The sequence below is a fragment of the Pelmatolapia mariae genome, linkage group LG13 (assembly GCF_036321145.2).
Source record: "Pelmatolapia mariae isolate MD_Pm_ZW linkage group LG13, Pm_UMD_F_2, whole genome shotgun sequence".
NCBI classification, from domain to species: Eukaryota; Metazoa; Chordata; class Actinopteri; order Cichliformes; family Cichlidae; genus Pelmatolapia; species Pelmatolapia mariae.
The window spans coordinates 25,334,426-25,406,514 of NC_086238.1; the positions used below are offsets into that span (position 1 = coordinate 25,334,426).

At 41.9% G+C, this 72,089-nt stretch overlaps 1 protein-coding gene and 1 pseudogene across 4 annotated transcripts; one reads left to right on the plus strand and one right to left on the minus strand.

The window, feature by feature from the left end:
- The first annotated feature begins 1,734 nt into the window (after window positions 1-1,734).
- Window positions 1,735-43,742, plus strand: LOC134639735 (peroxisomal membrane protein PEX13-like). Of its 4 annotated transcripts, XR_010095384.1 has the most exons (7): window positions 1,735-1,831; window positions 2,461-3,843; window positions 10,319-10,495; window positions 10,574-10,708; window positions 41,895-42,163; window positions 42,553-42,675; window positions 42,844-43,742. XR_010095384.1 is itself a non-coding variant. In XM_065471860.1 (6 exons), the coding sequence occupies exons 4-6, from the start codon at window positions 42,040-42,042 to the stop codon at window positions 42,963-42,965; spliced, it is 369 nt and encodes a 122-aa protein (XP_065327932.1). In that variant the 5' UTR covers window positions 1,800-1,831; window positions 10,319-10,495; window positions 10,574-10,708; window positions 41,895-42,039; the 3' UTR covers window positions 42,966-43,742. The 4 variants fall into 4 exon arrangements, 3 of the variants coding, with proteins under 3 accessions (XP_063347180.1, XP_063347181.1, XP_065327932.1); XM_065471860.1 differs by lacking the exon at window positions 2,461-3,843 and having other exon boundaries at window positions 1,800-1,831; XM_063491110.1 differs by lacking the exons at window positions 10,319-10,495; window positions 10,574-10,708; window positions 41,895-42,163; window positions 42,553-42,675; window positions 42,844-43,742 and adding an exon at window positions 9,407-9,549.
- On the minus strand, window positions 10,704-16,482 carry LOC134639734 (uncharacterized; annotated as a pseudogene).
- Window positions 43,743-72,089: the final 28,347 nt, after the last annotated feature.

The following is a 72,089-nucleotide window of genomic DNA, read 5'->3' on the forward strand; positions in this document are numbered from 1 at the left end:
TCCACGTGAAAGACCAATACAAAGTGGTGTACACTTGAGAAGTGGAACGAAATTCATACATGATACCAAACATTTTTTACAAATAAATAACTGCAAAGTGGGGACACCTGGCTGGAGATGCTCACTCAAGGACAACACCATACCATCCAAATGGCAACCCATTTCCAGCTGAGCCATTTAATTGGATATTTCTTCAAATGCTAAGGACACTGGAGGAGAAGGCAAAGAGCAGCTGGAAAGAGCATCTGCCTCAGATAGTACATGCATACAACTGCACCAGGCATGAGGCAACAGGCTTTTCACCCCACTACCTCTTGTATGGTCGACACCCCCGTCTCCTAGTAGACTTAATTTTTGGCCTGTTAGCCAGAGATGGGACTGAAAGACCTCAGAGCTATGCCAGATTTGCGTCTCTACTGTGATGTCAAATATCAATACCAGAATGTGTGTCGATGTATGTGCATTCATTTGTGCATGCGTGGAGATCTGAGGTTGGCTGGTAGGGTGGACCTCTGTGCATAATCACAAGTGTGTGCAAACATTTCCATGATTGGATTTCTTGGAATTTGGTTTCTCTGGGGGATTTTTTCAAGTTTTTGTAATGTGACAGGTTAAAGAATTAACATTCAGCTTACCCTCTGAAATGTCAGTGTGCATCTCAGATGTGTTGTTGTCATCAGGGATGATGTGACGTACCAGCCAATCCATCACCGCACCCAACTGCAAAACTGTGACGCAATCTGCTGTGGTGGCATTAAAGTCCTGCCAGTTTACAGCGGCTGATTTGGTCCCTAAAATCCAGAGAGTAATTATTCATGGTAAGGAATTCATGTGGACACTAAGCGTGTGGGCAGGCAAGGACATTTAAACAGTGAGGCTGACGACCTACCATTTCTTCGTGTGACTGCTTCTGCTCTAAAAGGGACTCCAATGCCAAAATCGATGAATTTGACACATAGAAATGCTGGATGATCAGGCGATGTGTCAAACACAATATTGTCTGGCTTAATGTCTCGATGGAAGACACCCTTGGATTGCATTTCAGCGGCTGCATGTACCAGCTGTCTCATTATGACCTGACAGACAAATGAAAAATACGTTCAAATAATCAGATTTACATTATCCATTAATGTAAATCTCTATATGACATTTACAGTACAGTACTCACACATGACATAGGAGGGAAGAAATATGAACTTTTTGACATAAATTTGATCATATGAAATTGGATTTTTTTTAAAAATATGAAATAATGTAACTTTTTCCTTCCGTCATACTTCAGAAATGTAATATCTTAAGTTTTGAACATTTTTAAACATTTAAGTTTGCTCCTACATGGACGTGCTCCACAATCATTGGTCAGTCATGTTAAAATCCATTATCAGTGGAAAACAAACCTGATCCTCTACTAGAGGCGATTGTGCAATACCTTTTAGACATAACACTCAGCAAACAGTTGTTATCAGTTAAAGGTAGTGAGATTTGGAGTGATACATGACACATGACGGAATAAGACACGCAGACTTAACATGACGAAGCGACGAGGAACACGCACACTGTAAATACATACAGAGGGAAAAGGGGACTGGAGATGAGACATGGTGTATAAAAGGCCCCAAAGTTCATAGAATAGTTTACTAGTTTAGTTTATATTTAGTTTATAAGTTTATATAAGTTCATTTAATATTCAGTCTTCTGTCAGTTTGGGCCAGCCCACCTTCTAGTGACATCATCCGGTTAGTAAGGTGGGCAGTTTAATGGCGGAGGAGCAGTGTTGGTCTGGAGGGGTTGCACTGATTCCTGGGGAATGTTATGTGTGCGTAAATGACAAGTGAGTATTGACCTGTGTTGTATCTTGCCTTTGTTTGTGTCAGTACTGTAGTATGTTTACCATTTAGGAGCTAATGTAGTCCGTAGTCGGAGCGGTAGACCACGCACGCAACGCGTGAGTTCACCCTCATTTCATATGCTAACCTATGTCGTTAGCTTATCCTGGTTTAGCTTTGTTGACGCATGTACGGCCGCTCGTATGTCCATAACGTCATTCCTGTGTTATCAAACCTTCTCTATATGTTGTATGTGATGCTTGTGATTGTTTACTTTAAAGTAGCAGCGTTTGTAGCAACAATTGGGTACGAGGATTAGTAAAATAGCGATCGTAGTTTGACCGGAAGTATGGTGTTCCCGCTTGCCCTTCACAATAAGAGCATTACGGCTGGTTATAATGGAGAAGCTTTTATTTTGTACAACTACCGGAAGTAGTTCCTGTGTACTGACGGTAACTTAACCTCGCACTAATGCGGTTTAGTGGTATAGTGTGAGTAGTTTGAAGTGTATTGTATTGTCTTATTTCTATATATGTGATTATGTCAACTATGTTGGATCATGTTTATATTTGAGTGTTTTACTTGTCTATTCTCTTTATTTATCTTGTATTTCCATTGTTTATTTCTTTTGTAGGAAACCACACACCCACACACATACACACCTATGTACACCTGCTGTGTTTACAGCCCCAGAAATTGAGTGTTAACAATAAAGTGCCTCAAACGGACCCACAAGCTCCCTTCTTCTTTCCTACTCTGGGACAACTTGGCCTTAAGTGGTGTTCTGGCCGACACACCGGGGTGACCGTAGTGCTTAAAGTCTGAATCAGTGCCACAGCCGTGCCCATCTTTGATATCTCCACTACATTTAATGGTCCTTCGAGCCGGATTGCACTAGGCTTGCCTCAGAGATGGAATCAGTCCCAGAGTATGAGGCTCGCGGCGCACGCCCCAAACGACATGCTCGCCCTCCTGGGCGCTACGCAGATTATGAGGTGGAGTACCCAGGCTACATTAGCCAGGCACATAGAGAGGATGTAGAGCTCACACACCAAGAGGACAAGGCCAGGATGACCTCCCTCGCTTCCCCCTTTAGCTACAACCTAGCCAGCCCTCAGTGGAGGCGGGATGCTATTCTCCAGGAGACGGCCTCGCGCTATGGAGCTCAGAGCCAACAGCACATCCAGGAGAATCAGCTAGCCCCCCAGCTGTATCCAGAGAGAAGTCGTGGGGAACAAGCCTACGATCACTCTACTCCTCTACCCTTTGTGCTCCCCTATACACATCCAAATAAGGAAATAGGTGCAGAGTTAGAGGACATCCGTCAGGAGCGCCACCTCAACCAGCAGACCCAGCAGCGTATGTCATCAGATCTGGTCGAACTCAAGGCACTGCGAGCAGAAATGAGACAGTTAGTGGAAGCTGTCCAGAGCATGCAGGGCCCATCTTCTGTCCGAACCAGTAAATTAATGCAGTCACCGCTACCGGGTGATGCAGCAGAGATTGAGGAGGATGATGACTGGCCTGCTCCACCACCGTGGCCAGATCCAGTTGAGGAAGCACCACTGCCTAGTGACCCACCAGCGTTGAACCCCCATCACATAAATGCATGTGTTTTTCCAGCCATTAAGACAGAGGCAATGGCAATCCCACCTGCTAATAAGTTTGTGGACCACCCAGGACAGAGTCTGTCACCAGATCCTCCCCCTGCTCCCAGGTTTCCAGATAAAGCCTCCCATAATCCACCTCCTTGGTTTAAGCCGGTTTATCTTCCACCTCGCTCAGGCAATTTCCCACTGGGAGGGTCCAAGCATCCGCGCGCCACCTATGGGGACGGTAAGACTGAGCATGACTGTAATCCAGCCTCCACTGAGCAGCAGTTCAATCTGTCCTCTACACAGCCACTGCCGGACAGACCGAATCTGGGCAGGGCTTCTATCGCCTCAGAGACAGTTTACCGTGGTCCCCGCCCAACAATTCCCAACTTCTCAAGTCTCCGCGCGTGGGACTAATAAAGGTTATCTTATCTTATCTTATGTAATTTGACATATTTTGTTGTTTTGTGTGTATGTTTGTCTGTGTGAAGCTTTGATGTGTATCTGAAAAACACAATTTTGAAAACACTGGAAAAAGACCTCAAGACATTTTTTCCTTTACTTTCTATGCAAACAAAAATTCCCACCAAGGCTTTTTAGTGTGAAATTTAGTGCGTATAGAAAATACCTGTGGCAGGTTGTCACCACTATAGTGGTGAACATGGCCTTACCACTACATCAGGTGAGTTTTTCACTGTGCACAGTAACACAAAACTCATTTAACAACACAAACTATTTTTAAAAAATGCATTTTAAAATGATGTAGGCAGATCAAGGCAATGTTATAGATTCAGTAAGAACTGAAGTTTATCGTAATCCTTCAAATATGCAGGGCGTCACACTAACACAGTTGCTTATGTCCAGCATAGCTCTGTTATTATCAATTGGATTCAAAGCGCGACCAGTTTAATGTCTTAAACTAAACTGGCATTGAAGTTTCAGTGAACTAAAGTGGTCAATAAAGAGATGCTGAAGAGCATGTTCATGCAAACATCGTCGGGTCTGCCGTGGTAAGTTTAATATGGGACTTCTGCTCCTGAACCTCTGCGCACAGCGTCTGCAAATCAGGGCGTCATGAAGTCACTTTCATCTACGCAGGACTGTAAGCTGTCGTCTGTGAGGCGTGAGTTGTGTTTGTTTGTAACACAGTTCATGGTGGAGAATAGCTGCTCACATACGTATGTGGATCTGAAGATCGACAGGACTCCAAATGCATATTTCTTCATGTTTATGTGTCGGGGATGGCATTCAATGTTTCAAACAAGGTTCTCAGTATCACTCCATTTGTGATTCTGAACAAGAGTGGCCTTCTGATGGGCAACATCTTCAAGATACTCTGTCAAGCATTTGAATTTGGACACCCTCATATCTTTGTCAGCTATGTCAGCCAGCTCCAGCTCCAGATCAGGTTGACTTATACCTGAAAATCCAGTCACATTTAACAGGGATGGATCGATGGTCAGGGCAGTGACGGGGAAGGATAATGTGGGTTTTTCCTCTCTGAACTCGTGGAATTATTTCCCAAATAATTATGGTGTTTGCAGACTGCAAATGCTCTGAATTTATCACCTTGTGAGCTTGTTTGAACTCCCTTAAAGAGGGGAAGTGAAACAGTGTGCCTCTCTGTGAATCTCTGGCTAAAACTGTCAGTTTGCACTCAAACGCTAACACCTCCTCCAGCATGTGTAACGCTGTGCCTCCTCTCCCCTGCAGAGTTGTATTCAGCTTCTTCAGGTTCGCTGTAATGTCCACGAAGTGCAGCTTTTTCAGCCACTCTGGCTGTTCCAGCTCAGAAAAGGTGAGCCCTTTGCTGCTCATGAAAGTTTTCACCTCTCCCAGACATGCAGCAAAGCGTTTCAGCACCTCTCCTCTGGACACTCTGTTATACAGCAGGAGATCAGGGTAAATGCTCTCCACCTCATCCAGTATTGAACAGAACTGACTGGGATTTAAACCTTTTGCCATTATTTTATTGATGATCTGAATGACAACATTTATGACCTCTGTGCATTCTGGAGGAAAGGTTTGCGCACACAATGCCTCTTGGTGCAGGATGCAGTGAAACGTCAGCAGCTTTCTATCCAGTGACTTCTGCAGCCAGGCCACAAAGCCCCTGTGCCCTCCAGTCATACTTGGTGCCCCATCAGTAGCTACTGACACTAGGTGGCTTGTTTTTATTTCTTTGACTCTTAAACAATCATCACAGCCTCACAGATGTCCTCCCCCGTGTCTGGCATTTTAGTGCTATCAGCTCAATCATTTCTTGCTGTGGTCAGCAGAGTTCACATATTGCTATAACAGCGCTATTTGTTCACTGTCACTTTTGTCTTTGGACTCATCACAGGCAATTGAGTACGCTGCAGCTGAACTGACGTCTTTAATTTGCTGTCTTGTGATATTTTCTGCCATTTTGATGGTTCTGTCTTTGATAGTCTTCGCAGAGAGAGGCATCGCTCTGATTTTCTGCACGGAGATTGTGCACTCTGGTTTTTAAAGTCAGCGAATAGGTGTTCTGAAATCTTAATGAATGATTCCTTCATATATTCTCTGTCCGTCAACGGCTTCCCACGCCTGACTATTTCCTGAGCGGCCACAAAACTTGCATATGCAGACTTCATCCACTTCTTGAATTGATGTTTCCACAGATCAGCCTTCCAAATCACTTCCAAAAAGGCTTTTTTCCTCTCTTCTCCCTCTGGATATTTTTCAGCAAAGGCTGTGTTTTTATTTCGACATTTGACCTTTTATTGTTAGCCAGTATCTCTCCACAAATTAGGCATACTGGTAGGCCACTCTCGTCAGAAGTAAATGCAAATGAATCTGCCCAGGCATCATTAAATGTTCTATTTTCTTCTGATATTTTTCTTTTCTTACATTTCTCCATACTTGGCCTACCCGAGGTTGAAAGTCTCGATAAATGCATGGTGTTTTGGCGGGTACACCGGCTTCCACGTTATGCGATGCTTATTTTGAGCAACAAAAATAATAAAATATAATTTTATTATATTTATTATATAACTTAATACTTATCATTAAATACTTATCAATTTAATGATAAGTATTAAATGGAAGTGTATTGTCCCAAGCCACGCGGAGCCGCAGTATAAGGATGAAAGAGCCACATGCGACCCCTGGTCTATACAGACAATAATCCCCTCACATTGCTCTCTTTGGCTCTCAGCGAAGGCGGTCGCACTTTTCTCCTCTCCTCTCCCTTATCTTCCCTGCTTAGCTTCTTATGTCCTTGTCTCGTCTCATGTGTTTCTTTTCACTTCCCTGGAACAATCTCTCACAGTCTGTGTCTAAAACCAAAAGAGAAGTATGGATTTGATCAACTGGTCTCTGAATGCTATTGACACCCTTTTCTCAACGAGAAGTCTGGGCTCGGGAGAGCCTGAGTGCCCTGGAGGGACTTTCCCTGCTGGATACACGATGGATGGGTGGCAGAAGTGGAGGATCGTGTGCCTGGCGGGACTGTCGATCGAGGACGCTGAAGATATCTACCTATTCGGAACCATGATAACAGGGTTCTTGCTGATCGGAGCTGGCTTGGCCCTGGCTTATCGGAGAATTAAGAAAGCGGAACCGGCTGTTCAAACCCCCACAAGGCTGCCCGCTGGGATTGAATCGATGGGACAAGGTGCGGTTTCTCAGAAAGGGCTCACGGATGGCAGCATGGTAAAGAGCTTGGAAGCACTTGCGGATGCAGTGAATACTCAGAATAAGATCTCTGAGCGGATGATGGGACACATCAGGGAAGAATCCGCTCTGTTCAACACCTATGGGCGGAAGCTGGAAAACATCACGGATCAGTTGGCTGCGGTCGTGAGGTCTCAGAATCTGCTCTGTGAGCAAAAGACTGACAAGACCACGGAGTTAAAGGTAAACAACATCATGGAGAGACTGGCAGCTATCCAAAGGGAGATCGAGAGACCAGTGTCGGAGTGTTAAAACAGCTCGAAATTCTCATGAGTTGTTGTAAAAGAAAATCACAAAGAAAATCACCACCATAATACGGCTACCTCTCCGCCGCCAGCTGTGGGCTCAAGGCTGGAGCTGAACAAAAACTCCCTGATAACGACTGTGTTGAGTCTGTTCCTTCCCATTCCATGCAAGGCCACCTGGGTTGGCTGGAAGACTGTTTACTTAGCCTGGCAGGGCGAAGGACACTGTCTCAGCTGAACTATGGACACGCATACACATACACTTACACTGATAAGCAAACACTGATCCCCCTCCCTTTCCAAACACCTTCGATGCTTGTTTCCTGCGGGGGTAGACGGCGGGTCTGTGTGCCGCGCTGGAATGGTAGCGCTGTGCAGGATGACTGTTGTGTTTCCTCCTCATTACTCCTCACCCCTTACCCAACCCTGTGGCTTGTCACGTGCTCAAATGTTGTACTGTGGACATTTATGTGCTTTCTGTGCAGAGGAGTTTTTTTGTTTCCTGTTCTCATGCTGTCCTCCCACAGGTGCCCAGCATGAGTAGAGGTCTCTTTTTTTCCTCTTGTACTTTCCCATTGTTGTGTACTTTTCTGTGTTTTTCTGTAACGCTGCCGATCTCTGACCTGTATTCCCATGTGATGTCTATGTTGTGTGTGTAGGTCGGGGGGGGTTCTATTCCTCTGCGGGGCAACCTGCATATGGCCAATAAAGCATTCATTCATTCATTCATTCATTCATTCATTCATATGTGATGAGTACTGCAAAGCTGAATGCAGTAGGCCACTGCTGGGTAGGTGAGCTGGCAGATTTCAGGTTTGATGTCAAATACAGGCCGGGGAAGGTGAACATTGATGCAGACTCATTCTCTCGGAATCGTGCACTGCTGGCACGGTCTCTGCGCACAAAAAGAAAATCTAACCTGAATTGAAATTAAAATCAAAACTTTAACAATTCTGTTTTGCAGTGTTAGTCAGTAAGTGACTGGCTGCTCCCGTATGGGATTAGAACGATGCCGCCTTATCCCATAGTCCAGCCAATAATGCGATTCACATTCGTATATACGCTGCTAATCAACGTCGTCGACAGGCTATGACAGCGTCCTTATGTGCACCGGTGTTTTAGCTAGCAAAGTGGCGTGGCTGATGTGAAGTGAAGCCACGTTAATGACAACGTGTACAACCACTGGAGATGTGAGCAGGACAGACGGAACAATTGATGGAAAAAGTGTGGACTTTATACCAGTTTTTAAATTGTGTTGATAGGCCACGAAAACCAGAGTTATGATAAAAATATCTGCAATGTTTGGTTTTCTTCCTGAATACTAGCGTTGTTTATATTTACTGCGGGAAGAAACAGTAGAAACGGCGTTTTATAAGGAAACCACTCGAAAGCACTCTCCGCCTGTGAGCAAAACCAAAACCAAAAAAACCCTTTCCTATTGGTCGAAAAATGTACCATGTCGACCAATCAAATAATGATATGGCGGCATTTAGTTGTTTAGGAAGGGGGAAGTTTTAGGAGTGACGGCGACGTTTAGTGCAAATCTTGTGTAGTTAGTGTGTAGTGTAGTCAATAGTTTTGTTGTGTGTGTCAGAACAATGAGGCGACTACTGAGTGTTACCATGGTCACCACCCATCTTGAGGAGTTTGCCCCCTCACACATACTAATGTGCCACAAACAGGACTTTAATATCACCAACCATTCCCATTTTATTACGGTGTATCCATATAAATGGCACACCCTGTAGTTAAATTTTCTTTGTACATTTCATTTATCCACCATCATACATTAAGCCAAGAAGAGGTCATTATACTAACAAGACAAATCAACGCTGGGCCAAAGTTCAGCACGTGGTTAAAGATTGTAATCCAGCCAGGGTGTAAATATCACTCAGCAGCCAGTCGTAGAGCTGAAGCAGGCAGTATCAACACATAAGTCTACTCTACCCGGCTTAAATCACAAGACCACCTCTGACCGAAAAGCTGTAGATTTTTCTTGTTTGCAAAAATCAATTCAGATTCACATTAATTCTGTTCACAGCTCCAACAACATGAGGAAGACGAGAGGGAGAAAAACAATTAGATTGAATTACAATTGGATGGAAGTCGAGGACAAGGAGAAGGAAGCTTAGGATGAGGAGGAAGAAAAGCAGCAGGAGCATCTTTAGGGATCTCTATGATGTCATTGAGGTTTGTTTCATTAATATTGTCCTCTCACAAAGAAAGATGACTTGTTTTAGTTCACCTACTTCCTGTATTAAATAGTGATGTGCAAAACGTTGTGGAAAACCACGGAGCAGGCACGTATAGTGCATCTGCAGGTAAATGAACATCAAATCTCTCAGACTAAAATCTGTATTATACTTTTAGTCTTAAAAACATATGTTGTATATTTATCACCCTTATGATAAAACCCATGTCAGCCATTGGTTTATGGACTCTGTATTTTGAAGCCTCAACATTTGCTTTATTGCTATTGCTATGTGGGTATTTGTTAGCCTTTTGGGACCATATTAGGTGGAGGGATCAGAATCTGGAGTTGTGCAAACTTCTGTTTCATTTAGCGTGTATCCATAAGATTTGTACAGCAGATCCAAGTTGTGCCTTGAAAACAGGAGCGTTGTCTGCATAGAGGAGAACTTTAATAGCAGGCTTGTACAAAGTGAGGCTTTGTGCTCACATTTGCTGCAAACACTCATTTTAATTCTGTTACCCTGTTTTGATGCAGAATTCACGTGAAATCAGGCAAGAACTGGACTTGTTTTTTATAATGTGTTCTTGTGAATTGATTGTGTATCGCATACATTTGATTTGACTTTCTGCGAGGCAACAGTTGTCCGCTGGCCAAAAAGGTTTTCCAAATACCTTCACGTTATCAAGCCTGGATTTAGAAAAGAATAGCAAAAAAATCTGCACCTCCTGCTTCACATGCAATTTGTGTTCGTGTGTTCAGAGGCGGCGGTGAGAGGGGAAACCTCGGCTCACCCAGCTGGAGAGACTGACCAGGAAGAGTCGAACATTAACTCTGCTCTTCCAGGGCACCCTGCAGACTCGGCTGCTGGCATTGGTGAGGGAGTGCGGCCGCCGCTGTGATGACGCCAAACTGGAGTCCATCATAGGTCGACTGCAGGTATGCGAGTCAGACCTTCTGAGGATGGTTTCACTTTTCTCTCTTCTTTATAATTGACCCTTGTTTTCTCTCTCTCAGCTCCTTGTCTAAGAGTGGGAGGGATTTGAAGCACAAAGGGAGGAGCTTGTCGTTTGGTTGGCTGATATGGATGTCCACCTGAGTGCGGTTGACCAGCTGACAGGAAACACATGTGAAAAACTGAAACAACTGCAGGTGTGGGCTTGTTTTGATATGACATATATTTGATATGATACATACGTCAGAGACATTGTCCTAAACTGGACTAACAAAGAACCATGAGTCCAACATGAAACTTACCTTACATAACGTATTCTGCCCTCGCACTTAACTAGGCAGACAGACAACCATCATCCCATGTAGAAAAACCACACGGTTGTTCCTTTCTGGCGGATTTATTTGATTGGACGCATAGCATGGCTTTGTTGAAATACATGAACGGATGAATGGTAAAACTGTAAACAAACACAAAATATCACGTGTGAGCTGACATAAGCAAACACTCTTACAATTGGAAGATGCTAAGATCTGTTACTATGCAAAGCAAAGCAGAACGAAACAAGCTAACAAGCTAACGTTAGCGGTTAGCTAGCGCTAATTAGCGTCTAGGCTAATGACTAATAAATAACATCATTGAGTGAACTTACTCTGTCAAAATATCACAAACAACTCACGGCAGTTAGTGCTAAACATTCACTCGTAAAACACAACATTACTGCCAACTTACAGACTGTGCTGGCTTAAGAGGCAGCATAGGCAGGCACAGGAGTAGCAAACCGTCCTTCTCCCGTTAGACAGGAAGTAATGAGAAGTAGCACTTCCGGGAGGATGTCAAAATAAAATGAACAGTGTGCCAGAAACAAATAAACACTGCGTGAACTTATATAAGATTACATAACATGAGGGGCGACTCATAAGGAGCCAGAACACTCCCCGCCTGACATCAGTAAGATGTCACACTTGGACCCAAACTAAACTTGTTGCACAGCATCTGATACAAGAAGAACAACGTCCATGACTGGCCTAAAATAAACTTTTGCTTTACCATCTTTCACCACCTTGACTTCTACCTTCATTTAAAAAACCATTCAACTGCTGGGTTCGCGAGAGGCCGAACAGGAAGCTGGTGGCGTTCTCCATGCTCCCGCTCCGGTGCAAGTGGTGGGAGCAGTTGGTTGGAGCAGCGGGTGGCTTAGCGAAGCCGCTGGAGGCAGATGACACTGCTGGCTGCGGGCTGCCTGTCTCCTCCTTATCAGGGCTCTGCTCAGGTGAAACCTCCTTCACCGGAGAGAACTGGCAGGGTTTACCTGTTGCCTTTTGAAGGATGGCGGCTTGTAGAAGTCATTGCTGTCCCCCGACCCACTGTGAGGCACGAAAACTCGATGGGTGGCGCCCCCACCAGGCTCACCATATGACTTGATGTCCAAAGAGAAGGAGCGTTTCAACCGCATGCTGCCTTCTGAGCCGTCGGCGAGCTGCAGGCCACTCAGAGCCTGAGCCAGCAGGCACTCCTCGGGGGCATTGGCTAAAACGCACGGCAGGGTCAAAGGTTCCAGCAGTGTCATGCCAGGCGTTGGGACCGCATCTTCCGGCTGAGCACAGGCCTCGCTGCTGGGCTCCGGAGGATGGGGACACTTGGGTTTGGCGTCCGTACCAGGAGGACTTTTTATCTTCTTCTCAAAATCCAGCAGCTGACCCAGGAAGTTAAAGTTGGGCGAGATGGTCGGCCGCTTTTTCTTCACAAACCTGTACACCTCGTCCAGTGATATGTCCATCCTCTTCATGATGTAGGCGATGGCGATGGTGGCTGAGCGGGAGATTCCTGCCGGGCGGTGGACAAGGACTCGGGCGTTGGAGGCTTTGACCTTCTCTATGAACTCCACCAAGCGATCCAGCCACGGCAGGATCTTCTCACAGAACGAATTGTTGACGGGGACTCGGAGGAAGTGGGAGTCTGGGATCAAGTCCGGTTTGGGGCAGGTGTTGCTGGCGTTCAGGACGTAAGCAATGTTGTTCTGCTGCATCAGGTCCTTGTTGAGGACGTCCCTCTGGCAGCCCAGGTACAGGTGAGGCAGAATGCGCGTCGGCCCAATGTTGGTGACGGGCAGGCAGGGTTGAGAGATGCAGGAAGGAACCAGGGTGGACTTCCCCTCACAGGGACCAGGAAAAAGGTGAGAGAACTCGGAGAACCCACCTGAGAGCAGGTGTACAGAGGGGAAGCTCCTCTCCATCTCAGGGCGTTTATTTAATGTGCGGCGCAATGACTCTAAGCGGCTGAGTGCTTGGTTTCTGTTGTTTGGGAGGCGGGTTCTCGGTGTACGGAAAGGAAGTGGAGCTGTCCAGCTATTTGCATCGTCTTGGTAAAAGTCTCTTTCCATAATTTCCAGAAAGGCTTGGTCCTCATAGGAAGGGGCCAGCTCATCATCCTTTTCACTTTGCTGGAATATGTGTTTCCCTACTTGACATGAACTGTGAGTGTCCCAGGGTTTGTTGTGTGACTGTGGCTGCTCTTTGACATGAAAACTGTTCTGACAGGGTGTTAGGAGACTTGGACGCCCGTTCTCTAGAACACTCGTTCTGTATGTGCCTATGATGGCTGGCTTATGGGCTCCTCCTAGGCATACATCCCCTACAATAACCCACCCAAGTGCAAGTCTCTGGGCAAATGGAGCATTGACTGGTCCGTTTACTCGTTCATACACTTTGTGCACTTGTATTATGTCTCGGCCTAACAGCAACATAATCTCGGCCTCAGGGTCTAGGGGCTGCATATGACCTGCTAGGTGTTTGAGGTGCGGATGGGCTAGAGCAATCTCTTGCGTTGGGATTTCATTTTTATTGTCTGGGAGTGAGTCACACTCGAGCAAAGAAGGCAGAGGAGAGCTGAACTGGCCATCAACGGACTGTATAAAGAGGTTCTCAGCTAAGCAGCCATTTGTGGTGGAAACCCCTGTACATGTCTTAAGTGTATATGGCGCTAGGTTGCTCATTGGGATGCCAAAGGTGTCGAAAAGATTTGACTTCGCTAATGACCGATTGCTCTGGTCATCTATGATAGCGTAAACCTTGACTTTTTTGTCTGGATGCCTCTTTGGATAAATGTAGGCTTGACATATTTTTGAGCAGGAACGCCCCCCACCTAAGTCCCCACAAACTTGAGTGCATGCTGAGCTAGTCTCCAAGTCTAGGCTACTCTCCCCGCCATGCTCCTCCCTGTCCTGGTCTGGGGCAATGTTTTGAGCCTTTGTGTTTTGTGTCCATGGAGCAGGACCTGCATGCAGCGCTGCAACGTGTTTGTTGCTGATGCACTCTAGGCAAGTAATCTCTTCCTTACAGTCTTTAGCCTGGTGAGCTGAGGAATCGCAGCACCTAAAACAGATGTTGTGTTCTCTGAGGTATGCCTTACGCTCATCTAGTGTCTTTTCCCTGAAACCTCTACACTTCTTTAACGGGTGTGGTTTCTTGTGGATGGGACACAGTTTGTTTGTGAACTCACTCGTGCTTCCTAAGCTTGGTTTGTGAGTTTTGTTTACCTCTGTTTTGTGGACGGCAACAGGCGGTCTTGACTTGACAAATCTTGTATAGTGGTTGTCGTGAGTTGTTGGATAGGACGTGGGACCTGATACAATAGACTTAAAACTGGGGTCATTTCTCATTTTCGCTTCATCTTGTATGAAGCGACAGAAGAATGAGAATGGAGGAAAATATACATCATGTCTCTGCTTGTATTTAGTCCCCTCTGACATCCACCTGTCTTGAAGATTTGTTGGCAACTTATCAACTATCGGGGCAATGCCACGTGATGTGTCCAAATACACTAGCCCAGGTAAAGAGCCGTCTGATTTGGCCGCATCAATTTCAGAAAGTAGGTCGCCAAGTTCTCTGAGATTCTGGGGGTCTTTGTTTGACACTCTAGGAAAGCGTTCAAGTCTGTCAAGGAGCGACTTCTCAATAGCCTCAGAAGTGCCATAACATTCTTCTAGCCGTATCCAAACTCGACGTAGGCCCTCTGCTGGATTGTTGAGATGGACAGAGCGTATACGTTTGGCATGCTTAGACGACTCTTCTCCAAGCCACCGGGAGAGCAAATCTAACTGTTCACTAGGCTTTAAGCTTAACCCTTCAATAGCGTTACAGAAAGAAGCTCTCCATGCCCAGTAGTCCTCTGCTCTGTCTGTAAACTTTGTCAGACCATCTGCCACCAATTCTCTTTTTGCCAGAAACTTAGCGAGATTAGCAAAGTCACTGTTCCCGTTGTTGAATTGCGTTGGCTGGAAAGGTGGAGTGTAAGGGGAAAAGCTCGTAGGTTGAGCTGTAGTACTTACATACCTTTGGCCACATTTTCCTTGGGTATCAGCAGCTGTTGTCAGATGGCTGCCAATCTCATCTTTGATGTCCTGTTGATTTACCTGCGGGATGTATTGAGGTGAAGTGGCTGGATCAGGAATTGGACTGATGTCACATTGTTTTATGGGCGTAAAGTGTTTAGGGTCCGGCAAGTTTTCTCTGCGATGCTCTGGTGAAGAATATCCAAGATAACTCTGCAGTCTGTATGACTGGGTTGAAGCTGGAAGCTGGCGTAGAGCGTGAGAGTTCAGCGCTGGTTGTGAGTTCTCTTGACTTTGTCGTGATTCCCCATATTGTTTTTCTGACACACGAGATGACCACTTTTCCCCGCTTACCTCCTCTGCTATTGCTGCTTCAAATACATTGGCTTCAGCAAGCGCAGCTTCTGCTTCCTTTTCTTCTTTTAGTGCTTCTAATGTAGCACTTAACTCTGCTTGCCTCATTTTCACTTCAATCTCCCGTCGTGTAAACTCTGCTCTGGCGCGTGCTGCTTCGGCCTTTGCCCGTGCTTCGACTGCTGCTTTGGCGAGTGAGCTGCGGGATCTGGATGTTGATCCAGAGCAGGTGGACCGGACCTCGAGCTGCTCCTCCTCTGCTGACAGCATAGTCACGTCTGGGTCAGATGTCTGGTAGACTGTGCCTCCTGAAGTAGCCGTTTCGCTAGTCTTTTTACTATTCTGCCCTCGCACTTAACTAGGCAGACAGACAACCATCATCCCATGTAGAAAAACCACACGGTTGTTCCTTTCTGGCGGATTTATTTGATTGGACGCATAGCATGGCTTTGTTGAAATACATGAACGGATGAATGGTAAAACTGTAAACAAACACAAAATATCACGTGTGAGCTGACATAAGCAAACACTCTTACAATTGGAAGATGCTAAGATCTGTTACTATGCAAAGCAAAGCAGAACGAAACAAGCTAACAAGCTAACGTTAGCGGTTAGCTAGCGCTAATTAGCGTCTAGGCTAATGACTAATAAATAACATCATTGAGTGAACTTACTCTGTCAAAATATCACAAACAACTCACGGCAGTTAGTGCTAAACATTCACTCGTAAAACACAACATTACTGCCAACTTACAGACTGTGCTGGCTTAAGAGGCAGCATAGGCAGGCACAGGAGTAGCAAACCGTCCTTCTCCCGTTAGACAGGAAGTAATGAGAAGTAGCACTTCCGGGAGGATGTCAAAATAAAATGAACAGTGTGCCAGAAACAAATAAACACTGCGTGAACTTATATAAGATTACATAACATGAGGGGCGACTCATAAGGAGCCAGAACATAACGTAAGGCTGAAGTTCATTGATAATTTTAATCAAAAACTTGTTGAAATATTTTTACAGATTATGCAAACATCTGCTGATGAAAATGTGTTGATTTATTCGTCTGTTATGAAGCAATTGCTATTTTTAATGTGTCTTTATCACTTTCTGATGTTTTATTAATTAAATAATACATGTATTAATTGTTGTGTTATCTATAGATATAGTATTCATATATATATTTATTTAAAGTATAGTAAAAATGTTTAATTATTACTGCTTAAATGACTAATATGTAACATGTATTAGTAGTGATGTGGTGCTGAGGGTTAAAATGCCTTTTTGTCTTTTGGTATATTATGAAATGACAATAAACCATTAATATATGTCTATGCTGTGCTCGTATTTATTTTATCCTACCTAAATTCAATTTATGATACATTTTATTTTGAAAGATTTAAAATGGTTCTTTAAAATGTTTTTTTTAAAGAACCATTTGAAGAAGCTTTTAAAAATGCTTCTCTAAAGAACCATTTTAAAAAGGTTCTTTGAAAAACCATTAAAGGTTCTTCAATGAACGACTGAAAGAAATGGTTCTTCAAAGAACCATTGTTTGAAAGGTTCTTTGTGGCACCAAAAAAGGTTCTTCTATGGCATCAGTCTAAAGAACCACTTTTGGTTTCAGTTGGCACCTTTATTTTTCTGAGTGTACATATATATATATGTATATATATATATATATATATATATATATATATATATATACATAAATAATTCCCCACTCGCCCCTGTGGGCGGTTAATCCTTCAAGCTCGGGTCCTCTACCAGAGGCCTGGGAGCTTGAGGGTCCTGCGCAGTATCTTCGCTGTTCCTAGGACTGCGATCTTCTGGACAGAGATCTCCGATGTTGTTCCCGGGATCTGCTGGAGCCACTCGCCTAGCTTGGGAGTCACCGCACCTAGTGCTCCGATTACCACGGGGACCACCGTTACCTTCACCCTCCACATCCTCTCGAGCTCTTCTCTGAGCCCTTGGTATTTCTCCAGCTTCTCGTGTTCCTTCTTCCTGATATTGCTGTCATTCGGAACCGCTACATCAATCACTACAGCCGTCTTCTTCTGTTTGTCTACCACCACTATGTCCGGTTGGTTAGCCACCACCATTTTGTCCGTCTGTATCTGGAAGTCCCACAGGATCTTAGCTCGGTCATTCTCCATCACCCTTGGGGGCATCTCCCATTTTGAAATCGGGACTTCCAGGTTATACTCGGCACAGATGTTCCTGTACACTATGCCGGCCACTTGGTTATGGCGTTCCATGTATGCCTTGCCTGCTAGCATCTTGCACCCTGCTGTTATGTGCTGGATTGTCTCAGGGGCATCTTTACACAGCCTGGGGTCTTGCCTGGTGTGATAGACCCCAGCCTCTATGGATCTTGTGCTCAGTGCTTGTTCCTGTGCTGCCATGATTAGTGCCTCCGTGCTGTCTTTCAGACCAGCTTTGTCCAGCCACTGGTAGGATTTCTGGATATCAGCCACCTCCGCTATCTGCCGGTGGTACATACCGTGCAGGGGCCTGTCCTTCCATGATGGTTCCTCGCCTTCCTCCTCTTTCTTGGGTTTCTGCTGCCTGAGGTATTCATATTATTATTGTGCAATCTACTGTACAATATAAAGCGCCTTGACGCGACTTTTGTTGTGATTTGGCGCTATATAAATAAAATTGAATTGAATTGAATTGAATTGAACTGAGCACGCTGTCAGTTGGGGCCATCTTCGTGATGTATTTGTGGATGTTCCTTGTCTCATCCTGGACTGTGGTGCTGACACTCACCAGTCCCCGGCCTCCTTCCTTCCACTTAGCGTACAGCCTCAGGATGCTGGACTTGGGGTGAAACCCTCCATGCATGGTAAGGGGCTTTCTTGTCTTTATGTCAGTGGCTTCTATCTCCTCCTTTGGCCAGCCTATTACCCCAGCAGGGTACCTGATCACGGGCAGGGCGTATGTATATATGTATATGTGTGTATATAAAAAACACCCAGCACGCCCCTGCGGGCGGTTTATCCTTCAAGCTCGGGTCCTCTACCAGAGGCCTGGGAGCTTGAGGGTCCTGCGCAGTATCTTCGCTGTTCCTAGGACTGCGATCTTCTGGACAGAGATCTCCGATGTTGTTCCCGGGATCTGCTGGAGCCACTCGCCTAGCTTGGGAGTCACCGCACCTAGTGCTCCGATTACCACGGGGACCACCGTTACCTTCACCCTCCACATCCTCTCGAGCTCTTCTCTGAGCCCTTGGTATTTCTCCAGCTTCTCGTGTTCCTTCTTCCTGATATTGCTGTCATTCGGAACCGCTACATCGATCACTACAGCCGTCTTCTTCTGTTTGTCTACCACCACTATGTCCGGTTGGTTAGCCACCACCATTTTGTCCGTCTGTATCTGGAAGTCCCACAGGATCTTAGCTCGGTCATTCTCCATCACCCTTGGGGGCATCTCCCATTTTGACCTCGGGACTTCCAGGTTATACTCGGCACAGATGTTCCTGTACACTATGCCGGCCACTTGGTTATGGCGTTCCATGTATGCCTTGCCTGCTAGCATCTTGCACCCTGCTGTTATGTGCTGGATTGTCTCTGGGGCATCTTTACACACCCTGCACCTGGGGTCTTGCCTGGTGTGATAGACCCCAGCCTCTATGGATCTTGTACTCAGAGCTTGTTCTTGTGCTGCCATGATTAGTGCCTCTGTGCTGTCTTTCAGTCCAGCTTTGTCCAGCCACTGGTAGGATTTCTGGATATCAGCCACCTCCTCTATCTGCCGGTGGTACATACCGTGCAGGGGCCTGTCCTTCCATGATGGTTCCTCGTCTCCCTCCTCTTTCTTGGGTTTCTGCTGCCTGAGGTATTCACTGAGCACTCGGTCAGTTGGGTCCAGCAGCCTATCACTGGAGGGAAAACAGGTTAGTGTTGTCAGGGTGGCCTGTATGGGGTGGGAGCTGTTATCTGACAGAGATAACTACCTCCACTGGGTCAAGAGGGCATCCAAGAACAGAGCTAGTTTTCTTGATCAACCTGTTCAGTTTCTTCCTATTCCCAGCAGACCACACCATAAAACATGGACAATACCACCACAGAGTCCTAGAAGGTCTTCAGGAGCTCTCCCTGCTCCCTTCCAAAAGACTTCTCTGTTGCAAATACAACCGTCTCTATCCTTTTGTGTAGATGGACTCTCTGTTGTTACTCCAGATCAGTTTATTGGTTAGATCACTTATATGAGTCAGCTATCTTAATGCCCATTCTCTGGATGTTCACTGGTGTAGGTGGAGTCCACTACCTGCTCGCTGGTTTTCGGAGTGTTGATCTGGAAGTGGTTCTGCTGGCACCAGTTGACAAAGTCCTCAGTCAGTTCTCTGTATTCCCTGTTGTCCTGTTGTCAGTAAAGTACACCGTGAGGAGATGCTCTCATTGCCCAGTCATTATTTTAAAATAGAGATAGCCTACATAGCTCATACATATGCGAGACTATTATGAGCCAATTAGGAGAAAGCGTTAAATGAGCTGTGGGCCACTGCTGGCACTGTCATCACATTGGAGGGTCACTTTAGTGTTTAAGTAGTATAAAAACAAACGAGAAAAACCCACAAATATTTCAGAAAATGTACGGTTTTGTTTGTTTGCCACTGAATAGTGTTGGAATAAAGTGTGAAAATTATGAAGGATTAAAATATTCCAAGAGCTCAAATTACTTCACCAAAACATGTTTCAATCATATTTTATCAACACAAATTGCACAGGTTTATTGAATATGAATAACTTGTGTTAATTCAACTCAGTTGTTTAAGCTCCTGCCAAAGTAAAACATCTGTGTGCATTTAGTGTAATAAACTATTAAACCAGAATTACATATTAGGATTTAGCCAAGTGTTAGGATGTAATACAGAGTAGTATTTCTAGTAGGCTTGTTTTGATATGCCTGTTTTCATTTTATTTTCTAAATTTTAAAGAAGGCTTTAGAAAGGTCAAAATAAATCTTCTGTGAGGGCGTATCAGCTATTCTAACAGAATTCATTTTACCAATGCAAGGGTGCATTAGTACCTTGTAATACAACATATCTATTTCATAAAGGGCGAACACAAATTTCCAAAGAGACTTCCTGACAGCTGCCATTTTAAGTATAACCTCTGGTACGGGCACATTCAGTTTGCAGCAGCGGTGGCACCAAGATGGCAGCTTGAACGGTGGTGTTTTTTCAGGAGCTCCGAAAGACCGCAAAATTTGCTAAGGAACTTTATTCTCTTTCCACTCGAATTACAACTATGGATGCCCAAAAGGTTATTAAGAATGCAAAGCTGCAATTTGTGCCGTCAAACCCCAATGTTAAGACGTCTTCGCATGCTAAAGTCAGTGACCATGGCTATGCTAGCACTGAAGCTGCCAACGTGAGCCTAAACAAGCGAGAACGGGGAGCAGACTCTGCGCCGCCAACTCCATCAAAACAACCGCCGGAGGAGAAAAGAACAAAATCTTCAGAGAAGGAAGATGATATCTCCAATAAAACTATTTTTGAAGCCATTCTGGGACTTGAGAAGAAATTTGAAGTACAACTGGAAGATATCAAGGAACAAAACAGACAAAGTGCAGCTATGGTTGCCAGCTTGGCTAAGGCTGTGGAGTTTAATGCTGCAGAGATAGTTGATTGCAAACTGAAAGTTGTTAAACTGGCAAATGCGAATGAACAGCTGCTTAAAGAAAACGAAGACTTGAAAAGAAGAGTGAGAGAACAAGAGCGCTACCGAATGAGGTGGTGCTTAAAGCTGAAAGGGGTGAAGGAAGACAAAGACGAAAACATTAGAGTGAAGGTTTTGCAAACGCTTCAGAAGATTGCCCCTGACTTGAACTTAGAAGAGGCCGTTGATATTGTTCATCGCTTAGGGAAACGAGTTGATGGCAGAAACAGAAACATCATTATTTTATTCACACAAAGGCGAATCAAAGAAGAATTGTGGAGGCGCACCAAAGATTCTTCAATCTGCAAACAAGAAGGCATCAGCTTTGCAGAGATGTTGCCGCAGGAGGACATACAAGATCGACAGCGCCTATGGCCTCTGGTGGAGGAGGCAAGACGTGCGGGTAAACGAGCCTACTTTCGTGGTCCACATGCCTTCATTGATGGACGCAAAGTTGAAGAAACACAGGAGAACTAAAAATGACAAAAACTGAAATAGTGGAAACTTGTTCGCGGTCTGAGGAGCTCAGCATGTAGTACTTTTTTTTCTTTTTTCTTTTTTTCACGTGGTGAGTGATATTCTGTCTATAGTTCATGTTGAATGTTAACATTTGTTTTGGTTCTTTAAATGTTAGGGGTTTAAGAGAATCTGTTAAAAGAAAAGCCTTATTTTTGTACTGCAAAGGTAAAAAAATCAAACTGTATTTTTCTACAAGAGACTCATTCATCTGATAGTGAAGTATCTTTTTGGTCAAACCAATGGGGTAGCAAAATCCTGTTTAGCCATGGCTCAACGAGGTCGGGGGGTGTAGCAATTTTATTCAATAACTTTCCTGGGGATCTTGTAATACAACGGACTGACTTGAATGGTCATTGGTTGATTGCTGTAATGAGAGTTGAAAGTTTGTTTTTCATTTTAGTCAACGTTTATGGATATAATAATGAAAGTCAGAATAAAAATATGTTAGAAGATATAACTTTAAATATTTTTGAACTTAAAGATCGATACCCTACGGAATATATTTTAATGGGTGGTGATTGGAATATGACTCCTGATGAATGGACTGATAGATGGCCCTCAAGGACAGGTAGACCACAAAAAAATAACCTAATTATAGATTTTTTGATAAACAACAATTTGACAGATATTTGGAGAGTAAGAAATCCAGGAATTAAAAGCTTTTCCTGGTTTAAACCAAATGGAGCTTGTAAATCTAGAATAGACTATTGGCTAGGAAGTGACAACATTCTTAACCACACTGTAAAAGTTGTGATGTCAAATGCACCTCTTTCTGATCATTGCTTTATTGAACTATGCTTTGAATCGGAAATTAGACAATCAAATAAAAGAACTTATTGGAAGTTCAATGCCAAACTTTTACAAAATGAAGATTACTGCAACATAGTCAAAAAAATTATAAAAGATATTATGGCTGACCATTTAATTGTAGGATATATCAGTAAATGGGAATTCATTAATTTCAAAATTAGAGAATTTAGTATTCAATTCAGTAAAAACATAAGTCGAAAGCAAAGAGAATATGAATGTAAATTATTCCAAGAAATTACTTATTGCTGTAGTAAAGATGATCTAAATAGTCAAGAAAGGAGTAAACTTATGGAGTTGCAAACTAAATTAGATCAGCTCTACCTAAATAAAGCAGAAGGAGCTTTTGTGCGTTCACGCGCCAAGTGGATTGAGGAGGGGGAAAGAAATTCCTCATATTTTTTTAATTTAGAAAAGAGCAGACAGAAAAGAAATTTTATATCTTCCCTGTTAATTGATGGCATTGAATGTGACGACCCTAAAATTTTGGAGAATGAAACTTATACATTCTATTCCAATTTATACTCCTCACAGTTCTCCCAAGCAGATTGTGATGTCTTTTTTGATCAAATAGATAATCTGATCCCTAAAATTGATGAATCATTTAAGGAATTTTGTGAATCTGACTTTAGAATTGAAGAGTTAGATGCATCTGTTAAGAAAATGGCGCTTAATAAATCCCCTGGTCCAGATGGGCTTACAGTTAATTTCTTCCAATTTCTTTGGGAAGACTTAAGGGAAATTTTTTTCAAAGCTATACTGGCCAGTATTGAAAAGGGAGAATTGATGTCTAGCATGAAACAAGGATTAATTACATTAATTCCTAAACCAAACAAAGATAAACGACAATTGGATAACTTAAGGCCCATAACTTTATTAAATACAGATTATAAAATTTTCTCTAGCTCAATTGCGACAAGGCTCAAACAAGGGGTTTCAAGTATAATTAGTGAGACACAATCAGGGTTTTTGAAAGACAGGAACATTCATAATAATATCAGATTGGCTTTAGACTTACTGGACTACAATGATCTAATTAGTGATGACAGTTTTATTCTTTTCTTGGACTTTTATAAAGCTTTCGATTCAGTAGAACATCCTTTTATTTTAGAAACACTAACTCGATTTGGATTTGGGGATAAATTTAGGAAGATAATAGATATACTGTATAATGATATAAATAGCTCTGTGTCGTTAGGCTATGGCACAGGTAAAAGATTTAGCGTCAAAAGAGGAATTAGGCAAGGGTGTGGAAGCTCTCCGCTGTTATTCATAATGGTTGTGGAGATGCTCGCAATTTTAATTAAAAACAGCAGCGTTGCCGGAATTGAGATTATGGATAATTTTTTAATAATTAGTCAACTTGCGGATGACACTACTCTTTTCTTAAAAAATGAACATCAGATTCCCCTGGTAAAACAAATAATCACTACATTCTCAAAAGCTTCAGGCTTAAAGTTAAATTTAAATAAATGTGAACTATTGGCGTTAAAGGAGTGTCATTCACAATTACTGTACGATATAAAGGTGAAGAAGGAGGTAAAATATTTGGGCATCACAATTTCAAAAGATCACAAAGTCTTAGAAAAAGTAAATATTTCAGATAATGTTGACAAATGTAAGACAATCTTAAATAAGTGGTTACAAAGAGACATCACAATTTTTGGAAGAATATTATTAACCAAAATGGATAGTTTATCTAGATTTATATAGCCAGCTTACTCTTTATCAATATCAAATAAAGTTATTAAAACAATTAATAGCTTGAATTTTAATTTTATTTGGAGGAATAAGTGCCATTATATATCTAAAGATGATTTGGTTAAACCATACATTGAAGGTGGTGGAAACGCAATTGACTTCGATATAATGAATGGTGTTTTGAAACTTAAATGGTTAAAATCCTTCCTAAATAATCCACACTCCATTTGGTTTTTTATACCAAGTAAGGTCTTTAACACATTGGGGGGTATCGATTTTCTCCTAAAGTGTGACTTTGAAATTACTAAGCTACCTGTTAAACTCTCTGAATTCCATAAACAGGTCCTTCTTTATTGGAAAATGTTATTTAAACATAATTTCACTCCACATAATAGCCCAATTTGGAACAATAGATATATACTAATGAACAGAAAATCTATTTTTATTCAAGATTGGTTATCAAAAGGTGTTTGGGCAATTGCCCATTTTGTAGATGAGGAAGGACATGTTCTAGAACATCAAGATTTTTGCCAAAAGTTTAATATCCAATGTTCTAAAAGTAAATTTAATCGGGTTATAAAATCCATTCCATTGTCACTTAAAAACATAGTTGTAAATGATATAATATATTCTGACATATCCCCCAAGTTAAGGCATTTATATATAGATGATATTCGATTTTGTGATGTTAAATGCAATAATAAGTTTCTAAGATCTTCATTAAGGAGTCTTTATTCTCCAAATTTACTTAGACGTAATTACATATTAAAAGATTTCCAAAGGGAAGAAATTGAAAAAATAAGAACTGATTATATCACCTTCCCTATCCCTCCTAAAGGGAAAGAAGTCCAATTTAAAATTTTGAATAAAATTTACCCGACAAATAGACTCCTTGGTGATAGATTCAAAATAGAAACTGGTAATTGTGTATTTTGTGAAACAGAAGAGGAGGATTTGGACCATCTATTCTTTTTGTGCAATTTTATACAAATATTTTGGTTGGATTTTCATACCTGGCTTTTTTCCAGTGGGATTCAAATTACCCCACTTACCTTAAATATGATCATGTTTGGAGTGTTTTTGAAAGAAAAGAAAGCTAATTATGGTGTTAATGTGTTATTAATCTTGTGCAAGCAATTTATACATAAATGTCGTTTTTTTAAGACCAAACCAACACTAGCTTACTGGAAAAACGCCTTAAACCTGTTGGTTAAATCTTTGACTTTAGTTAAAAAGAAAAAGGCTGCTTTTTTTGTCTCCTTTGTGGAAGATTTTGATTTAGTGAGTTAATAATCTGTTAAATTATGTGACCCCATCTTTATATATATATTTTTTCCTATGTATGAAAGTTGTTAATTTGTAAGGAATGTTTATTCTCTGAATGTATAATATATGGTGCATTTTATTTGTATGTTATCTTTACTAATAATAAAAAAAAAACACACTATGACCAAATCAGACAATGCAACACAACACGCAGGTCGCCCCAATGAATTGATTCAGCTTGTAGCAGTGACTTGTTAACTTCTCATTTGTCAAGCATATCTCCCATGAATGATATGAAATCATTTAGAGACATAACATTGACATCACAAAGCAGAAGCTGCAATCAGTTTTTAGGAAAGTGAGTTTAATAGGAGTAGGTAAAATAATGCAGTAATTTCTTAGTTTTATAATCCCTTTATAAATCATGTTGGCTACAGCCTATTTAGCAGTGCAAAAGGAGCATCGGACAAACAAACAAACAAATAAATAAACAGTCAACAACAACAAAAAAGTTAGTACCCAGGGATAAAAATGTTGTGTATGAAAGGGAAACCTAATGGACAGATGTGATGCCTGAACAGTGGTGGCTTTAAGTGATGTATCAACTCAAACATGCATCCATGGTCTGTGTTACATAAGTACGATGATCGGTGGTGACGGTTGGCGCCGCTTTGGAAGCAGAAACTGTTGGTTTGAAAGCCTTCAGTGTCTCCTTGTGGCGGGACTCTTATACTGCACTGTAAGATGTCGAGCAGTGTCAGCCGTATGCTAGAAAGTGATACATTAAAATTCCTGGGGTCACCATGAAGAGCTTACTTCCTTTCTTGCTCAGTGTGTAAAATGTGGTACTTAATGGATTGAAAAGAAAAATGATGGCACCCTTGTAGTTCACACAAGTGGTGATGATTCAGGGTTTTAATTTGTAAGGTTTGAATTTTGAGCCATCATAAATTTTAAAAGAGGAAAGTATACTATTTAACATATGTTAAGTCAAAGCTAATATAGCTGCTCATATATAGCTACTTATAATTTGAAGAGCTGCCTACACCAATGAGTAGACTTCCCAGAATGGAAACAGCACTCTTTGTGTGGTTTGAGAAAACAGTCAAGTTGTTAAGAACTATGACTGAGAAGGATGTGCCTGTGTACAGCAGCAGGCTGCCTTCCTAGAATTTGGATATCCCCCGTGCGCTCGTCTCTGCATTATGTGCATTACCTCTCTTGGAAAATTAAAACCACAGCAGCTTTTTATAGTTTTTTTCATTCACTATCAGCTTACACCAAAAGTCTACTCTGAAGAAGATTATTCAAAACATGCAACACAGAATAAAACAAGTTTAAATTAAAATTAAAGAAATCAAAATCTTGTGGACGTATGCCTTTTACATGTTGGCAAAATATTTAGGATGAGATGGAGATATAACACTCATGCACCCTGAAAATTATGAAGGTCTAAATATGTATCAAAGGGGCTCACTGAACATCAGTGGCTTTCTATGGGGCAAACGTACTTAAACCAGCCACTGTGACCATTGCGGCAGAGCAGAATGAATGATACTGATGGGGACTAAGAGGGTTTGTAGTTAAATTCCTGCTCTTACAGGATCAGTGAGTGTCTGTTTAAAGATTATTAACATACTTTTACATCACTATGGAACACCAGCATTTCTGCAGAGGACAGAACTCCCTGCTTTAATCTACCAAGATGCTCTGTGTTATGTTGTCATGGCAATATGAAGTCAAATAAATACAAATATACAAAAATGCACATTTAAAGGAGGACAAGAAGACAGGCAATTGGAAGAGCTTTTGAAGCAGGAAAACTTTTCTGGATTTCTCTTAATTTAACTGGAAATTTTGCGAATACAAGTCAAGAAGGAAACAAGGAGGCAGCTGGTTGGATTATATCTGAGGACAGGACGCATGAAGGAGAAGCATGAGGAGAGAGAAAACAGCAGAGCGATGGTGCAGAGCCAATCATGGATCAAGTCGAAGAAGCAAGCATCAAAACTGTGAGTAAACATAACACACAAAGAGTTAAAAATTACTGTGCTGATTAAGGAAACATTAAATTTGGTTAGTTTGGGGTCTGCAGCTTCAGGTTTGTGGATTCAGTTGGTCTAAAAATTAAGGAAAGACAAAAAATGTTTCTTTTGAAAGGTTGTTGGAGGATTCTTACTGTAAGAAATATCTGGGTGTGCATCTGCTTTTATTTAAAAAGGTTGAATTTTATTTCGTCACATTGGAAAGGGAAAATTGGAGGATCGGGACAATAATGTGGCCAGATTTACTGTTTCCTTAATCAGAACAATAATTTTGATCTGAACTAGAAATTGTAAAATGGGTTATTTTCCTTCTTCTCTACTGATCATTGTGTTAAATGTTGAGTTACTTGTCAGTCTACATTAATGTTAATGGTACTTTTAAAAAATGCAGTTTATTCGTAATTTTGTAGAAAAAGGCTCTGCACCTGTCAAAAAAAACAAGTATCCACACCCCCAAAATCACTGTGGATCAGAGTAGCTAAGCCCTGGTTAACTGCAATTATATTACAGGAGATGAAAAATATTGGAATGATTGAAAGAAACAAAGATTGCTTTAGGGTTTGAAGATTTGACTTTCTTATTGAAAGAGACGAAAACTAATCTATGTGTGACACTGAGAAAAAAACTGAACGCTTAAAAGATCTGGAGGTCTGACTGTTGTTATACAAATGTGCAAACTTGTTTTAATGACATTAGAAAGAAAAATGGGATGTTTAAAAAGGTAATATATAAAATAGTTTCTATATTACTTGAAAAAATGATGTTGGTTAGCGCTGCTGTATTTGGAAAAATGCTGGGTCACCCCTGGTCTATACAGACAATAATCCCCTCACATATGTGATGAGTACTGCAAAGCTGAATGCAGTAGGCCACCGCTGGGTAGGTGAGCTGGCAGATTTCAGGTTTGATGTCAAATACAGGCCGGGGAAGGTGAACATCGATGCAGACTCATTCTCTCGGTTTCCACTTGACATTGACACCTACCTCACAAAGTGTACTGAAGAGCTGACGAGAGAGGCCATTCAGGCTACATGGGAGGGTTGTGAGTCTGCAAAGAGACAAGATGCTGCATATGTCGCTGCCCTGTGCCTAACATGCCCAGCCAGAGACACCTGTGAACATGTCACCATTGCAGCCTGTCACAGTGACCTGGTAAAATCCCAAAGGAAGGATCCCTCTATCAGTTAACTTATCAAACTGAAAGAAACAAAATCAGTAATAACTAATGATGGCAGAAGGAGAGCCAGTGGCCCTGTGAGAGAGCTTATGCACGAGTGGGGAAAGCTTCATATGGAAAATCAGCTGCAACATCGTACAGCGGCTCAGCGAAGGCAGCTTGTGCTGCCAGCACAATATCATCTCCTAGTGCTTAAACATCTCCATGATGACTTGGGTCACGCAGGGCAGAGAGGGTCATTCACTTGGCACGGGACCGTTTCTACTGGCCTTTTATGAAGAAGGACATTGAGGCGTATGTGACCAGAAAACACCCCTGCATTAAGCAAAAGAAACCAGTCAAACACATCAGTAACCCTACGAAACCAGTGACTGTGAAAACTCTGAAACAGCCAGAGTACAGTACTGGCTTAGAGTATCACCACAAGCTCAGCATCAAACACACACACACACACACACACACACACACACACACACACATATGAAGAGAGAGAGAGTATGCATAGTATGTAAACGGCTACTAAACAGACATCATAATTCGTCATACAATGAGAACAGGACAAATCAGCAATTGACACTGACTAATTAACATTATATTATTGTATATATTGTTTGGAGTTTAGTCTGCTACTGTTACTATTTTACCATTTCTTCTTGGAGGAACTGTAACCCACATAATTTCCTTAGGGATTAAGAAAGTATTCTGATTCTTAATGTTTTAGGATACATGACCTGCCATTATCCAATGACACATCTGCTTACCTGTATCTTTTGCTCGTTTCTCCTTGTAGGAGCCATAATTAAATGTATTGAATTTTAATGATCACTGGGTTTTCATTTGTTTGGTTGCTATGGTGATGTGTAACGGGAGTCACGTGGGTGGTAGCGGCGACATTAAGAGGGCGTTGTCAGTCTGTCTTTCACTGGTTTGATTTTGACAGAGAGGAGGGCTGGTAGTTTTTGTTGACCGCAGCACAACGAGTTTCCCCTTGTTGCATTAGAGCCTGTGATGTTTTAAGAGTTTGAATCGCGAGCCGATCACGTTTATTAAAGTACTTTTCAAGCACTTTAATAAACAAGCAAGCAATTCCACCTCTGGCATTATTGCGTAAAGTTGACAGCGCGTCAGGCAGGCTCAACGACTGTGGAAGTCGCTACACTCCTCTTCTTTTCTCTTTTTTTTTAAACTTTAAAAACGGGTTGTGTATGAGACTTTAAATCAACAAAATATAAAATATACATTTTAAATTGTTATTGATCCCTTTACCCCAAGTCCTAAAGTGTATATTTATTTGTGAAACTCTTAAATATTTATTGTTCGTTTACTTGCACTGCTGTAACTGGAGCCTCGTCGTCTCGTCTCTCTATATACTGGACTGTATGTAGCGGAGATGACAATAAAGTTTACTTTGACTTCAGCAGCGAGCAGACGCACCGAGGGCTCTCACGCTCACTTTTCGCGTATAGAATTTTGAAAAAACATCGGTGCAAATTATAAGTCTGTATCATAATGTCTGGTGTTTTCGTGTTGTTGGTTTGTTTTTATTTAGTTTTATTTTGCGAGTTGGTTATTAGATGCTGCTCCAGCCAGCCAGAGAATCCCCCGCCGCCCCGCCCTCTCCTCCCTGTGCCGCAAGCAGCAGGCGCACCTCGCAAACTGAGGGCGCCGTTACTCCCAGCTAATGGGCGATAGAAAACCGATCGGTGCCTATGCCATTCCCAATATGCGCTGGCATGATGTCGGGGCAGCATGAGTACAAGCATGTTTTGGGTTTTTTTTGCCGATGCCCCTGATGCCGCCCCCCACCACGATGCCGCCCCGGGCAACCGCCCGTGTCGCCCGTATCTAAAACCGCTACTGTTTATGTCATACAGCCTTGTCTCATGTATGCAGTATGCACTCAGCTTGAAGTCCTGGAACGAGACAGCTTGATATCGTATATGCATACAGATTGATGTCATATAGGCATACAGTATGATGTCATATAGGCATACAGTATGATGTCATATTTCACCACAAGCTCAGCATCAAACAGTGAATCTGAGAGCAACATATCAGCTGCAGAGGAATCCAGAGAGAGTCCAGAAAATAAATACACATTTTATATGTCAGAGCAACCCAGAGTTACCTCACCTGAAAGGGAAACTGAACAAGAACAAATTTCCTCTGTTCATTATCTCTCCTGTTTTACAGGATTGTAATCTGTGGTCACGCCCACTACAGCAAGGCCTGTAACATGAACAAATAAATACCACCAACAAGTGTCCCTAGGGGACTGGCGAGACTTTTAAGGCAAGTGATTACTTGCCAGGTTACCACATAGAATACCTAAGCTATTAACTAGCATCAATAAGTCAGTCACTAATATCCCTTGGCAGGTGATTAGCATCCCCTGGCCTAGTTACTGTCTAGTAACTAGTAACTATTTAACACCAATTCATATTATTTGTTAGATTCACTTTTCTTCTTACTTTAGTCAAAAGTCTGTTGACCTAAATATGTTCAAAGTTGCATCATCTTGATATTTACACCAGTGTTGTACAACTCTGAGTGCATTCTGCAACTGATGGGAGGGAAAGGACTCCTTAGCACGACCATTAGAAAAGCCCCTACAGCGCACAAGTAGTTTGGTGTTTAAGTGGCTCAGAGGATCAAGGACAGGAGCAGTGACAAAAGTTATCCTCTCATCACGGTGAATTGTGTGCGCCTTATACAACAGGACAGCAGGAGAGAGCTGGACCATTTTTGGTGCCTAGGTATTTTGTGCAGGCGAAGCAATGAAAAACTCACAACTGCATTTCTTAGTCTGACAGGACAGGATGATCACCCTGAGGCGCTTAAGAGAAGAAATCCAGACCCTTTAACGTTCAAGGAAATTGTGACACATTAGTACAAACAAATAATCGTTAATAAATCAATATCAGTGACTTAAAATCACAGGAGATGCAGGATGAGTTATCCAGATTCATTTAATAATTAACCAACAAATTTAGATTGTCCAATTAATGTTGCTACTAATTCCCTGATTGATACATTTCTTTACATTTGCCCATTTTTTTGTTGATTCAGAAATAATTCATTGATCAAATTAAACTCCAATTCCTGCAAGCTTTGGCAAAGCTGAGCATATTCGGTCTGTTGTGTATACAGTTGTGGCTCTAAATACAAACTGAAGTGGCAAAGTGCACAAAAGCAAACTTTGTACCACTGACAAAACATTAGACCACAACTGTATTCATAACTCAGGCTGACTCAGGCTCTGTTAGAGCTTCTGCTCTGTGACCCTGTTTTGCTTGGCATCAATAAGTCATTTGAGCCAGGGATGATTCTGAAGTTCCTCTAGGGTGAGGCGGTCTTCATGGTTCTGACAGTAACAACCCAACAGAAAACACTTGCAGTCTGTTCAGAAATACAACAGAGGGGTTTGAGTTTATCACGTTGGTGTTTATATAAGTCTGCGTGTGCATTAGTGATACAGATAAAGACAGATAACACCGAAAACAGAATTTTCAAACCTTGTAATGCGACAGGTTAAAGAATTAACATTCAGCTTACCCTCTGAAATGTCAGTGTGCATCTCAGATGTGTTGTTGTCATCAGGGATGATGTGACGTACCAGCCAATCCATCACCGCACCCAGCTGCAAAACTGTGACGCAATCTGCTGTGGTGGCATTAAAGTCCTGCCAGTTTACAGCGGCTGATTTGGTCCCTAAAATCCAGAGAGTAATTATTCATGGTAAGGAATTCATGTGGACACTAAGCGTGTGGGCAGGCAAGGACATTTAAACAGTGAGGCTGACGACCTACCATTTCTTCGTGTGACTGCTTCTGCTCTAAAAGGGACTCCAATGCCAAAATCGATGAATTTGACACATAGAAATGCTGGATGATCAGGCGATGTGTCAAACACAATATTGTCTGGCTTAATGTCTCGATGGAAGACACCCTTGGATTGCATTTCAGCGGCTGCATGTACCAGCTGTCTCATTATGACCTGACAGACAAATGAAAAATACGTTCAAATAATCAGATTTACATTATCCATTAAAGATTGCCACTAGAAGAATTGTAAAGTGCACACATAAGAAGCCATACTGGGAAATTGTCTTCTCTGCGTTTTCCAAAGAAGACAGTCCCAAAGCCTCCTTCACCCAGCTTATCCTGCTCTTCGTATTTTTCTTCAAAGTCCTCTACAGAGAGACAAAACAAACACAGGGGTTGTGATTAGTTGTATGTAGGAAAGCTGACTTTGCCTCAATGTACACATTCATACAGTCTTTGTTAGAAGCTTCCTAGTGATTAGCAGATGGATACCAGCTAAACTCTGAGAGCTTGGGAAAGAGGCTCTATCACTGCAGGTGTGGTGTGAACTTACCTATGTACTTCTTACCTTTAGTGTGACTTTTGTATGTGCTGTGTGTATCTGACTCGTAGACGGAGCAGCTGGCCTCCTCCTGTGAGCTTGATGTCTTGCTCTTTTTACTGCGTGGTTGTTTTGTTCCATCGCTGCTTGACTTTCCTTTGCTGCTCTTCTTTCTGAAAGCAGCTGCAAAAACCAAAACCAATTAGACCTCTGAACTCCACACAGGCCTACAGATGATCAATAACTGTAAAACAAAAAATCTCTGAATGTCTCACTTACACTTCTCCAAGACAAGATGGCTGAGGCCTGGGGTTGGACTTTTGCTGTCCTTGCTTCTTTTGGAAGCTTTTTCCAGTCTTTCTGTGGCACAATCTTTGCGTTTGGAGCTCTTGATTCGCCCATCTGACGTCCTGTCCTCTATCCTGAGGAACCAGGGATCAGTGTGGCGGTCTGCAGTTTGTACAAAGATCACTTGGTTACTACTGAATCAAAACACCTGAAGTAAAAGCCCCAAATTAAGATGAATTTAACAGGTAAAGGAGACTTTACTCACCTAGATATTTACGCACACCCACAGCACGTGGTGTGGTAAAGGTCGGCCAAGATTTTGACCACATGTCAGAAACTGGTTCAAACTTGTACTAAACTCACTTGAACTCTGACTTTGTCTGCACTTAGAACTATCACAAGACATTAAAACAAAACATCGGGCATTGATGACATCACAGCAATCTAACATTCTAATCTATGCAAACTGTCTCCAAGGCTACATAATATCAAATGAAATCATAGCAAAGGAGTAAAAAGCAGGATCAGTCTTAGGGTGTATGTTACATGTTTGCCAGTTTGGATGAGTGAGTGCAATACTTCATCGGCCTGTGTTGTAGCAAGCTGTTGAACCTGCTGAGAAACTTTTCTTTGTCCACTCTGCCCCAAACTTCACATGCTCCATAAAAGTGGAGGCCTAGAGACCTCTGCATAGTTATTGCAATTAGCATTAGGTTATCAGTATCATCTGATATACAGTGGCTTGCAAAAGTATTCGGCCCCCTTGAACTTTTCCACATTTTGTCACATTACAGCCACAAACATGAATCAGTTTTATTGGAATTCCACGTGAAAGACCAATACAAAGTGGTGTACACTTGAGAAGTGGAACGAAAATCATACATGATACCAAACATTTTTTACAAATAAATAACTGCAAAGTGGGGACACCTGGCTGGAGATGCTCACTCAAGGACAACACCATACCATCCAAATGGCAACCCATTTCCAGCTGAGCCATTTAATTGGATATTTCTTCAAATGCTAAGGACACTGGAGGAGAAGGCAAAGAGCAGCTGGAAAGAGCATCTGCCTCAGATAGTACATGCATACAACTGCACCAGGCATGAGGCAACAGGCTTTTCACCCCACTACCTCTTGTATGGTCGACACCCCCGTCTCCTAGTAGACTTAATTTTTGGCCTGTTAGCCAGATATCCGACTGAAAGACCTCAGAGCTATGCCAGATTTGCGTCTCTACTGTGATGTCAAATATCAATACCAGAATGTGTGTCGATGTATGTGCATTCATTTGTGCATGCGTGGAGATCTGAGGTTGGCTGGTAGGGTGGACCTCTGTGCATAATCACAAGTGTGTGCAAACATTTCCATGATTGGATTTCTTGGAATTTGGTTTCTTTGGGGGATTTTTTCAAGTTTTTGTAATGTGACAGGTTAAAGAATTAACATTCAGCTTCCCCTCTGAAATGTCAGTGTGCATCTCAGATGTGTTGTTGTCATCAGGGATGATGTGACGTACCAGCCAATCCATCACCGCACCCAGCTGCAAAACTGTGACGCAGTCTGCTGTGGTGGCATTAAAGTCCTGCCAGTTTACAGCGGCTGATTTGGTCCCTAAAATCCAGAGAGTAATTATTCATGGTAAGGAATTCATGTGGACACTAAGCGTGTGGGCAGGCAAGGACATTTAAACAGTGAGGCTGACGGCCTACCATTTCTTCGTGTGACTGCTTCTGCTCTAAAAGGGACTCCAATGCCAAAATCGATGAATTTGACACATAGAAATGCTGGATGATCAGGCGATGTGTCAAACACAATATTGTCTGGCTTAATGTCTCGATGGAAGACACCCTTGGATTGCATTTCAGCGGCTGCATGTACCAGCTGTCTCATTATGACCTGACAGACAAATGAAAAATACGTTCAAATAATCAGATTTACATTATCCATTAAAGATTGCCACTAGAAGAATTGTAAAGTGCACACATAAGAAGCCATACTGGGAAATTGTCTTCTCTGCGTTTTCCAAAGAAGACAGTCCCAAAGCCTCCTTCACCCAGCTTATCCTGCTCTTCGTATTTTTCTTCAAAGTCCTCTACAGAGAGACACAACTAACACAGGGGTTGTGATTAGTTGTATGTAGGAAAGCTGACTTTGCCTCAATGTACACATTCATACAGTCTTTGTTAGAAGCTTCCTAGTGATTAGCAGATGGATACCAGCTAAACTCTGAGAGCTTGGGAAAGAGGCTCTATCACTGCAGGTGTGGTGTGAACTTACCTATGTACTTCTTACCTTTAGTGTGACTTTTGTATGTGCTGTGTGTATCTGACTCGTAGACGGAGCAGCTGGCCTCCTCCTGTGAGCTTGATGTCTTGCTCTTTTTACTGCGTGGTTGTTTTGTTCCATCGCTGCTTGACTTTCCTTTGCTGCTCTTCTTTCTGAAAGCAGCTGCAAAAACCAAAACCAATTAGACCTCTGAACTCCACGCAGGCCTACAGATGATCAATAACTGTAAAACAAAAAATCTCTGAATGTCTCACTTACACTTCTCCAAGACAAGATGGCTGAGGCCTGGGGTTGGACTTTTGCTGTCCTTGCTTCTTTTGGAAGCTTTTTCCAGTCTTTCTGTGGCACAATCTTTGCGTTTGGAGCTCTTGATTCGCCCATCTGACGTCCTGTCCTCTATCCTGAGGAACCAGGGATCAGTGTGGCGGTCTGCAGTTTGTACAAAGATCACTTGGTTACTACTGAATCAAAACACCTGAAGTAAAAGCCCCAAATTAAGATGAATTTAACAGGTAAAGGAGACTTTACTCACCTAGATATTTACGCACACCCACAGCACGTGGTGTGGTAAAGGTCGGCCAAGATTTTGACCACATGTCAGAAACTGGTTCAAAATTGTACTAAACTCACTTGAACTCTGACTTTGTCTGCACTTAGAACTATCACAAGACATTAAAACAAAACATCGGGCATTGATGACATCACAGCAATCTAACATTCTAATCTATGCAAACTGTCTCCAAGGCTACATAATATCAAATGAAATCATAGCAAAGGAGTAAAAAGCAGGATCAGTCTTAGGGTGTATGTTACATGTTTGCCAGTTTGGATGAGTGAGTGCAATACTTCATCGGCCTGTGTTGTAGCAAGCTGTTGAACCTGCTGAGAAACTTTTCTTTGTCCACTCTGCCCCAAACTTCACATGCTCCATAAAAGTGGAGGCCTAGAGACCTCTGCATAGTTATTGCAATTAGCATTAGGTTATCAGTATCATCTGATATATATGACATTTACAGTACAGTACTCACACATGACATAGGAGGGAAGAAATATGAACTTTTTGACATAAATTTGATCATATGAAATTGGATTTTTTTAAAATATGAAATAATGTAACTTTTTCCTTCCGTCATACTTCAGAAATGTAATATCTTAAGTTTTGAACATTTTTAAACATTTAAGTTTGCTCCTACATGGATGTGCTCCACAATCATTGGTCAGTCATGTAAAAATCCATTATCAGTGGAAAACAAACGTGATCCTCTACTAGAGGCGATTGTGTAATACCTTTTAGACATAACACTAAGCAAACAGTTATTATCAGTTAAAGGTAGTGAGATTTGGAGTGATACATGACACATGATGGAATAAGACACGCAGGCTTAATGCACATAAGTCTGCACACATCTAGACATTAACAGATACACACACATGGCCACCCTTTATATCGGTGGACCTCCCCCAGGCCACACTGCCCTCCCCTTCTCAGAGAAACCCTCAACAGAAGAGTTGAGAAACACAAAACTTGTGAGATCTGAATGTTCTGGTGAGTCTCCATCTGTTACAGGTGGGTGCTGCCTGGACTGTCTCAAGACAGACCAGACCAGGTGCACCACAGACACTTCAAACCTCATCTCAGGACAAAAACCAAAAGAACAACATAAAAAATGAGAAAACTTGCCTTAGAAACATGCCGGGATACAGGAGACGGCAGCACTGCAGAGGTGAGGACACGCATCTGTTTGAAATAAACAAAACAATAAGCACAGTTATACATACACACACACACACTCCCAAAAACTAGCCAGCCCTCATGAGGAGGTTGCGACGCCCTCCAGGTGCGGGAAAGAAAGCAGGAAAAACCGGGAGTGGGCCGCCTCACCGCTCTTAACATTGGTGGACCGCCCCAAAGAAATCCAAACATGGAAATGCTTGCACACACATGTGATTATGCATAGAGGTCCATCCTACCAGCCAACATCAGATCTCCACGCATGCACACATGAATGCACATACATTTACACACATCCAGAGATAAACTCCCCCAAAGAAACCAAATTCCCAGAAATTAAAACATGGAAATGTTTGCACACACTTGTGATTATGCGTAGACGTCCACCCTACCAGCAAACCTCAGGACTCCACGCAGGCACACATGAATGCACATACATTTACACACATCCAGAGATAAACTCCCCAAAAGAAATCCGAACATGGAAATTTTGCGCACACTGCACACACATTCAGAGTTCTGAATGTACTGGTGAGTCTCCACCTGTTACAGGTGGGTGCAACCTGGACTGTCTCAAGACAGACGAGACCAGATCCACCAAAGAAACTGCAGATGTGCATCTTTTTGAAATATATAACACAATAAACACAGTCGTGCAGACACATACACTCACACAGGCTGCGAAAGCCTAGCCAGCCCTCGTGATGGTGTGGCACCACCCCTCAGGCGTGTGAAAGAAAGCAGAAAAAACCCAGACTGGGCCGCCTGGCCACCCATTATAAAGGTGGACCTCCTCCGGAGAGAAACCCTTTATAGAAGAGTTGAGAAAGACAAAATTTGTGAGGTCTGAATGTTCTGGTGAGTCTCCACCTGCTGCAGGTGAGTGCAGCCTGGACTGTCTCGAGACAGACCAGATCAGCTGCACCACAGACACTTCATACCTCATCTCAGGAGAAAAACTGAAAGAGCAACATAAAAAAGGAGAAAACCGACCTCAGAAACATGACCAACATCTGTTTGATTAGACTAACAAATAATGGTTGGCCATTTTCAGGTCCTCGCCTAACCTTCAGTCGATGTTCGAGGTCATCGAAACGCTTAGGTTTTATATCGACTTTCCTTGGACTGATAATCTGTCTCGTATTGAAATTGTTCTTTGGTCAGTTTTGCCTGTTGCAGAATTTCAGGGTCGCTCTTGTTGACTTTAATAGCCACGATCTGTCTGTTTGCTCTGTGAATTGGTTAGAAACAAAACTGAACTTGTTTTGGTTTCTGTCCTAAAATGTTCTCAAAACGTCTCGAAAGGGTTTGGGTTGGTGTCAGGTCAACGTCCGTTATGCCATAAAGTATAATAGGTGAGCGCTGGTATTTATGGGTTTTGGGATCAAAGCAAAGCTACCAGTCATACAGGATCAAAGCAAAGTTACCGCATCACAAGGGATCAAAGTGATTCTAATGTATGCGCAGGCGCACACACACATGTTTGTTTGTGTAATATTGTTCACACTGAATTTGACCGTAGGAAATTTAATATGAGTCAATCAAAGAAAATGTTAGTTTTGAAGAATTTTGAAATTACGAAACTGACAATTACGAGAATTGTTTTTTTTTTCTTTTGCATAACATGTCGAGCTTTTCTGTATATAGTCATTTCGTACAAGAAATTGATGAAAATGTTCTATTTTATTTTAACAATCATCAACTTCATATGCAGGTTTCGTACGGGTGCTTGAAATCCTTGAACAATCTTGGATTTTAATATTGTAGTGCTTCTATTTGGGATTTTGTGCTTAAAACGTCTTGAAACTGTATTTCATTCACCACAAATAACTATCTGATTGAATAGTTTTCTTATCAGATAGAGAAATAAAAAGTCTAAAAGCAACATTTCTCTGCCTGGGCTGCCTTGTAGCTCTGCACGTCAGTCTGTTTCAATTTGTGACCCCCCACCCCCTCCCCGAACAGTCGGGGGTGAGTGCACTAACGTGCCTGGAGGCCGTTTTAATGAGTGTTTGCTGGAAAACCAAAAATACAAGAAGGATTTGTACGTTTTCACAATGGGGGAGTTTGCGTAAGTCCTAGTAAATCATTTTCTCGAGTGTGTACGTTACACATGCTAATTTTTAAAATCGTTTTTATTATTTTGCTAGCTAGCAAACTCGCGGGATAAATGATTGAAATGCACTCAGTGTGATGCAATACGGTGCCGCTATTATAACAGTTAGTTATTGCAGGGTAATTTATGGAATATGCTGTGAATTTAACCAAGATTACACAGCAGTAGCAGTAATGCGAGTTACTTCTCCAAAGTGAAAGCTTTAAACGTTAGCCCGATGCTTAACTAGCCAACTTAAGGCTTTCTGATTGAAGGCTAAAAGCGGCGTTGTCACCAAGTAAACAGAATATTGATTATATTTTTGTGTATTGCTGCAGTTTTTTCAAGTATTAACTTGGTGCTTTTGGCAACCTTAGGGGGAAATAATGGTAATATGACTGATCCATATGGACACAAAGAATATAGACTTTTTTGTGCTACCGAAGTTTCGTGGCTTTCATTCAAAATCTGTTTATCGTTAAACAACTTAAACATTATAATGGCTTCAAACTCACATTGAGGCCTGTGGGGCACTATCAGCCACTGAAACAGTAGACAAATGAATATTTCATACCTGAAGGCTGCCTGTTTATCTAAGGGAGATGAACAATACATTATAATTGTATATAATAATATCACAGATGATAGATTAAATAGGTTTTTGATAGATGCTTGTGCATTCTTAAAGTCTTATATGTTGAATTGAACTGAGTATGTCATCTGTTCAAAGCCTCTCCCAGTCAGTGCTGTTCTCTATGCCTGTCTTACTCTACATGATATTTTTTAACATCAGCATGCTAAAGGACTTGTTTGGAAGAGACTGCTATTTTATATGCTAAAATATGTTTTTCTTCTGGGCCAAGTTGGTGAAAACACTTTATTATCCTCTAATAGATTTTGTAAATGCTTGGTGATGGTAGTACCCAAAACTAGCTGCATCAGGTACTTCCCTGTGTATTTGGAGAGGATCAGAAGTCCCAGGAATAAAAAAAGCCCCCAAAACAAAAACGGCAACTAATTATTTATCTGCACAGCCGTACAAGTGGCTGACTGCTAGTTTGGTCCTCTGAGGCCGTGTCCTAGTCAGAGTGTCTCGCTAGATTTCTCTCTCTTCTGTTAATTGAGCGTTTTTTGTTTGTTTGTTTTGTTGCAGTTCTGGGTAATAAGTTAAATTAATAAAATAAATATTGTAATTGCATTTCTGTTTGTTCTGTACTTGCTAACTGTCAATTCAGAAGAAAATGTAGCTGCTGTCTTCCTGTTGCTGTTTGCCAACAAACTCAGTTCCTTTGCCCGATAATTTACTTTAAAAAAATGCCTACATGTATATTTATAAGCTGAGTTATTATATAGCTGAATAATTATATCTTTCAATTCATAACTAATAATGTTTTATTTTAAATTTGTGTCTGTGTCTTTTAGCTTCTTCTGCTTATTATTGTTATCCATCCATTTTCTTCTGCTTATCAAGGACTGGTTTACCCGGGCAGCAGCCTAAGCAGAGAAGCCCACATCTCCCTCTCCCCAGCCACCTCCTCCACTTCTTCTGGGATAACACCAAGACATCCTCAGGCCAGCTGAGAGATATAGCCTCTCCAGAGTGTCCTGGGTCTGCCCTGGGGCCTCTTTCTCCTTTTCTCATCAGCCTCTCTTCAACGTGAAGGAATAGCAGTTCTACTCTGAGCCCCTTTTGAGTAGCTGAACTCCTCAGCCTGTCTTTAAGGGAGAGGCAACACCCTTAGAGAAAGCTCATTTTTTTTCATCTGTCAGTCCTCTGCTCACCTGTCCCCAAACTCCTAAACGAGACCCAGAGAAGATTAAACTCCTCCGCTTGATGCTGCAAGTCATTGTTTTTTCTTGTCTTTTTCTCAACATTTTCCGATAATTCTAAAAATATATGTACAACAGTTTGTTTGTACAGTCAGCATTTGTATATATACAGCAGTATTCTCAAACAAGCAATAGTGAACGCACCTGTGTGAGGCAAATTCCACAATCACAGTTCAATCAGTCCCCCCACCCTGACACTTTTTTCCGCTTTAAGTGAGGAAATGGAATTAAATCTGGACACATCTTTATCTTTTTTGGACATATCAACATATCTTTTTACGGTTAAGAGAATATGGTCATCAGATTGGAGAAGCTGAACAATCAGAGCTGTTATAATGATATTTAAGGTGTGTTGACTGGTTCATAATGTCAGCTCATGTCAGAAAACATCCCATGCTAAAAGTTGCCACTAGCTGCTGGTTGATGGTGAATTTATTGTGTATTTTCCACAGTCTGTACAGATGAAGAGTAGCAGAGCTGGAGATGAGGCAGGAGGAAGTGTTGACTCAATTCAATTTCAGTTTATTTATATAGCGTTAATCACAACAACAGTCACCTCAAGACACTTTATACTGCAAGGTGGAGGCCCTATTGTAATACAGAGAAAACTAAATGATCAAAAAAAACCCTTTTGAGTGAGCACTTGGTGACTGTGGGAAGGAAAAACACCATTTTAACTGGAAGAAACTTCCAGCAGAACCAGGTATAGGGAGGGGCAGCCTCTGAGGACTGGTTGGGGTTGAGGGGAGGGAGAAAGGACAAAGGACACGCTGTGGAAGAGAGCCACTCTATGAGCTGTTCATTCAGTTTGTGGTTTAGCTTGACTCCATGACGTTTCGAACTAATGCTTTGCTCAATTAATGTTGCAATGAATTATGGGTGGATTTTACTGATATTCTATCTTTATGTTGTCACCAAACAGATCTACAGATTTGGGATAAGCTACAGGCTCCTCCACCCCTGCTGGCTCTTCTGTCCTGCCCAGGTTGGCGCTCCTGGTGCCCCCTCGTCAGGTCCAGCAGTCCTACCGTCCATCCAACAGCTCCTTCTCCCCTCTTACAGCCTCTATGGGAGCTCCATCTGTGGTGGCTACAGGCCTTACAGCTACAGCTATGGTGGCGGCTATGGTGGTGGCTACAGCCTGGGAGGATACAGACACACACCTCACCTTGAAGACGTCCCCCCCAGCAGGTTTGTGCAGCAGGTGGAAGAGATGGAACAGCAAGCACTTACATATTCACATGAGTACATTTTGTTGTTTTGAGAGGTGTACTCAACACAGGACAGTGGCTGCAGGTGCTAATTGTTTTGAGTTAAAGTAATTAAGGCTGCTGTTGTAAAGTTTGATAATAGAATCTGAACCTGGTAATGTTCAGGGCTGCAGTACACGTGTAAAGATGAGTCTGCTTGTATGACATCATATGTGCCTTTGTGTAACTCTGTGGCAAATAAATTGGGTACCATAGCTCCATATGCCATTAGTTACTTTACAAGTGTAAGGAAAAGCAGAAGGACTTGTTTTTGGTTAAGACCAGTTAAAATTATGAATGTCGTTAATTCAGTTTCCTTGCTTGGTTTAGACACTAACTGGGCGAGCGAGGAGGACGACCACGTGGTGGCCAGAGGAGAATATGACTTGACAGCTGCTTCTCAGGAGGAGCTTTCTATGCGAGCTGGAGAGATGCTCAACCTCGCTCCTAAAGGTGATGAGCTTTTTACTGGCTGCGGGACATTTGATTCTGAGTGCTTTGACCCAAAACCTTCTATTTTTGTTTTCCTTATCTTACAACTAACAGATGAGGGCTCTTCTTTTGTGTGAGCGTGCCCCATGTTTACATCTATCACAGTGTTTTCCTCTCCCTCGTGTTTAGAGCTACAGCCCCGTGTGCGTGGCTGGCTCCTGGCCAGTGTGGACGGTGAGACCACATGCTCGTCCCAGCCAACTACGTTAAGATCCTCAGCAAGAGAAGAGACCGCCGGGCCACAGATATGAGAGGCTCGCTCAGGCCCAGCAGGCAAACACGCAGGCACCCCAAACAACCTCGTCTGCACAAATACCCTAATCTGTGCCTCTCCTGCAGCCCATAAACGTACAGCATCTACCCACATCATGTACAGTACTTGAATGATCCATCTCGTCTTTCAGCTCAGTCTCGTCAGATTCATTAGGCTCAGCTGTGTCCCCCTCCTGTGTGCAGTTTCCTCGTTTCCCTCTGTGTGTATTTATAGTAGTGATGGCCAAACAAAGCTTTCTGAAGCATTGAAGCTTGTGTTGAAAAACGATTCATTACTGGAAGCTTTTTAACACAGTCCTCTCTGGTGACATCTGGTGGTCAAAAATATGAAGAGCAGCTTGAATCTACAAAAAAACTGAACTGCGTCATTATGATTGCCCACTCTACACAGTGGAATTCACAATTCACAATTGGACATCACTGATCACGTGACTGTGGCCAAACGAATCAAGCATCGACAGAGTGCTTCTGAAGCGGTGTGTTGGTGTTTTTTGACACACGCGCCGGAGCGTCAGCTTCAAGCGGGCCCTCACTAATTTATAGCATTTGTCCTCTTGTGTGTGTTACTGGTCCGTCTGTGCTCCTCCATGCTGTTTTTCCTGCTTGTCATCCTTCGTGTTTTAACTCCATTCCCTCGTGTCCAGGTTTGTTATTTGGTTCTCAGCTTTCCCAGTTTAGGTTTTCTTAGTTTTGTTTCTCGCCTCCCTCGCCTTTGTTTGTATGTCACTCTCCATGAATAAAGCTCACTCACATCAGCAGTGCCTGCATCTTGGGTCCTCCATTCATATCTCAACATGCAAACCCTGACATTTATGGTGTAGTTACATACTACTAGGAAGTGCTGACAAAATATGAAATTATGATGCTATTTATATAGAGGCACAATACCAACACAGAACAGCGGGGACACAGAACCAAAACCTAAGAACTAACAAAGACACATCAAGAAATCAAAGATTAATAAAACAAAACAGAAAACACTGGGCCATCGACCCAGGACCGTGACATTCAGTTTCTCAAGGAATAATCAAAGCAAACATTTTTTTCTTTTTATGAATAAGAGATTTCCTTTTTTGGGTTACATGATGGTGTAAGTTCCAGCACAGCTCATTTAGTTTGCAGAAGTGCTCCGAGGCCCCTATGAAACATAATTGAAAGAATCTAATAAATTAGAGGGTGCAATAGCTGTAGTATGACTTTTTGTCCTCATGCTGCATGACGACTTTACTTTTTTTTGTTTTTTTGGTGGGAGGAAGTTGACATCTCAGTCCATTGTGACGTGCAGATCTTTGACTGGCTTATGAACTCCGTCAGGAGGAACTCTGCAGGAGAGGGAAACAAGGACAAACAAACCCGGCTTGGTAAAAAGGAACAAGAACAGAAAAAAATCAACATTATTACCCATCCCTGATCTGTCATTTACACCACCTGTGGCGCTTGATTTATTGGTCACTAAACGTGGTGTGTGTTTGGTGCGTCACTGGCTGCGTGTTCTGTGTTATTTGTCGGTGGTGGGGTTTGGGCATTGATATTTGAAATCACAGCAGAGAGACTGGATGTGATGTCAGAACCCTCTAAATCTTGTAATTTACAGATATTTAATTCCAAATGATTTGACTGCATCGTTGTGTCTTTGAGTTATGACCCAAACTATCTATCAACTTTGTGAATAAATTCACGTCCCCCTGTGACTCATAATTACACCACAGTTCAGATGGCATGAATGAGTCATGAGGTCACACCAACAGTGACAACATCAGCAGTGACATCACTAAAGTTGCCAGGTGAGTCCATAAATAGAACCCGTGACGTGGAGCAGGTACCGCCGTTTGGACAATGCCACGACGCAGGTATAGACGCAAACATGCGAGGTCTTCTCGCCCCGTTCGCAGACGCAGGAGACCCCACAAGGCCTCCGGTGTCCGCAGACGTGGGAGAAGATACCGTCGCAGACATTAGACAATCTCAATAAACATGTAGGATGAACATCAAAACTGTGGTCCAATCAAGTTTTTTTTAGATAAGATATGTTGTTGTTGTTGTTTTGTGTGTGTTTGTTATCAATGTTGTGAAAAAAGTTAAGCTTAGTAAGCCATGAAGCACTGATTACTCGTAGGAAAAGCACCAATAGGAGACAGAACAGGCTGCATACTAATTAGAAGGTGTTATTATTCAGTCTGTACATCGAATAGAAGGCACTAACCACAAGGTGATCTTCAATGCATCTCTGTGTGAATGCGAACGGCGCGAGAAGACCCCCACTAACTGCATGTCTTTAGACTGTGGGAGGAAGCTGGAGAGAACATGCAGACTCCACACAAAGACCCCGGCCTGATGAGGTTAGGGTCCTGAGTTCGATACCCTAAACTGAACGCAGGACAGAGGAAGGGATGGGTGATGTTCATGTGTGCCCAGGTGTATGATGTGGCTCTTTGTCTGTGACTGGTTGGCTGCCCCAGCCCTGGCCCTTCATGTATTTCAGTAAAGTCTTTTTCTCCCGTCTCCTCCTCTTGTTTACATGTTTTGTAAACATGTTTTGTGACCCATTCCTTCTGTCATGTGTGTTTCCCCCCCAGCCTTCATGTTCTATTTATGCTTAGTTATGTCCATGTCTCATCTCCAGTCCCCTTTTCCCTCTGTATGTATTCACAGTGTACGTGTTCCTCGTCGGTTCGTCATGTTCAGTCATGTTAAGTCTGCGTGTCTTATTCCTAGCACGGGGCGCCCACAGAAACGCAAAGCAGGAGATGAAGCATAGCTGAATATGTTTCCAAACCAACTTCATTGTAAGCCAAAGACTAGAAAATATGGTGACGCATATCTTCCCTTTGGCTTCACCTGCACAAGTGCCAAGGTAGGTCTCCCCTGCAGAATTGGTTTTCCCTTTGTCGGGAGCACGCGCTGGGCTCTCCAAATCACGGACAAACAGTATCCCACATTTTTGATTTTTAGTTCACAAACACTTGTTGTAATGACTAACTACTCCTGAGATTTTGGAGATGTTAGCTCTTTATACAGTAAAGTTACAGCGGGATAAAAATAATATCAGGCTGATCCTGCCACGATTTGTTCCCCTGGTTCAAATCACAGACAAACAGTATCCCACAGCTGTTTATGTTTTTAAACCCATTTTGCACAGAGAGGCATTTTTTGAAAAATGTATTGATCGCAATGTTGAATATTATTACACAGGAAAAAAAACAACTACATGTAAAATAATCACACCGTGACACCTCTGCCTTTGTAAATGGAGGGACAGTAACTGCGTGTAAAAACTGCAGATAGTCAGATTAACAGTATTTCGTCTCTATCTGCCATTCTGCAATTCATCTCATGTAAACAATAACATGGCGCACAGCGTGACGTGAAAAAAGGCACAAACCTTTGACGTTGCGTGACGAACTCTGTATTCCTCGTCCACACGTAAACGCAAAAAAGGAGTTTTAAAAAATCTCTGTTTTCGGTGATTCGAAACGCTGTTTACGTGTGGACGTAGCATAAAAGAGTTAATAGTTTATTTTATTACTGCCTGTAATTTATTGCAGATTACATTTTTCTTGTAAAACAAAGGGGGGCCCAGGAAAAAAAGTTTGGGAACCACTGCCCTAGAGGAACTTCAGAATCATCCCTGGCTCAAATGACTTATTGATGCCAAGCAAAACAGGGTCACAGAGCAGAAGCTCTAACAGAGCCTGAGTCAGCCTGAGTTATGAATACAGTTGTGGTCTAATGTTTTGTCAGTGGTACAAAGTTTGCTTTTGTGCACTTTGCCACTTCAGTTTGTATTTAGAGCCACAACTGTATACACAACAGACCGAACATGCTCAGCTTTGCCAAAGCTTGCAGGAATTGGAGTTTAATTTGATCAATGAATTATTTCTGAATCAACAAAAAAATGGGCAAATGTAAAGAAATGTATCAATCAGGGAATTAGTAGCAACATTAATTGGACAATCTAAATTTGTTGGTTAATTATTAAATGAATCTGGATAACTCATCCTGCATCTCCTGTGATTTTAAGTCACTGATATTGATTTATTAACGATTATTTGTTTGTACTAATGTGTCACAATTTCCTTGAACGTTAAAGGGTCTGGATTTCTTCTCTTAAGCGCCTCAGGGTGATCATCCTGTCCTGTCAGACTAAGAAATGCAGTTGTGAGTTTTTCATTGCTTCGCCTGCACAAAATACCTAGGCACCAAAAATGGTCCAGCTCTCTCCTGCTGTCCTGTTGTATAAGGCGCACACAATTCACCGTGATGAGAGGATAACTTTTGTCACTGCTCCTGTCCTTGATCCTCTGAGCCACTTAAACACCAAACTACTTGTGCGCTGTAGGGGCTTTTCTAATGGTCGTGCTAAGGAGTCCTTTCCCTCCCATCAGTTGCAGAATGCACTCAGAGTTGTACAACACTGGTGTAAATATCAAGATGATGCAACTTTGAACATATTTAGGTCAACAGACTTTTGACTAAAGTAAGAAGAAAAGTGAATCTAACAAATAATATGAATTGGTGTTAAATAGTTACTAGTTAGTAGACAGTAACTAGGCCAGGGGATGCTAATCACCTGCCAAGGAATATTAGTGACTGACTTATTGATGCTAGTTAATAGCTTAGGTATTCTATGTGGTAACCTGGCAAGTAATCACTTGCCTTAAAAGTCTCGCCAGTCCCCTAGGGACACTTGTTGGTGGTATTTATTTGTTCATGTTACAGGCCTTGCTGTAGTGGGCGTGACCACAGATTACAATCCTGTAAAACAGGAGAGATAATGAACAGAGGAAATTTGTTCTTGTTCAGTTTCCCTTTCAGGTGAGGTAACTCTGGGTTGCTCTGACATATAAAATGTGTATTTATTTTCTGGACTCTCTCTGGATTCCTCTGCAGCTGATATGTTGCTCTCAGATTCACTGTTTGATGCTGAGCTTGTGGTGACATATGACATCAATCTGCATGCATATATGACATCACACTGTATGCCTGACCTGACATCAATCTGTATGCCTATATGACATCATACTGTATGCATATATGACATCATACTGTATGCCTATATGACATCATACTGTATGCATATATGACATCATACCGTATGCATATATGACATCATACTGTATGCCTATATGACATCACACTGTATGCCTGACCTGACATCAATTTGTATGCATATATGACATCATACTGTATGCCTATATGACATCAATCTGTATGCCTATATGACATCAATCTGAATGCATATATGATATCAAGCTGTCTCGTTCCAGGACTTCAAGCTGAGTGCATACATGAGACAAGGCTGTATGACATAAATGACACCAAGCTGTATGCCATATATGACATCTGTCACGGCCCAGCGGCACGAGGTAAATGGGATGGACACAAGTGCAAGATCCAAACCGGATTGTTGCTCTCATATTCACTGTTTGATGCTGAGCTTGTGGTGATACTCTAAGCCAGTACTGTACTCTGGCTGTTTCAGAGTTTTCACAGTCACTGCTTTCAGGTGTCTCCAACCAGTCACGTCTCCCAACACGATGACTTCTTTTCTTTTGGTTCCCTCTACGTGGTAGTGGTCCCCCAGTGGTCAACAGGTAGGTCTTTCACGAGGTGTAGGAGATTTCTATGAAGTAAACACATTACGTCTCTGAACACATTTTGTAAATGGGACTGTCACTCACTTGTTGTTTGACGACATACACAGTTTGCTCCCAGTAAGGTCTCAATTTTCCAGGTCCTCCCCTCTCACTCATGTTACAGACTAGGACACTGTCTCACCAGGTTGGAGAGTGACTGTGTTCTGTGTGTGATGATCATAGTTCTTCTTAACCCTTGCACTAGAGTGCTGGCTGTTCTCAGCTGCAATACGATAAGCCTCTTCCATCCACAAAACCCACTTTTTAGCATAGCTCTGAGGTGTTTCAGTCCCATCTCTGGCTAACAGGCCAAAAATTAAGTCTACTAGGAGACGGGGGTGTCGACCAAACATGAGGTAGTGGGGTGAAAAGTCTGTTTCCTCATGCCTGGTGCAGTTGTATGCATGTAGTATCTGAGGCAGATGCTCTTTCCAGCTGCTCTTTGCCTTCTCCTCCAGTGTCCTTAGCATTTGAAGAAATGTCCAATTAGATCGCTCAGCTGGGTTGCCATTTGATGCTGAGCTTGTGGTGACATATGACATCAATCTGCATGCATATATGACACATCGTAGGGTTACTGATGTGTTTGACTGGTTTCTTTTGCTTAATGCAGGGGTGTTTTCTGGTCACATACGCCTCAATGTCCTTCTTCATAAAAGGCCAGTAGAAACGGTCCCGTGCCAAGTGAATGACCCTCTCTGCCCTGCGTGACCCAAGTCATCATGGAGATGTTTAAGCACTAGGAGATGATATTGTGCTGGCAGCACAAGCTGCCTTCGCTGAGCCGCTGTACGATGTTGCAGCTGATTTTCCATATGAAGCTTTCCCCACTCGTGCATAAGCTCTCTCACAGGGCCACTGGCTCTCCTTCTGCCATCATTAGTTATTACTGATTTTGTTTCTTTCAGTTTGATAAGTTAACTGATAGAGGGATCCTTCCTTTGGGATTTTACCAGGTCACTGTGACAGGCTGCAATGGTGACATGTTCACAGGTGTCTCTGGCTGGGCATGTTAGGCACAGGGCAGCGACATATGCAGCATCTTGTCTCTTTGCAGACTCACAACCCTCCCATGTAGCCTGAATGGCCTCTCTCGTCAGCTCTTCAGTACACTTTGTGAGGTAGGTGTCAATGTCAAGTGGAAACCGAGAGAATGAGTCTGCATCGATGTTCACCTTCCCCGGCCTGTATTTGACATCAAACCTGAAATCTGCCAGCTCACCTACCCAGCGGTGGCCTACTGCATTCAGCTTTGCAGTACTCATCACATATGTGAGGGGATTATTGTCTGTATAGACCAGGGGTGAGCCAGCATTTTTCCAAATACAGCAGCGCTAACCAACATCATTTTTTCAAGTAATATAGAAACTATTTTATATATTACCTTTTTAAACATCCCATTTTTCTTTCTAATGTCATTAAAACAAGTTTGCACATTTGTATAACAACAGTCAGACCTCCAGATCTTTTAAGCGTTCAGTTTTTTACTCAGTGTCACACATAGATTAGTTTTCGTCTCTTTTAATAAGAAAGTCAAATCTTCAAACCCTAAAGCAATCTTTGTTTCTTTCAATCATTCCAATATTTTTCATCTCCTGTAATATAATTGCAGTTAACCAGGGCTTAGCTACTCTGATCCACAGTGATTTTGGGGGTGTGGATACCTATTTTTTTTTCACAGGTGCAGAGCCTTTTTCTACAAAATTACGAATAAACTGCATTTTTTAAAAGTACCATTAACATTAATGTAGACTGACAAGTAACTCAACATTTAACACAGTGATCAGTAGAGAAGAAAGAAAATAACCCATTTTACAATTTCTAGTTCAGATCAAAATTATTGTTCTGATTAAGGAAACAGTAAATTTGGCCACATTATTGTCCCGATCCTCCAATTTTCCCTTTCCAATGTGACGAAATAAAATTCAACCTTTTTAAATAAAAGCAGATGCACACCCAGATATTTCTTACAGTAAGAATCCTCCAACAACCTTTCAAAAGAAACATTTTTTGTCTTTCCTTAATTTTTAGACCAACTGAATCCACAAACCTGAAGCTGCAGACCCCAAACTAACCAAATTTAATGTTTCCTTAATCAGCACAGTAATTTTTAACTCTTTGTGTGTTATGTTTACTCACAGTTTTGATGCTTGCTTCTTTGACTTGATCCATGATTGGCTCTGCACCATCGCTCTGCTGTTTTCTCTCTCCTCATGCTTCTCCTTCATGCGTCCTGTCCTCAGATATAATCCAACCAGCTGCCTCCTTGTTTCCTTCTTGACTTGTATTCGCAAAATTTCCAGTTAAATTAAGAGAAATCCAGAAAAGTTTTCCTGCTTCAAAAGCTCTTCCAATTGCCTGTCTTCTTGTCCTCCTTTAAATGTGCATTTTTGTATATTTGTATTTATTTGACTTCATATTGCCATGACAACATAACACAGAGCATCTTGGTAGATTAAAGCAGGGAGTTCTGTCCTCTGCAGAAATGCTGGTGTTCCATAGTGATGTAAAAGTATGTTAATAATCTTTAAACAGACACTCACTGATCCTGTAAGAGCAGGAATTTAACTACAAACCCTCTTAGTCCCCATCAGTATCATTCATTCTGCTCTGCCGCAATGGTCACAGTGGCTGGTTTAAGTACGTTTGCCCCATAGAAAGCCACTGATGTTCAGTGAGCCCCTTTGATACATATTTAGACCTTCATAATTTTCAGGGTGCATGAGTGTTATATCTCCATCTCATCCTAAATATTTTGCCAACATGTAAAAGGCATACGTCCACAAGATTTTGATTTCTTTAATTTTAATTTAAACTTGTTTTATTCTGTGTTGCATGTTTTGAATAATCTTCTTCAGAGTAGACTTTTGGTGTAAGCTGATAGTGAATGAAAAAAACTATAAAAAGCTGCTGTGGTTTTAATTTTCCAAGAGAGGTAATGCACATAATGCAGAGACGAGCACACGGGGGATATCCAAATTCTAGGAAGGCAGCCTGCTGCTGTACACAGGCACATCCTTCTCAGTCATAGTTCTTAACAACTTGACTGTTTTCTCAAACCACACAAAGAGTGCTGTTTCCATTCTGGGAAGTCTACTCATTGGTGTAGGCAGCTCTTCAAATTATAAGTAGCTATATATGAGCAGCTATATTAGCTTTGACTTAACATATGTTAAATAGTATACTTTCCTCTTTTAAAATTTATGATGGCTCAAAATTCAAACCTTACAAATTAAAACCCTGAATCATCACCACTTGTGTGAACTACAAGGGTGCCATCATTTTTCTTTTCAGTCCATTAAGTACCACATTTTACACACTGAGCAAGAAAGGAAGTAAGCTCTTCATGGTGACCCCAGGAATTTTAATGTATCACTTTCTAGCATACGGCTGACACTGCTCGACATCTTACAGTGCAGTATAAGAGTCCCGCCACAAGGAGACACTGAAGGCTTTCAAACCAACAGTTTCTGCTTCCAAAGCGGCGCCAACCGTCACCACCGATCATCGTACTTATGTAACACAGACCATGGATGCATGTTTGAGTTGATACATCACTTAAAGCCACCACTGTTCAGGCATCACATCTGTCCATTAGGTTTCCCTTTAATACACAACATTTTTATCCCTGGGTACTAACTTTTTTGTTGTTGTTGACTGTTTATTTATTTGTTTGTTTGTTTGTCCGATGCTCCTTTTGCACTGCTAAATAGGCTGTAGCCAACATGATTTATAAAGGGATTATAAAACTAAGAAATTACTGCATTATTTTACCTACTCCTATTAAACTCACTTTCCTAAAAACTGATTGCAGCTTCTGCTTTGTGATGTCAATGTTATGTCTCTAAATGATTTCATATCATTCATGGGAGATATGCTTGACAAATGAGAAGTTAACAAGTCACTGCTACAAGCTGAATCAATTCATTGAGGCGACCTGCGTGTTGTGTTGCATTGTCTGATTTGGTCATAGTGTGTAAACACCTCTAGAGGCCACTGTTGCATAGCTGCTGCAAACTGAATGTGCCTGTACCAGAGGTTATACTTAAAATGGCAGCTGTCAGGAAGTCTCTTTGGAAATTTGTGTTCGCCCTTTATGAAATAGATATGTTGTATTACAAGGTACTAATGCACCCTTGCATTGGTAAAATGAATTCTGTTAGAATAGCTGATACGCCCTCACAGAAGATTTATTTTGACCTTTCTAAAGCCTTCTTTAAAATTTAGAAAATAAAATGAAAACAGGCATATCAAAACAAGCCTACTAGAAATACTACTCTGTATTACATCCTAACACTTGGCTAAATCCTAATATGTAATTCTGGTTTAATAGTTTATTACACTAAATGCACACAGATGTTTTACTTTGGCAGGAGCTTAAACAACTGAGTTGAATTAACACAAGTTATTCATATTCAATAAACCTGTGCAATTTGTGTTGATAAAATATAATTGAAACATGTTTTGGTGAAGTAATTTGAGCTCTTGGAATATTTTAATCCTTCATAATTTTCACACTTTATTCCAACACTATTCAGTGGCAAACAAACAAAACCGTACATTTTCTGAAATATTTGTGGGTTTTTCTCGTTTGTTTTTATACTACTTAAACACTAAAGTGACCCTCCAATGTGATGACAGTGCCAGCAGTGGCCCACAGCTCATTTAACGCTTTCTCCTAATTGGCTCATAAAAGTCTCGCATATGTATGAACTATGTAGGCTATCTCTATTTTAAAATAATGAGTGGGCAATGAGAGCATCTCCTCACGGTGTACTTTACTGACAACAGGACAACAGGGAATAGAGAGAACTGACTGAGGACTTTGTCAACTGGTGCCAGCAGAACCACTTCCAGATCAACACTCCGAAAACCAGCGAGCAGGTAGTGGACTCCACCTACACCAGTGAACATCCAGAGAATGGGCATTAAGATAGCTGACTCATATAAGTGATCTAACCAATAAACTGATCTGGAGTAACAACAGAGAGTCCATCTACACAAAAGGATAGAGACGGTTGTATTTGCAACAGAGAAGTCTTTTGGAAGGGAGCAGGGAGAGCTCCTGAAGACCTTCTAGGACTCTGTGGTGGTATTGTCCATGTTTTATGGTGTGGTCTGCTGGGGATAGGAAGAAACTGAACAGGTTGATCAAGAAAACTAGCTCTGTTCTTGGATGCCCTCTTGACCCAGTGGAGGTAGTTATCTCTGTCAGATAACAGCTCCCACCCCATACAGGCCACCCTGACAACACTAACCTGTTTTCCCTCCAGTGATAGGCTGCTGCACCCACAGTGTGCAAAGGGGAGATTTTGGAGGCTTTTCCCTCCAGCTGCTGTCAGACTGTACACTGCACAACAGCAGTGAATGTACACCACATATGCACACACTGGGGTCTTTACATAAATCAGTGTGCAATACCTGTTAATACCTATTAACACCCAAACACTGCACTATGAAATGTTTCATTCTTCTCCTACTAGTAATCTGTATTATTGCATCATATATATATATATGTATATAGATCTATATATAGATAGATAGATATAGATATATAAACTTACATATATAAGTACATATCTATTTCTTGGTCTATATTTCTTCTATTTTTGCATAGCATTATTGCTGTTAGTTATGCTGCATGTGTTCATTTGTTCCTGCCTTGTGTCCTCTGCTGCAGTAACAATTTGAATTTCCCAACTCTGGGACTAACAAGGGTTATCTTATCTGAAATGTATCTAAACCCAGCTGATGTCTGGCTACATTTTCTGCTGAGCATCCAAATCACACTGCACTGAAGTTTACACACTGTATAATGCCTGATTTCTTGTAAATATTTAACGATGACCTTATGAAATATATATTGACAAAATGCTTACCAGGCCACATTGAACAATGAAAAATAAACAAAATTAAAACAAATAATTAAAAACACTGAAAAACACTCAAAAATATCTTTTTTTTTTAGAGATGACTTAACCTGGTTATGCTGTACCATCCAGATGAAGACGTGAGCCAAAGATTCTTTAAGTTTCATTTACATGGACATAACTAAGCACAAACAGAACATGATGGCTGGGGGGAAAACACACGTGACAGAAGGAATGGGTCACAAGGGGAAAACATGTAAACAAGAGGAGGAGACGGGAGAAAAAGACATTACTGAAATACATGAAGGGCCAGGGCTGGGGCAGCCAACCAGTCAGAGACAAAGAGCCACATTTTTTACTGTGTCACCGCAAAGAGCCACATCATACACCTGGGCACACATGAACATCACCCATCCCTTCCTCTGTCCTGAGTTCAGTTCTGGGTTAGGGTATCGAACTCAGAACCCTAACCTCATCAGGCCGGGGTCTTTGCGTGCAGTTTGCATGTTCTCTCCTGCTTCCTCCCACAGTCTAAAGACATGCAGTTAGTGGGGATCGGTGTGAATGGTTGTCTGTGTGTTAGCCCTGCCACGGGCTGGCGACCTGTCCAGGGTGGACCCCGCCTCTTGCCCTATGACAGCTGTGATAGGCTCCAGCCCCCCACGACCCTGATAAGTGAAAGACGGTGGACGGACTTTGATGACCTCAGTGGATGTCAGGCAAACTTTGACTGGATTGTTAACACTGGGCCGCTCTACATGCCTGTTTCCAGTTATCATGTTTACAGACACAGTGACACCAACGCTACCAAACACAGAAGCTGCTTGGCAGAAGTTATGTCACATTATTGTAACTGAGAAACGTCACAGCATTGCTCACAATGTGAGGGCGGGGCTGCAATAACACTGCTGTGCTTTCTAATGTTTCATATTAAGACTAATCTGTGTAGACCTTTCTCTGATTATTGTTTCATAATGAAGAAAGGTCAAATATTACCAAACACATATGAAAAACTCATCTAAACAACATGTAGTGTAAAAATAAATGTCAGATATTTTAATTGTCGGGTTTGGATTCATGTTTTTTAAAAGTTGAGGACATTTTGAGTTTTGTTGGTGATAGCGTTAACGTTTAGAGCGTTCCTAGAATTCATATCCTTGGTAATAACGATTCCCAAATATATTACACAACTTTTCACTGGGATACCGGAAACATAGGACACGGTACACTTGTTCACTGGTAGCAGTTCACACTTATTGCGGTTTAGGAAGAGGCCCGATGCTCTGGAGAAAGACTCAAGGGTGCTGATTGCAACTGAAACCTGAGAAACATCTTTAAGGAAGAGCACTGTGTCATCTGCCAGCTGACTGATAAAAATCTCTCTTCCTGAGGTCTGAGTCCAGCTTTGCAACTCCAGCCAGGTCACATGACACAGGGGTGTGCTCTGATGTCAGCAGGCAGGTCGGTGGAGCCCTCTGGTGATGGATATATGTCAGTGAAACAGGAGGAGGCCTGAGAACAGACAGCAGGCTTAACTAGCAGGACAAAGTAGCATGTAGTACTTGAAGGAGTCATCACAGCCAATCAGTTCTCAGGAAAATGGAACATCACATAAATATTTCTCTTCTTTGATTTTCATCAATGTATTTCCTTTGATATATTTTCTGTCAATACTTCTGCCTGATTAGAAGCTCATAGGCAGTTCCTGTCACTCTACAATAAAATAATGTAAAGGCTGCCCTCTCTGCCCTCCCACTAGCTGACCTAACTGACACAAGTAAACTGTGCTAAGATACCCTACATGGACTAAGGTTCTTGGCCACATACATATAGATTTGCTTGGCTGTAGAAAACCATGCCATGAAGCTCCCAGCGCACATTTTTGATGCTTCTGTTTGTGGCAGAGGAGGTTTGGAGCTCTGCAGAGCCTTGGTGACTTTTACTGACTATGCACCCCTACCCATTTATTATGAACAAACAGCACAACGGTTTTTGCTTTTTTTTTCTATAATACACATGTATGATTTAGATTTGTACTTATGTGGCAGCTATTTACTGACCTGACAAAGTTATTGGAAATGATGTCATGCCATGAATAACACAAGTTATTTTCCATGAAAACTAAAAGTGGGGAGATTCTCAAAAAATGAATGAGACGTGCATGACCTTCTATGACTCTGTGGCGGCCTCAGCCATCTTTTAGGGTGTGGTCTGCTGGGGCAGCAGCATCTCTGCTGGGGACAGGAAGAGACTGAACAGGCTGATCAGAAGGGCCAGCTGTGTTCTAGGACGCCCTCTGGACCCAGTGGAGGTGGTGAGTGACAGGAGAATGGTGGCTAAGCTGTCATCCCTGTTGGACAACATCTCCCACCCCGTGCAAGAGACTCTGACAACACTGAGCAGCTCCTTCAGTGGCAGGCTGCGGCACCCACGATGAGGGATGGAGAGATTTCGCAGGTCTTTCCTCCCTACTGCTGTCAGACTCCACAACAAAGACTTCAACTGATCAAACACACCCATCCACACATGTGCAATAGCAATAACAGTAAGTGCAATACTCTTTTCCGGCATCGTTGTATTATACTCAATTGTATATAGCATTTGTATTCTATTGTTTTTGATTGTATATATATTTATTTTATTTTATTCTATTCTATTGTGTACAGTTTCTATTGATATCACACTCCATTCCAGTGTTTTTCTTTTTTCTAATTCTCCATGTAACTTTGCAGTTTCCACCGCTGTAACAAAACAAATTTCCCGCGCGTGGGACTAATAAAGGTTATCTTATCTTATCTTATGTAATTTGACATATTTTGTTGTTTTGTGTGTGTGTTTGTCTGTGTGAAGCTTTGATGTGTATCTGAAAAACACAATCTTGAAAACACTGGAAAAAGACCTCAAGACATTTTTTCCTTTACTTTCTATGCAAACAAAAATTCCCACCAAGGCTTTTTAGTGTGAAATTTAGTGCGTATAGAAAATACCTGTGGCAGGTTGTCACCATCTAGTGGTGAACATGGCCTTACCACTACATCAGGTGAGTTTTTCACTGTGCACAGTGACACAAAACTCATTTAACAACACAAACTATTTTTAAAAAATGCATTTTAAAATGATGTAGGCAGATCAAGGCAATGTTATAGATTCAGTAAGAACTGAAGTTTATCGTAATCCTTCAAATATGCAGGGCGTCACACTAACACAGTTGCTTATGTCCAGCATAGCTCTGTTATTATCAATTGGATTCAAAGCGCGACCAGTTTAATGTCTTAAACTAAACTGGCATTGAAGTTTCAGTGAACTAAAGTGGTCAATAAAGAGATGCTGAAGAGCATGTTCATGCAAACATCGTCGGGTCTGCCGTGGTAAGTTTAATATGGGACTTCTGCTCCTGAACCTCTGCGCACAGCGTCTGCAAATCAGGGCGTCATGAAGTCACTTTCATCTACGCAGGACTGTAAGCTGTCGTCTGTGAGGCGTGAGTTGTGTTTGTTTGTAACACAGTTCATGGTGGAGAATAGCTGCTCACATACGTATGTGGATCTGAAGATCGACAGGACTCCAAATGCATATTTCTTCATGTTTGTGTGTCGGGGATGGCATTCAATGTTTCAAACAAGGTTCTCAGTATCACTCCATTTGTGATTCTGAACAAGAGTGGCCTTCTGATGGGCAACATCTTCAAGATACTCTGTCAAGCGTTTGAATTTGGACACCCTCATATCTTTGTCAGCTATGTCAGCCAGCTAAAGCTCCAGATCAGGTTGACTTATACCTGAAAATCCAGTCACATTTAACAGGGATGGATCGATGGTCAGGGCTGTGACGGGGAAGGATAATGTGGGTTTTTCCTCTCTGAACTCGTGGAATTATTTCCCAAATAATTATGGTGTTTGCAGACTGCAAATGCTCTGAATTTATCACCTTGTGAGCTTGTTTGAACTCCCTTAAAGAGGGGAAGTGAAACAGTGTGCCTCTCTGTGAATCTCTGGCTAAAACTGTCAGTTTGCACTCAAACGCTAACACCTCCTCCAGCATGTGTAACGCTGTGCCTCCTCTCCCCTGCAGAGTTGTATTCAGCTTCTTCAGGTTCGCTGTAATGTCCACGAAGTGCAGCTTTTTCAGCCACTCTGGCTGTTCCAGCTCAGAAAAGGTGATCCCTTTGCTGCTCATGAAAGTTTTCACCTCTCCCAGACATGCAGCAAAGCGTTTCAGCACCTCTCCTCTGGACACTCTGTTATACAGCAGGAGATCAGGGTAAATGCTCTCCACCTCATCCAGTAATGAACAGTTCTGGATTTAAACCTTTTGCCATTATTTTATTGATGATCTGAATGACAACATTTATGGCCTCTGTGCATTCTGGAGGAAAGGTTTGCGCACACAATGCCTCTTGGTGCAGGATGCAGTGAAACGTCAGCAGCTTTCTATCCAGTGACTTCTGCAGCCAGGCCACAAAGCCCCTGTGCCCTCCAGTCATACTTGGTGCCCCATCAGTAGCCACTGACACTAGGTGGCTTGTTTTTATTTCTTTGACTCTTAAACAATCATCACAGCCTCACAGATGTCCTCCCCCGTGTCTGGCATTTTAGTGCTATCAGCTCAATCATTTCTTGCTGTGGTCAGCAGAGTTCACATATTGCTAAAACAGCGCTATTTGTTCACTGTCACTTTTGTCTTTGGACTCATCACAGGCAATTGAGTACGCTGCAGCTGAACTGACGTCTTTAATTTGCTGTCTTGTGATATTTTCTGCCATTTTGATGGTTCTGTCTTTGATAGTCTTCGCAGAGCGAGGCATCGCTCAGATTTTCTGCACGGAGATTGTGCACTCTGGTTTTTAAAGTCAGCGAATAGGTGTTCTGAAATCTTAATGAATGATTCCTTCATATATTCTCTGTCCGTCAACGGCTTCCCACGCCTGACTATTTCCTGAGCGGCCACAAAACTTGCATATGCAGACTTCATCCACTTCTTGAATTGATGTTTCCACAGATCAGCCTTCCACATCACTTCCAAAAAGGCTTTTTTCCTCTCTTCTCCCTCTGGATATTTTTCAGCAAAGGCTGTGTTTTTATTTCGACATTTGACCTTTTATTGTTAGCCAGTCTCTCTCCACAAATTAGGCATACTGGTAGGCCACTCTCGTCAGAAGTAAATGCAAATGAATCTGCCCAGGCATCATTAAATGTTCTATTTTCTTCTGATATTTTTCTTTTCTTACATTTCTCCATACTTGGCCTACCCGAGGTTGAAAGTCTCGATAAATGCATGGCGTTTTGGCGGGTACACCGGCTTCCACGTTATGCGATGCTTATTTTGAGCAACAAAAATAATAAAATATAATTTTATTATATTTATTATATAACTTAATACTTATCATTAAATACTTATCAATTTAATGATAAGTATTAAATGGAAGTGTATTGTCCCAAGCCACGCGGAGCCGCAGTATAAGGATGAAAGAGCCACATGCGACCCCTGGTCTATACAGACAATAATCCCCTCACATATGTGATGAGTACTGCAAAGCTGAATGCAGTAGGCCACCGCTGGGTAGGTGAGCTGGCAGATTTCAGGTTTGATGTCAAATACAGGCCGGGGAAGGTGAACATTGATGCAGACTCATTCTCTTGGAATCGCGCACTGCTGGCACGGTCTCTGCACACAAAAACAAAATCTAACCTGAATTGAAATTAAAATCAAAACTTTAACAATTCTGTTTTGCAGTGTTAGTCAGTAAGTGACTGGCTGCTCCCGTATGGGATTAGAACGATGCCGCCTTATCCCATAGTCCAGCCAATAATGCGATTCACATTCGTATATACGCTGCTAATGAACGTCGTCGACAGGCTATGACAGCGTCCTTATGTGCACCGGTGTTTTAGCTAGCAAAGCGGCGTGGCTGATGTGGAGTGAAGCCACGTTAATGACAACGTGTACAACCACTGGAGATGTGAGCAGGACAGACGGAACAATTGATGGAAAAAGTGTGGACTTTATACCAGTTTTTAAATTGTGTTGATAGGCCACGTAAAACCAGAGTTATGATAAAAATATCTGCAATGTTTGGTTTTCTTCCTGAATACTAGCGTTGTTTATATTTACTGCGGGAAGAAACGGTAAAAATGGCGTTTTATAAGGAAAACACTCGAAAGCACTCTCCGCCTGTGAGCAAAACCAAAACCAAAACCAAAAAAACCCTTTCCTATTGGTCGAAAAATGTACCATGTCGACCAATCAAATAATGATATGGCGGCATTTAGTTGTTTAGGAAGGGGGAAGTTTTAGGAGTGACGGCGGTGTTTTGAGATGCGAGAGATTTGCGACGTTTAGTGCAAATCTTGTGTAGTTAGTGTGTAGTGTAGTCAATAGTTTTGTTGTGTGTGTCAGAACAATGAGGCGACTACTGAGTGTTACCATGGTCACCACCCATCTTGAGGAGTTTGCCCCCTCACACATACTAATGTGCCACAAACAGGACTTTAATATCACCAACCATTCCCATTTTATTACGGTGTATCCATATAAATGGCACACCCTGTAGTTAAATTTTCTTTGTACATTTCATTTATCCACCATCATACATTAAGCCAAGAGAGGTCATTATACTAACAAGACAAATCAACGCTGGGCCAAAGTTCAGCACGTGGTTAAAGATTGTAATCCAGCCAGGGTGTAAATATCACTCAGCAGCCAGTCGTAGAGCTGAAGCAGGCAGTATCAACACATAAGTCTACTCTACCCGGCTTAAATCACAAGACCACCTCTGACCGAAAAGCTGTAGATTTTTCTTGTTTGCAAAAATCAATTCAGATTCACATTAATTCTGTTCACAGCTCCAACAACATGAGGAAGACGAGAGGGAGAAAAACAATTAGATTGAATTACAATTGGATGGAAGTCGAGGACAAGGAGAAGGAAGCTTAGGATGAGGAGGAAGAAAAGCAGCAGGAGCATCTTTAGGGATCTCTATGATGTCATTGAGGTTTGTTTCATTAATATTGTCCTCTCACAAAGAAAGATGACTTGTTTTAGTTCACCTACTTCCTGTATTAAATAGTGATGTGCAAAACGTTGTGGAAAACCACGGAGCAGGCACGTATAGTGCATCTGCAGGTAAATGAACATCAAATCTCTCAGACTAAAATCTGTATTATACTTTTAGTCTTAAAAACATATGTTGTATATTTATCACCCTTATGATAAAACCCATGTCAGCCATTGGTTTATGGACTTTGTATTTTGAAGCCTCAACATTTGCTTTATTGCTATTGCTATGTGGGTATTTGTTAGCCTTTTGGGACCATATTAGGTGGAGGGATCAGAATCTGGAGTTGTGCAAACTTCTGTTTCATTTAGAGTGTATCCATAAGATTTGTACAGCAGATCCAAGTTGTGCCTTGAAAACAGGAACGTTGTCTGCATAGAGGAGAACTTTAATAGCAGGCTTGTACAAAGTGAGGCTTTGTGCTCACATTTGCTGCAAACACTCATTTTAATTCTGTTACCCTGTTTTGATGCAGAATTCACTTGAAATCAGGCAAGAACTGGACTTGTTTTTTATAATGTGTTCTTGTGAATTGATTGTGTATCGCATACATTTGATTTGACTTTCTGCGAGGCAACAGTCGTCCGCTGGCCAAAAAAGTTTTCCAAATACCTTCACGTTATCAAGCCTGGATTTAGAAAAGAACAGCAAAAAAATCTGCACCTCCTGCTTCACATGCAATTTGTTTTCGTGTGTTCAGAGGCGGCGGTGAGAGGGGAAACCTCGACTCACCCAGCTGGAGAGACTGACCAGGAAGAGTCGAACATTAACTCTGCTCTTCCAGGGCACCCTGCAGACTCGGCTGCTGGCATTGGTGAGGGAGTGCGGCCGCCGCTGTGATGACGCCAAACTGGAGTCCATCATAGGTTGACTGCAGGTATGCGAGTCAGACCTTCTGAGGATGGTTTCACTTTTCTCTCTTCTTTATAATTGACCCTTGTTTTCTCTCTCTCAGCTCCTTGTCTCAGAGTGGGAGGGATTTGAAGCACAAAGGGAGGAGCTTGTCGTTTGGTTGGCTGATATGGATGTCCACCTGAGTGCGGTTGACCAGCTGACAGGAGCTCTGCAGAGCCTTGGTGACTTTTACTGACTATGCACCCCTACCCATTTATTATGAACAAACAGCACAACGGTTTTTGCTTTTTTTTTCTATAATACACATGTATGATTTAGATTTGTACTTATGTGGCAGCTATTTACTGACCTGACAAAGTTATTGGAAATGATGTCATGCCATGAATAACACAAGTTATTTTCCATGAAAACTAAAAGTGGGGAGATTCTCAAAAAATGAATGAGACGTGCATGACCTTCTATGACTCTGTGGCGGCCTCAGCCATCTTTTAGGGTGTGGTCTGCTGGGGCAGCAGCATCTCTGCTGGGGACAGGAAGAGACTGAACAGGCTGATCAGAAGGGCCAGCTGTGTTCTAGGACGCCCTCTGGACCCAGTGGAGGTGGTGAGTGACAGGAGAATGGTGGCTAAGCTGTCATCCCTGTTGGACAACATCTCCCACCCCGTGCAAGAGACTCTGACAACACTGAGCAGCTCCTTCAGTGGCAGGCTGCGGCACCCACGATGAGGGATGGAGAGATTTCGCAGGTCTTTCCTCCCTACTGCTGTCAGACTCCACAACAAAGACTTCAACTGATCAAACACACCCATCCACACATGTGCAATAGCAATAACAGTAAGTGCAATACTCTTTTCCGGCATCGTTGTATTATACTCAATTGTATATAGCATTTGTATTCTATTGTTTTTGATTGTATATATATTTATTTTATTTTATTCTATTCTATTGTGTACAGTTTCTATTGATATCACACTCCATTCCAGTGTTTTTCTTTTTTCTAATTCTCCATGTAACTTTGCAGTTTCCACCGCTGTAACAAAACAAATTTCCCGCGCGTGGGACTAATAAAGGTTATCTTATCTTATCTTATGTAATTTGACATATTTTGTTGTTTTGTGTGTGTGTTTGTCTGTGTGAAGCTTTGATGTGTATCTGAAAAACACAATCTTGAAAACACTGGAAAAAGACCTCAAGACATTTTTTCCTTTACTTTCTATGCAAACAAAAATTCCCACCAAGGCTTTTTAGTGTGAAATTTAGTGCGTATAGAAAATACCTGTGGCAGGTTGTCACCACTATAGTGGTGAACATGGCCTTACCACTACATCAGGTGAGTTTTTCACTGTGCACAGTGACACAAAACTCATTTAACAACACAAACTATTTTTAAAAAATGCATTTTAAAATGATGTAGGCAGATCAAGGCAATGTTATAGATTCAGTAAGAACTGAAGTTTATCGTAATCCTTCAAATATGCAGGGCGTCACACTAACACAGTTGCTTATGTCCAGCATAGCTCTGTTATTATCAATTGGATTCAAAGCGCGACCAGTTTAATGTCTTAAACTAAACTGGCATTGAAGTTTCAGTGAACTAAAGTGGTCAATAAAGAGATGCTGAAGAGCATGTTCATGCAAACATCGTCGGGTCTGCCGTGGTAAGTTTAATATGGGACTTCTGCTCCTGAACCTCTGCGCACAGCGTCTGCAAATCAGGGCGTCATGAAGTCACTTTCATCTACGCAGGACTGTAAGCTGTCGTCTGTGAGGCGTGAGTTGTGTTTGTTTGTAACACAGTTCATGGTGGAGAATAGCTGCTCACATACGTATGTGGATCTGAAGATCGACAGGACTCCAAATGCATATTTCTTCATGTTTGTGTGTCGGGGATGGCATTCAATGTTTCAAACAAGGTTCTCAGTATCACTCCATTTGTGATTCTGAACAAGAGTGGCCTTCTGATGGGCAACATCTTCAAGATACTCTGTCAAGCGTTTGAATTTGGACACCCTCATATCTTTGTCAGCTATGTCAGCCAGCTCCAGCTCCAGATCAGGTTGACTTATACCTGAAAATCCAGTCACATTTAACAGGGATGGATCGATGGTCAGGGCTGTGACGGGGAAGGATAATGTGGGTTTTTCCTCTCTGAACTCGTGGAATTATTTCCCAAATAATTATGGTGTTTGCAGACTGCAAATGCTCTGAATTTATCACCTTGTGAGCTTGTTTGAACTCCCTTAAAGAGGGGAAGTGAAACAGTGTGCCTCTCTGTGAATCTCTGGCTAAAACTGTCAGTTTGCACTCAAACGCTAACACCTCCTCCAGCATGTGTAACGCTGTGCCTCCTCTCCCCTGCAGAGTTGTATTCAGCTTCTTCAGGTTCGCTGTAATGTCCACGAAGTGCAGCTTTTTCAGCCACTCTGGCTGTTCCAGCTCAGAAAAGGTGAGCCCTTTGCTGCTCATGAAAGTTTTCACCTCTCCCAGACATGCAGCAAAGCGTTTCAGCACCTCTCCTCTGGACAGCAGGACTCTGTTATACAGCAGGAGATCAGGGTAAATGCTCTCCACCTCATCCAGTAATGAACAGTTCTGGATTTAAACCTTTTGCCATTATTTTATTGATGATCTGAATGACAACATTTATGGCCTCTGTGCATTCTGGAGGAAAGGTTTGCGCACACAATGCCTCTTGGTGCAGGATGCAGTGAAACGTCAGCAGCTTTCTATCCAGTGACTTCTGCAGCCAGGCCACAAAGCCCCTGTGCCCTCCAGTCATACTTGGTGCCCCATCAGTAGCTACTGACACTAGGTGGCTTGTTTTTATTTCTTTGACTCTTAAACAATCATCACAGCCTCACAGATGTCCTCCCCCGTGTCTGGCATTTTAGTGCTATCAGCTCAATCATTTCTTGCTGTGGTCAGCAGAGTTCACATATTGCTAAAACAGCGCTATTTGTTCACTGTCACTTTTGTCTTTGGACTCATCACAGGCAATTGAGTACGCTGCAGCTGAACTGACGTCTTTAATTTGCTGTCTTGTGATATTTTCTGCCATTTTGATGGTTCTGTCTTTGATAGTCTTCGCAGAGCGAGGCATCGCTCTGATTTTCTGCACGGAGATTGTGCACTCTGGTTTTTAAAGTCAGCGAATAGGTGTTCTGAAATCTTAATGAATGATTCCTTCATATATTCTCTGTCCATCAACGGCTTCCCACGCCTGACTATTTCCTGAGCGGCCACAAAACTTGCATATGCAGACTTCATCCACTTCTTGAATTGATGTTTCCACAGATCAGCCTTCCAAATCACTTCCAAAAAGGCTTTTTTCCTCTCTTCTCCCTCTGGATATTTTTCAGCAAAGGCTGTGTTTTTATTTCGACATTTGACCTTTTATTGTTAGCCAGTCTCTCTCCACAAATTAGGCATACTGGTAGGCCACTCTCGTCAGAAGTAAATGCAAATGAATCTGCCCAGGCATCATTAAATGTTCTATTTTCTTCTGATATTTTTCTTTTCTTACATTTCTCCATACTTGGCCTACCCGAGGTTGAAAGTCTCGATAAATGCATGGCGTTTTGGCGGGTACACCGGCTTCCACGTTATGCGATGCTTATTTTGAGCAACAAAAATAATAAAATATAATTTTATTATATTTATTATATAACTTAATACTTATCATTAAATACTTATCAATTTAATGATAAGTATTAAATGGAAGTGTATTGTCCCAAGCCACGCGGAGCCGCAGTATAAGGATGAAAGAGCCACATGCGACCCCTGGTCTATACAGACAATAATCCCCTCACATATGTGATGAGTACTGCAAAGCTGAATGCAGTAGGCCACCGCTGGGTAGGTGAGCTGGCAGATTTCAGGTTTGATGTCAAATACAGGCCGGGGAAGGTGAACATTGATGCAGACTCATTCTCTTGGAATCGCGCACTGCTGGCACGGTCTCTGCACACAAAAACAAAATCTAACCTGAATTGAAATTAAAATCAAAACTTTAACAATTCTGTTTTGCAGTGTTAGTCAGTAAGTGACTGGCTGCTCCCGTATGGGATTAGAACGATGCCGCCTTATCCCATAGTCCAGCCAATAATGCGATTCACATTCGTATATACGCTGCTAATGAACGTCGTCGACAGGCTATGACAGCGTCCTTATGTGCACCGGTGTTTTAGCTAGCAAAGCGGCGTGGCTGATGTGAAGTGAAGCCACGTTAATGACAACGTGTACAACCACTGGAGATGTGAGCAGGACAGACGGAACAATTGACGGAAAAAGTGTGGACTTTATACCAGTTTTTAAATTGTGTTGATAGGCCACGTAAAACCAGAGTTATGATAAAAATATCTGCAATGTTTGGTTTTCTTCCTGAATACTAGCGTTGTTTATATTTACTGCGGGAAGAAACGGTAAAAATGGCGTTTTATAAGGAAAACACTCGAAAGCACTCTCCGCCTGTGAGCAAAACCAAAACCAAAACCAAAAAAACCCTTTCCTATTGGTCGAAAAATGTACCATGTCGACCAATCAAATAATGATATGGCGGCATTTAGTTGTTTAGGAAGGGGGAAGTTTTAGGAGTGACGGCGGTGTTTTGAGATGCGAGAGATTTGCGACGTTTAGTGCAAATCTTGTGTAGTTAGTGTGTAGTGTAGTCAATAGTTTTGTTGTGTGTGTCAGAACAATGAGGCGACTACTGAGTGTTACCATGGTCACCACCCATCTTGAGGAGTTTGCCCCCTCACACATACTAATGTGCCACAAACAGGACTTTAATATCACCAACCATTCCCATTTTATTACGGTGTATCCATATAAATGGCACACCCTGTAGTTAAATTTTCTTTGTACATTTCATTTATCCACCATCATACATTAAGCCAAGAGAGGTCATTATACTAACAAGACAAATCAACGCTGGGCCAAAGTTCAGCACGTGGTTAAAGATTGTAATCCAGCCAGGGTGTAAATATCACTCAGCAGCCAGTCGTAGAGCTGAAGCAGGCAGTATCAACACATAAGTCTACTCTACCCGGCTTAAATCACAAGACCACCTCTGACCGAAAAGCTGTAGATTTTTCTTGTTTGCAAAAATCAATTCAGATTCACATTAATTCTGTTCACAGCTCCAACAACATGAGGAAGACGAGAGGGAGAAAAACAATTAGATTGAATTACAATTGGATGGAAGTCGAGGACAAGGAGAAGGAAGCTTAGGATGAGGAGGAAGAAAAGCAGCAGGAGCATCTTTAGGGATCTCTATGATGTCATTGAGGTTTGTTTCATTAATATTGTCCTCTCACAAAGAAAGATGACTTGTTTTAGTTCACCTACTTCCTGTATTAAATAGTGATGTGCAAAACGTTGTGGAAAACCACGGAGCAGGCACGTATAGTGCATCTGCAGGTAAATGAACATCAAATCTCTCAGACTAAAATCTGTATTATACTTTTAGTCTTAAAAACATATGTTGTATATTTATCACCCTTATGATAAAACCCATGTCAGCCATTGGTTTATGGACTTTGTATTTTGAAGCCTCAACATTTGCTTTATTGCTATTGCTATGTGGGTATTTGTTAGCCTTTTGGGACCATATTAGGTGGAGGGATCAGAATCTGGAGTTGTGCAAACTTCTGTTTCATTTAGAGTGTATCCATAAGATTTGTACAGCAGATCCAAGTTGTGCCTTGAAAACAGGAACGTTGTCTGCATAGAGGAGAACTTTAATAGCAGGCTTGTACAAAGTGAGGCTTTGTGCTCACATTTGCTGCAAACACTCATTTTAATTCTGTTACCCTGTTTTGATGCAGAATTCACTTGAAATCAGGCAAGAACTGGACTTGTTTTTTATAATGTGTTCTTGTGAATTGATTGTGTATCGCATACATTTTATTTGACTTTCTGCGAGGCAACAGTCGTCCGCTGGCCAAAAAAGTTTTCCAAATACCTTCACGTTATCAAGCCTGGATTTAGAAAAGAACAGCAAAAAAATCTGCACCTCCTGCTTCACATGCAATTTGTTTTCGTGTGTTCAGAGGCGGCGGTGAGAGGGGAAACCTCGGCTCACCCAGCTGGAGAGACTGACCAGGAAGAGTCGAACATTAACTCTGCTCTTCCAGGGCACCCTGCAGACTCGGCTGCTGGCATTGGTGAGGGAGTGCGGCCGCCGCTGTGATGACGCCAAACTGGAGTCCATCATAGGTTGACTGCAGGTATGCGAGTCAGACCTTCTGAGGATGGTTTCACTTTTCTCTCTTCTTTATAATTGACCCTTGTTTTCTCTCTCTCAGCTCCTTGTCTCAGAGTGGGAGGGATTTGAAGCACAAAGGGAGGAGCTTGTCGTTTGGTTGGCTGATATGGATGTCCACCTGAGTGCGGTTGACCAGCTGACAGGAAACACATGTGAAAAACTGAAACAACTGCAGGTGTGGGCTTGTTTTGATATGACATATATTTGATATGATACATATGTCAGAGACATTGTCCTAAACTGGACTAACAAAGAACCATGAGTTCAACATGAAACTTACCTTACATAACGTAAGGCTGAAGTTCATTGATAATTTTAATCAAAAACTTGTTGAAATATTTTTACAGATTATGCAAACATCTGCTGATGAAAATGTGTTGATTTATTCGTCTGTTATGAAGCAATTGCTATTTCTAATGTGTCTTTATCACTTTCTGATGTTTTATTAATTAAATAATACATGTATTAATTGTTGTGTTATCTATAGATATAGTATTCATATATATATTTATTTAAAGTATAGTAAAAATGTTTAATTATTACTGTTTAAATGACTAATATGTAACATGTATTAGTAGTGATGTGGTGCTGAGGGTTAAAATGCCTTTTTGTCTTTTGGTATATTATGAAATGACAATAAACCATTAATATATGTCTATGCTGTGCTCGTATTTATTTTATCCTACCTAAATTCAATTTATGATACATTTTATTTTGAAAGATTTAAAATGGTTCTTTAAAATGTTTTTTTTAAAGAACCATTTGAAGGAGCTTTTAAAAATGGTTCTCTAAAGAACCATTTTAAAAAAGGTTCTTTGAAAAACCATTAAAGGTTCTTCAATGAACGACTGAAAGAAATGGTTCTTCAAAGAACCATTGTTTGAAAGGTTCTTTGTGGCACCAAAAAAGGTTCTTCTATGGCATCAGTCTAAAGAACCACTTTTGGTTTCAGTTGGCACCTTTATTTTTCTGAGTGTATATATATATATATATATATATATATATATATGTGTGTAACACTTTTACCACCGGCTCGTGTAATAAAACCCACCTTATGCCTTCGGGTGAAGTCTTAACCCTGGTTAAACATTCTGTGATAAAAGATACATCTCGAAAAGTAAATATCAGTCTAGGGTATCGTATGATTCTCACGTCTAAATAATCAATTGGAGGCTATGGGAAATACACTTGGCCTGTAAACGCTTATGTATCTGAATACTTAAATGTTAAAACACCATGCAATAAAACCAACACGAGATCTCAGTTTTAGAAAATGTATTAAACATTTGCAGGAAACTCACATTCAAACCCTTTTTTTTTATGAAGAAGAACGAATATAGAAAATAAAATAGAACCCCGGGGGATAGGTTTTAATCTCTCTTTTCTCAAACTGTCTAATTTTATTTTGAGTGCACTCTTAGTCTGTTTTTGTTGGCGCGCTTTAGTTGGAGCTCTTTTTAATAACGATACCTCCGTGTATCCATGAAGTCTTGGCCGCACCCGATGAATCACTCGCTCGTTGCGGTAGCAACCGTCTCCGCTCGCAGCAGCTAGCAACGAATCTCCGGTTCCCTCGGTAGTAGCGAATCGTCCTCCGTCAACGACTCTCTCCCGAGACGACTCTCAAAACTCCTGCTGTCCGTTCAGGCGGTATCTCCTTCAGCAAGGACCGTGGCGTTAGCCTAGCTCCGGCTAGCTAACGTAACCAAACTTGCCTCGTGTTCACCAAGCACAAATGGATACGGAAAGCCCAGCTCAAACGCTCCGAGTAAATACCGGGAAGTCCACAGTCTGTTGGTTTGTTGTTGCTGAACAACCTCAACATTGGTGACATACGCAGTCCCGGAGTCTTTGCTCTGTCTACACCATTTTCACATTACTCCCTTTTTCCTCTCTTGTTCTCGAGTCTTTCCCCCCGGAAGTGAAAAAAAACTCAAGGTCATGAACTCACATAACGTAGCGTAAGAAAATAATTTTTAAACCTCTTCTCTTTTTAAAGACATTCACATTCCATGAAATTATGTTTTAAAGTAACTGATTTCAAACACAACTATTTATGCATTTTAATACATTTATTTATATCAAATATTTATGCAAATTTTAGCTTCACCATGAACTGTAATTTTATCTTTAACTTATTCCCATGAAAAAAAAATACAAAATAAATACCACTGATATTTATCAGAGTATTACACTCTCCCCCCACCAAATAAAAGCATGCCCTCATGACTTTGTACCTTGAAAACATAAACCATTATGGCACAACTGGTGAGTAAAACACACAACTAAGCAAAGATGGGTGTACCTATCCACTTGTAAATACAAGAGACATATTTCACTGTAGGGGCTGCTACAACACTGGGATGACCTGGTTCATCATAAGTTAACCTTAAAGGAGCCCTCCTTAACCTCTGAGGTCGGGTCTTAATGTCAAAGTCAGGATTAGTCTCAGAGTTAAGTTCAGTGTCTTCTTCTGGCAAGAGAATGTCTTCAGTCAGTGTTTTGTCTTTGTCAGTCTCTTCGTGATTCTCGCAAGTCTCTGGTAGTTCAGTTTCGGTTGTCTCAGTAGACTCAAATTCATTTACACTGTCCATTTCAGGTTCCTCCACACATTCCTGCGTTACTCCCAGCTCAACTGTTTTTGGTTGTTCAGTCAAGTCGCTTAAGGAAATATCCAAATCCAGACTGAATGGTTCCAGAGTATCATCATCCATGTTGTTTCTGAGAGGTTCAACGGTTGAATCATACCAAAGTCCATAGTCCTCATCCTCTGAGTCAGTGTACTCTTTTTCAACTTGATCACTGGGTGTAACTCCTTCTCTTTCAGAGTCTTTATCTGGCGTTTTATGTGATAGTGTCTTTTCCTCTTCAGGCTTGTCTGTGCGTTCTTTCTGTTTTCTCCGTCGAAGAACTCTCCTCGTAGGTGTAAGATCCGTATGGGATTCAGGATCTAGACATATCCTCTTCCCAAGAGGCAGTAGGTGATTTCGATGGAGGATCTTGATTGGTCCATCACCATCTTCAGGTTTCAGCCGGAACACTGGTAGGTTCGGCATCTTGCTTTCCACAACATATGGTTTTGACGCCCAGCGATCGGCCAGTTTATGCTTCCCTTGTAAGCCGAGGTTTCGTAGCAAGACTCTGTCTCCAGGTAACAACTGTGTGAATCTGATTCTTTTGTCATACCTCTGCTTATTGTTATCATTTTGCTTGGCAGCGACGGACTCTGCTAGTTCATAGGCAGCCTTTAACTCCTTCCTCATGTCAGAAACGTACTTGAGGTAAGTTTTCTGTTGTGTGCCATCACTGGAAGTCTCAAAACATAGATCCACAGGTAATCTGGCTTCACGCCCAAACATAAGAAAATAGGGAGAGAATCCTGTAGCTTCATTAGGAGTGCAATTATAAGCATGAACCAAATG

What these genes read in the sequence shown, in the direction of transcription:
- LOC134639735 (XM_063491110.1), top strand. Translation starts at nt 2,738, where the DNA reads ATGGAATCAGTCCCAGAGTATGAGGCTCGCGGCGCACGCCCCAAACGA.